Source organism: Mercenaria mercenaria, unplaced genomic scaffold (assembly GCF_021730395.1).
Source record: "Mercenaria mercenaria strain notata unplaced genomic scaffold, MADL_Memer_1 contig_1299, whole genome shotgun sequence".
In the NCBI taxonomy this organism is placed as follows: Eukaryota; Metazoa; Mollusca; class Bivalvia; order Venerida; family Veneridae; genus Mercenaria; species Mercenaria mercenaria.
In genome coordinates this window covers 1-61,178 of record NW_026459280.1, presented here as the reverse complement: position 1 = coordinate 61,178, position 61,178 = coordinate 1, and the positions used below count along the sequence as shown (strand labels likewise).

Below are 61,178 nucleotides of genomic sequence, written 5' to 3'. Positions count from 1 at the left end.
AAACCACTGGACAGAATTACATCAATCAAACTTCACTGGAATGATCCTTGGGTGGTCCCCTTTCAAAACTGTTCAAAGAATTGAATTCCATGCAGAACTCTGGTTGCCATGAAAACCGAAAGGAAAAACTTTAAAAATCTTCATGTCCAAAACCGCAAGGCGTAGAGCCTTGATATTTGGCATGTGACATCATCTAATAGTTCTCTATGAAGATTGTTCAAATTATGCCCCTGGGGTGAAAAGAGGCCCCGCCCCGGGGGTCTATGAAGATTGTTCAAATTATGGCCCTGGGGTGAAAAGAGGCCCCGCCCCGCCCGGGGTCTCAATGAAGATTGTTCAAATTATGCCCCTGGGGTGAAAAAAGGCCCCGCCCCGGGGGTCCCAAGTTTTACATAGACTTATACAGAAAAAGCTTTAAAAATCTTCCTGTCTAAAACCACAAGACCTAGGCCTTTGATATTTGGTATGTAGCATTACTTTGAGGTCCTCGACCAAATTTTTTCAAATTATAGCCCTTGGGTGAAAAGAGGCCCTGCCCTGAGGGCGGGGGTGTCTCAAGTTTTACATAGACTTATATAGGAAAAAACTTTAAAAATCTTCTTGCCTGAAACTGTAAGGCCTATGCTTTTGATATTTGCTATGTTGCTTTGCCTTGTGATCCTCTACCAAATTGTTCAAATTATGCCCCTGGGGTGAAAAGAGGTCCTGCCCTGGGGTCCCAAATTTAATATAGACTTATATAGGGAAAAAAACCTTCTTTTCTGAAAGTTCAAGGTCTAGACCTTTGATATTTGGTTTGTAGTGTTGCCTAATGAATGTCTAACAAGATTATTCCCCCGGGGTGAAAAGAGACCCGGCCCTGGGGGTCACTTGTTATATGAGTTATATAGAAATAAATACCTCAAAAATTATCAGATCATATTTCCTAGACTGTTTAATTATAATTACCTGATGACCTCAAGTGATCAGGGGTCACTTGACTGTGACCTTGACCTACTGACCTACTTTCTTGTTTTTTAAGATACAGTCTTGAAATTTGGATGACATGTAGAGTTTTGCACACCGATCGTAAAACTGACTTTCATTGACCATGAATCATATCAGATAATGATGTCAGATAATGAACGACTAACAAGGTACTACATGTTGTTATTTATACAAAAAAGTCATTTTTCCTAAAGCGAGTTTTTGGTAGTGTCAGTATGAGTCAAATGACTCAACAGCCCTAAACTGAGTTCATGAAGTGCAGAACAAAAATTAAATGAGAAAACAATTGGTTAAGAAGAACGTATCCATTAATCAACTTAATCAACTCTTACATCACGGCAAAACATTAAAGGATAAAGTGATTGCTGAGTAGTATAGTCAATGAAAACAAAGCTGTGATGTGTCTTTGTAAAATAAACGATCAAACACAATTACTTGTAAGATGGATATGTATTCCTTTTGTTATTTTTTAACTTAATTTCAATTTACTTGTATTTTATGTGTTTTGAAAATTTTGTATAAAAATGGAATGACAAATTATGTTATTAGTGTATATAACATTTTTTAATATTTCAAAACAATAGGCATTTGTCATTCTGACTAAACAAAGTACAATTATATAGTTGTTAAAAATATTCTCCTGGTCTAAAAAAATGTGAGAATGAACTATATAAATAACATAGTAAACAACGGTAATACATGTGTGTGTGTGTGTGTGTGTGTGTGTGTGTGTGTGTGTGTGTGTGCGTGTGCGTGTGCGTTTGTATAGCAGACGTTGCGAGGCGTGATTATTGTATACACACCAACGGTGCGAGAACCCTCCTCTGATTCGAGGACTTGCACACGGGTCCTCTAGTTGTTTTTCAAGATATGGAGTCTCCTTGAGGACCACTTCTTGATTATGCAAAAAACTTTTAGTCCTCATAAAGAGGCAATATCAAGTCTGTTAACACACAAATGTTACACATTTTTATTATCGGTCATTATCTGCCCCTTAAATCTTGTGTGTGCATAAGCTAATGAATATGCAAATTCTAGCCAGTCGGAATTCTCGGAATTTTTCGTCGCAAGACAGATACAAGTGTATATGCCCGGAGTAATCCGAATGGTAAGGTGTAAACATGGACTACAGTTTCGCCGGTCAGTCTGTCAGTTGTGGACGCACTGGATCTATGCAAATAAATAGTTTCAAAATTAGAGGTAGGTACTACTTTATTGGCCAATTATATCATTTTACCTCAAGTTAGTCCATAACCAAACATAGAGACACTGTTTAAGGATGTACGAGCGTTTTTTTTTTTCAGGATATCCGCCATTTTGAAAAATGTTTCTTCGAATATTGCTTTCTAACAAAAGTTTTGCCAAAAATTAATGCTAAATAATTAAAATATGGCTAAAAATGTACCATTTAACCAAATATATTATGCTTTTAGCGAAAAAAAATTTTCATCCTTATTTTTGGCTGGCATTTGCCTAAAATTAACGTAAGATTTACAATGGGGTAGGGGTAGGTAATTTCAAATATCTATTAAAGTAGATCAGGTTTGGTATTGATATTTTTCTGACTGATACATATAATGTTAAGCTATAAATAAAATAAAAGTTTTCAAGATAGCACTTTATATTATCTAGAAATTATCGCATAGTGCGGCAATTTTCCTTTGATCTTTGCAGCATGTTATACATAGTAACACACATTATTACTACAAAACTGTGCTGATATCTTACAAAACTGTTGCGATATATATCAACACGGAAATCTCTATGGAGTTTCATAAGAAAAAAAGTGTTCCGATATATATCAGCACAGTAAAACTGTTCCGATATATATCGGAACACTTTTTCTCTATTGAGGTCCTATCAAGGGAGTATAATTTTTTCCTTTCAAAGAAAAGATGATTTTAGCTCCAATTTACAGTTCACAGAGAAAGAATTGTCACAAACACCTACATTTATAAAGTAAAAGAATAAATAAACTAGAATATTTCAAAAACTTGATAGTTATTGCCAAATTCAAAAATACATGAAATATATGAAATTCTGAGATTTCTCAAATGTTTCTTTTTCTTTGATTTTTTTTTACAAACAAAACAACAAGTTTTACAATATGTCTGGCCAAGATGCAAAGATTTAAAACCAATGCAGAAATTTGTTGGGTACTTTTATCTGGGGAACACATTTTCTAAAACAGAAGTTTTAGTGTTTCAGTCAGCGAGGCGCAGAAAGGGAATCAAAATAGTAAAAATAATAATAAACAAATTTAAATGAAAATAATATATAAATTTTAATGATAAACTATGCGATAAAACAGTTATAATATGTAGTGCTCGTGTGTTACCAGGATATATCAGAGCTAGGGGTACATCTCGTTATTTTTCTCTTCACATATCTGTCTCGGCCTACCGGCCTCGACGATATGTGCAGAGAAAAATACCCTCGATGTACCCCTAGCTCTGATATATCCTGGTAACACACTCTCACACATACTATAACTATTACATATAGATTAAAACAAAAAGAACAAAAAATATCAAAATTCACCACTTTTTAGCAGTTTTTTCTTAATTAATCCCTTAGATGCACGGTGACTCCAACTTTTTTTCTTTCCATTTTGAAGCATTTTTGTGTGTCTTTAATGCTGCAAAATATTTTGAAAATCTTAACCTCAGAATTTTTTTGTCTATCTAAATACGTTAATATTAACCTATAAGATTAAGTAGGATATTATATGTTTAATATAGTACCACCATTTTTCTAATTTTACAAAATTTCAGAAATGCTTAAGCAGTGGGTGAAGAAAATGCCCTATAAAATTAAAACGAGTTCGGTGACCTATGTTTTTTCTGCTCTTGTTTGTCTTAGAAACTAATGTTCTTCAAGCTCACAGAGTATAAAAAAATTCTTAACGTTAGAAAAAATTCGCTCATACATCCTTAACACAATTCCGGTATTAGACCGGATACCGTAATTTAGTTACTAGAGTCTAAATTTAGAACCAAAATGGCGGTAGATGTCCTCTATTGGGTCAGAGACCACCAATTCCAAAAAGTACAGGGAACTTACTGGGAATGAGGTAAGTGTATACCTGGGAATAAGGTAACGTCTGTGCGTTCTGATTGGTCAGTCATGTAAACAAACCCAGGAAGTGATTATTTTTTCAAAATTGATATTTTTTCACTGCATTTACAGTATTTTATTATACATTTTGACAAAATTTGCTACATTTTATGTGTACTGAAAAAAAGTTTATCAAACGAATTTCTCCCGCCATGCCAACGATGTAAACAGGGGGTCATCTCATTCACACGAAAATTACTTAAATAAAGTATCACTATTCATACGTTTTTCGTCCGATATTTTAGTAGAACTAAGATAGTTCTTGAAAAATATGTAGTAAGATATACATGTTTCGATGTTTGGAAGGCCGTACACGCCATAATGTTATAATGTAAGTCTATGGGAAAACAATTGGTGGTCTCTACCCTATATTAGAGCGAAAACATGACTTTCGTCGGAAGACATCACAGGTAATGTTAATGGCCACAAATCTGTTGTAAATGATGTAGAAAGACGTTTTCGTGCTAAAATAAGCGTGAAATTTGAATATTTTTTCAATTTTGGCCTCTTTTTTGGACAAATGTGCCCATTTTTATCTGACCTTTAGGGCCAAAAAGGATCATTTTTATCTCTGTAATGTCAGAGAATGATCAAAATTAATAGACTTTATTTCTATTTTTTACGGAATGAATCATATTTCATCTTCCAAGTCAAATCCAGTGCAGATAACTTAAATCTTCACGAAAAATTGCAATCAGACGACGACAGGGACTGAATCTGGGCATATAAATCGACAGGGGGTGACCTCAGTAAACTGTCCATATCTTTCTTAAAACTGAACATTTCTTGATGAAACTTTGTAAAACATTTGGTATCGGATCATGTTTGACAATATCACTGTAAAATTGGAAAATGTGATACAGAACATTCATCTATAGGTCAGAGACCACCAATTCCAAAAAGTACAGGGAACTTACTGGGAATGAGGTAAGTGTATACCTGGGAATAAGGTAACGTCTGTGCGTTCTGATTGGTCAGTCATGTAAACAAACCCAGGAAGTGATTATTTTTTCAAAATTGATATTTTTTCACTGCATTTACAGTATTTTATTATACATTTTGACAAAATTTGCTACATTTTATGTGTATTGAAAAAAAGTTTTATCAAACGAATTTCTCCCGCCATGCCAACGATGTAAACAGGGGGTCATCTCATTCACACGAAAATTACTTAAATAAAGTATCACTATTCATACGTTTTTCGTCCGATATTTTAGTAGAACTAAGATAGTTCTTGAAAAATATGTAGTTAGATATACATGTTTCGATGTATGGAAGGCCGTACACGCCATAATGTTATAATGTAAGTCTATGGGAAAACAATTGGTGGTCTCTACCCTATTGGTAAGATAAGCTTGTGTTTCTGAAGTTCTCGAATGTTTGCACAGTTACATATTTTTCATGACTACTAATCTTAGAACTAAACGCATTTTTTCCGACCGGTACAAACTTGACCCTCAGATACTGTACACAGACTGGGTTATTCAGTTATTCACAAATTTCAGCAGACACGTGATCAAGAACTGTAAGTCATAATTATTTTTGAATAATGGCATGCGTAATTTACTTAAAATCTCGTTAGAAAATGGCGTCCAGTGAGTGTTATTCGAAAGGTCCGTCAATATTTGTGTTTCTCAACAACTTTAACAAGATTTAAAAATTTTATGTGGACAGAAGAAAAAAAGAACACCTGTATTCATAAATATGACAATGGCAGTGAATGGGTATCTTGTATCATTCAAAAGGGTGGAGTCGTCGATCCTTTGTGTTGTAATGTTACAAGATAAACAAGTTTTTCATCAAAAATATTTCTAGAAAACTGTAACTTTTGTAAGTGGCTGTTGGCAGTGTCACTTTGTGTATGGACCCCACTCTAGATGCCTGGCCCAGCTTTTCTAACTTTCTGTGTCGAATGACAAAAACGTATGAGATTTATGCTGAACATTCAAACTACCAGGGCTCGACACTAACTTTTTTTCCATGGTCATGATGGTGGCCCGAAAGACCAGCAGCTTTGCAACCTGCTGGTCCGACAGAATTTCAGGTGGTCCTGCCTATTACATTTGTGTAAGTAAACATAAACTTCACCATATATGATATCGTTGTTCGTCCCGAATTCGTCACCGTCCTGTTTTCGTCAGTGTTTGTTTCTTACCCACTGCGCGTGCTATGACGTCATCTCAGATGTGTTTCCTGCAGGCCTTTTCAACATGGCGCAGCGCCATGCCCCATCTGAAGTGCCGCCAAGCTGCCCTTCAAACTGCCCGTTTGCCCCACGTGCCCTTTTATTCTATGAGGCTTGTGTATTTATCTTGACAAGAGCCCTTTAAAAACCATCTTATACCAATGTCGGGGGACATGCTGTGTATTGTCCCCTCAATTGCGTTTTTGATCAACGGGTCACCGTGGGGGTATCAACCCGGAAACCCCTATTAAAATGACACATTATGCAATAAAATTACTGTTTTTTGATATTTTTAATTGGGAACAGAATAAAAAATTTTGTCGTGTTTAGCACGTCGAGGGGTGAAGCTACATGTAGCCTTTATCGAAGGTAAAATTTGAAAACGGTAAATTAAAACGATAATTTTTTTTAAAAAAAGGAGAGTTTATAATGGGTAGCGAGCTCAATTTTGCCCCCCCTGACCCTTGACCCTATTCAAAAAAATCCAACCCGGGACAATTAAAAAACAAAAAAAAAAAGAGTTTATAGTAATATAAAAACCCAAAGTAAAAATGATTAAAATAATTTTTTAAACACTTCCACCAAAAATTTTTGCCAAATCCCCCAAGTGGCAGCAATTGGCAGCGCTCCCAACTTGCCCAAATTTTTTGGGCAAACGGGGAAAAACAAAAATTAAACCCCAATAAAAATCTCCATTTTCTGCCAAGGGGCGCAAGTGAAAAGTTCCCCAACTTGAAAAATTTTTGGCAAATTTTGGCAGTTTATTTTATTATAAAATGTAAAGGATTTGATTTTATTTTAAATTTTAAAACTACTTTATTATCTTTAAATAATTTTAAATACTTTTTGAATAGATGGTTTTTTACAAAATAAAAATATTGTTTGAAAGAAAAAAAAAATTTACTGATAATAAAATCCTAAAGTTACAACAAAAAACGGGAGAAAAATGATAAGGGCTATGTTCACTTGGGGAAAAATGAAATCAAAGTTTTTAAAAGTACGGGGGGTAATTTAGATATTCACAAAGAAATTTTTTTACCTTTTTACCTAAAAAGGTTAACATTCCAGGATATAATTATGTGGGCCAGAAACCCCCTAATAATGGCCCCCCCTGTAAATAACGGGATGCAGTAGTAGGGACCATGATTTTGCAACAGTGAGAAAAAAAGGGTACTGTGATAAACAAAGTTTTCCCAAATTAAAATAAAACAAATCAAAAAAATTTGAGAAAAGAGCAAAACATTTGTTAAAAAAAACCAAATTAAAACAAATACACATTGGGTTTTGGACAAAAACAAAAATCAAAAAAGGGGAAAAGGGGGTAGGTATACCCCAAAAAAATTTGGGAGCGATGAATTGCAAAAGAATGCACAAACCAATTAAAAAAAAATTTGGGAAACGAAGAGTGTATTTAAAATAAAATTTGATGATACTTGGTCACTATTGTTGAAAGAAAGCTTTTCAAAATATAAAAAAGGATAAAGATTGTAACTGTTATTGAAATTTTTATAAATATGTTGGTTTTTCCTTTTAAAAATAAAACGGGAGAATCTTTTACGAAGCTTTTGAAAAAAAAATTTTGAAGATAAATTTCAGGACGAAAGTCCCAAACGCAAGGATTCCCAAAATTTAGGGGTAGATGAAGGAAAAAAAAATTTTATAAAAAAAATTTTTGAATATTTTTGAATAAAAATAAAATTAAATATTACCATAAAATTAATGAAGGAAAGGCTGTAGAATAGAAAAAAATTTAAAAAGGGGAAAAAAAGAATAAGTGGAAATATTTTACAGAAAAATATATTATAATTTTTAAAAAATTTTGCAGGATAGGGTTGATAAAAAAAACAAACAAAACATTCTAGTATAAAAAAGACAAAAACCGAAGCATAAAAACTTAAAAAAAGGTACTGTTTATTTTAATTTTATGTGATTAAAGAAACAAAGAGCAAAGAAAAATTTTAAAATTGGTGATGGGTTTCGTTTAAGCAAACTTAAAAGACATTTTGAAAAAGGAATCACCAAAGGGACAGAGGAAATATTTAAAATTTAAAAAATTTAATAATAAAACCCAGAACAAAACCTTTAAAGATTTAAAAATGAATAATTCAAGGGTCATTTATGAAAAAAAATTTTTACCTACACCAAGAATTTTTTAGAATAGAAAAGTTATTAGACAACATAAAAAAAAAACACTTTATAAAATGAAAGGGTTAAATGAAAATTTTAAAGTTGGGTTCCGTTGCATCTTGAACAAATTTTTTTAAAAATAATTATATAAAAGAAAAAAAAATCAAATTTCTAATAATAAGGGGAAAGAAAAAAATAGATCAATTAATTTTTCCCTTACAAAAGCGCTGTTACAGAAAAAGTAAAATTTTGTGGGAGAGTAAGTACCGGATTAAAATTACAGCGGGTGTTTTTGGGTTCAGCGCATTAGCATTTGTTCCAACATTCCAAATTTTTGTGCGTTGTGCGCTGTTCCATCAGTAATTACCAATTTACAACAGACAAAATAACGCCCAAAAATTTTTTTTAAAATCACACACCACAAAAAAAAAAAATTAAACAAAAGCACGGTTTTGGAAAAAGTAAATAAAGAAGAAAAAAAAATTTTCGGGAAATTTTTTACAAACATTAGAAATGCAGAAAAAAAAAAAATTATTAAAACCCCCCTTGAAATGCTTAAGGGAATTTAAATTTAACGGATAAAAAAGCAAAAAAGAAAAAGTGTATTAAAATTTTACGTGTGTTTTTTAAAGTTTTTTTTCTATAAGTATATTATATATAGAGGGTTAATAAAAAGGGTAGATAGAATTTATGCCAAAATTATCTACACTTAGGAGAAAAATAAATCCAGATGAAAATTCTTTAAAAGAAAGTTCAAAAGAAGAAATTTTATTAAACAAAACTTAATCAATAGTTAGCGAGAATATAAAAACATTTATGATAAATTACAAAATGTTTAGACCCTTATCTTCGTAAAAAAATTTTTATTTGAATGGACGGGGGTTGTCTTTTAACTGAAAAGAAAATGCAAAAAGATTATGTGTTTTTCCCCAGACCAAATATTTTCGAAACAACCAAAAAAGTTTTTCCCCGATTTGACACTAAGAGGAAAAACAAAAAAGATTATGCAGCATCCAAAGACCTTAATATAATTCGGGGAAAATAAACAAGTGCTGAAAAGGGAAAAAACCAATTAAAAGTGGAATATCAAAAACCAGGGAAAAAAGTATAAATTTAAAAATTTAATTCATCTAAAATAATTAAAAACTTTTTTATTTTATTTTTTTTTTAACCCTTTTTTTCCCTTTTAGTGATTTTTTTTCTAAAAAATAAATATAAGGAAATCGAAAAAACTACAAAAAAATATTTAAAAATTTAAAAATTTAAAATTACATTAAAAACAAATCCAAAAAATCAATTATATTAACTATAAACACCTTATGAAATACTTAAATCTGAACTTAAAATTTTAAAAAGGTTTAAAAAATAAATTTTTTTTAAAAAAATAATTTTTGCAAAAATGGTAAAACTGATACAATATATAAATCAGCTTTTTTTCATCAAAGGTTTGAAATTATTAACAAAACAAAATAAAAAAAATTTTTAATCAAGTTTTTGAGAAAAATAAAATAGAATTGGTAATTTGGGATTTCTAAAGGGAAGCGGGGAATAGAGCATTGATATCTTTATATAAATAGATAAAGTAAATCCTTGGGCTCTTAAAGTTATTTAAAATTTCCCAAAACCTTTACAAATTCAATAAAAGGTTAATAAATAAAAAATGAGAAAGAATGTTTTAGAGGGTTTAATTAGCTTAAAATTCCTGTAACAAAAAATTGAAAGAAAGTTTAAAATAAAAAAAACATATAAACGACTTGTTTATACTGGAATTAAATTTCCTTTTACATTAAAAAAAAATACCAAAAATTTGAAGTTTAAAGAAAAAAATTTTTAATATATTGGTTAAAAGAACCAAGGGGAATTTATCCATTACATACAAAATATCAACGAAGAAACTTGACATGTTGCAAATTACTAAGATAAAATAAATGATAAAATAAATGGTAAAATAATGATGAGACTGAAACCCCTCAAGAAGTAGTCCCAAATTATTTTTGGAAAAAAGACTTAATGATTAATGTTTAAAAAAACCAAACAAAAGAAAAAAATTTTTTTGAAATCATGTCTACAAATTTTCACAAGAAAAAAATATTAAATAAACAAAACCCCAAACTTTTTAGCTATTAAGGGTATTCAAGGGTAAAATCCCAAAAAGAGGGAAAAAGACAATTTAAAAATTATCAAAAAGGTTAGCAGTCCTTTTTAATTTATGCTGATTTGAATAATAACAAAAAAAAGTTTTAACTGCTTTACCATCAACTGAATTTTCATTTATGAACCATATCAAAACAAATAGTTTTGGGGTAGCAATAAATTTTTTTTTGTATGACGTAAATATACAAACCCAACCCCAGTTTATGGGGGGGCCTAATACAGTTATAAGTTTATTAAAAAAAAGCTGGGGAAGGGGAATATTAAAAGAAATATTAAAGAACTTTTAAAAAAGAACTAAAAATGTCTAAAAAAAATGAAAGTAATTAAAAAACAAAAGTTTTGTCATATCTGTGAAAAAAAATATATAGAAGGTAAAGTCCATACGTGACCATTGTTTAAAAAAAAATTAGGGGAAAGTGCTCACCAGAAGAAAATTTTAAATTTTTAAACTAAAAATAAAATTCCTTTTTATTTTTCAAAATTTTAAGGGGGTTATGACGGTCATTTTATTATGCAACAAATGGGGAAAATTTTAAAAAAAAAAATTTAATTTTTTCCCTAACAATAGGGAAAGATAATGGCTTTGATTTCGATTTGGTCTTTATTATCTTCCAATTTATGTCTCAATAAATTGGATAATTAGTAAAAAATTTCCAAATTTAAATATTTATCTCAAAATTTAAAAAAATATAGAATTTTTAAAGAAAAAAGGGTGTTACCATAGATTACATGGATTCTTTTAAAAAATTCAAAAACAAAATTACCTCCAAAGAAAATTTTATCAATTTAAAGAAAACACATATCTGAAAAAAATACGAACATGCAAAAATATTGGAAAAATTTAAAAATTAAAACAAGGGAGAATATCATGATCTATATTAAAAACTGCGTTTTATTTTTAGCTGATTATTCAAAAATTTTTAAAAAACTATTTGGAGTACTACAAATTAGATCCTTGTCATTATTTTATTTCCCTTGGGTTAGTTGGGGATAATTAAAAAGACGGGAATTAAGTTAGTTTAAAATAACAAATTTTGTAGTATTTTTTATAAAAAGGGGACAAAGGGGGAGGAAAAATTTATTTTTCAAACAGATACGTAAAGCAAACAATAAATATATAAAAGATTATAATTCAAAAGAAAAAAGCAAATACTTATGTACCTTGACCCCAATAACCTTTACGGTTTGGGCTATGGTAAAACCTTTACCCCTGGAAACTTTAAATTTATACCAAAAAAACAATTTAAAAAATTAAAAAAAAAGGAAAAACAATTTTAAAGGAATGTTTTTGAAACCCAAAAAGAATACAAAAAACCCCACAACGTTACCCTTTAGCCCTGAAAAAAAAAAAAATACCAATCAAGGCTTTTATTATAGAAAAATTTTTAAAACAAAATTTTAAATAGGAAAAGAATGTAAAGAAGTTGGGTTCCAATTTTAAGAAAAAAAAAAAAAAATTAGTTCATTAAAAAAAATCTGAACTAATACACAATTAGGTTAAAATAACAAAAAAAAAAAAATTTTAACTTTGACGAAAGTCCGGGTTAAAAAGTATTTTGTTTTTTTAATCCCCAAAAAAAGATCTAAAGAAAAAAATTTTTTGAAAAGGACTTTTTTAAGTTAATAAACAACTCTTATTGGGAAAACGATGGAAAATTTTTCGCAAAAGGGTTAATATAAAAATTAACTCTATGAAAATTTTTTTATTAAAATACTACCCAAACCTTCTTTTGTTAGTTCAACATGTTTAATCAAACCTTTTTGGAATTCATAAAATAAAAGAAAGTTTGTTATAAACAGACCTTGTTATTTTGGAATTGCATTCTAGATTTATAAAAAATTTTTTAAATGTATATTTTCATTATAATTACTTTAAAGGGAAATACGAAAAATTTTAAATATTGTTTACTGACACGTTTCATTGTATGAATTAAAATAAAAAAATCGTAAAAAAGACTTTTATAAGGAAAAAATTTTATTTGTAATGTGATTACGATAGTAATTAAAATTTTTTTTTTATTACAACAAAAAAGAAATTTGGAAAAATTTTAAAAATGAAGTGCCGTGAGAAATTGGAATTTGCCGGAATTAAGAAGAAAAGTATTCATATTTATTAGAAAATAAGTTAACTTTAAAAAATGAAAAGGGAATTAAAAAACTTTTTGTAAGAAAACAATAGTTCAAAAAATTAAAAGTACTTTGTTTAATTCAACCCAAAGTAATCAACCTTAAAGTTTTTCGTTCGATAACACAATTTTTCCCAGTTTGTATAAATAAAACACTTATCATTTTATGACAAAAAAAATATTCTGAAAATGGTTTTGATACATAGCTTATTCTTAAATTTTAATTTAAAAGTTTTAAAAAGTTTTTTTTAAAAGTTTTTATAAATTTATAAACCAAAAAATTGTTAATGAATATTTTAACGTTTAAAAAAATTAATATAAAAACATCATTTTTTTTAAATTTTTTAGCATAATTAAAAAAAATAGATCTTTTTTCGTTATTTTTTACATCGAACTTTAAGAATTAATTTTCTTTTTTTTTTTAAAAGTTGAAATTTTAGTTTCTCCTTTATCTAATTTAATTTGCATCAAAAGAATAATTAAAATGAAATTTAAAAAAATTCTTACATTATTACCTTTTGAACTAAACCAACTGGGATTTACATTTTTTCCATTGAAATAATCCACCATCTTCGGGGTATAACATGTTAAAAACAAGGGAGGTTTTTTATTAATTGTTTTTCTATTTGTTTTTCTATTTTTTTACTTTTTCATTTATATTTTTGAAATTCCCATTAATAATTATTCTTTTAAATTCCATTTTAAATAAATTCCTTTTTTTAAAAATTTATAATAGTTTGTTCATTTACCTTTGATTATTAATTTTTAGATTTTTATACAATAAATCAACTGGTTTTTATTTTGTAAAATTTTAATAAAAATAAACAATAATACCCACAAAGCAACTGTTTGTCGAAATTGAACTTTGTTGTATTTTACATTTGGTAATCCTTAATTACTTTTTTTGGGGGGGCGCCAAAGGGATCAAAAAAAGTATATTTTACCAAAAACAAACCCAATGTGTTCCAGGACCAAAAAGGTCGCCAAAATTTATAATTCCACATTCAACCTTTTTTTTTAATTTTAGTAAATTATTTCTACAAAATACCCCCCTAAATTTTTTAATTTTAATTGTTTACCCTTTTGTTCAATTTAAATTAATTTGGTTTTTTTTATAAATTTTATTTTTTTTACTATGGGAATTCGTCGAAGGTTTTCGTTGTGAATCAATCTGAACCCTTCCCACTTAAAAAAGATGAAATCAAAGTTTTCCTGACTAGCACCCGACATACCTAAAAAACCCCCATTTGTTTTTTTTTTTTGTGAAATTTTAATCCTCCAGACCCTACTATTGTTTTCTTTGATTAGGGTAAGTATGGGAATCAATTCTTACATTAGCTACTGAAATTTTCCCCCTGGGAAAAGAAAAGGGGGCCCCTTGGGTCCCACATACCATCCAAATAACTTACAAACCCAGTACTGGCCCCCCAAGAGGCTTCGATGCCTAGAGGGCTAAAAATTTTTGGGCATTTTTTTCTCCAGGGGAAAAATTTTTTTTCCTAACAAACCACCAAACCCTAAAAATCCCCCCTTTTGACCTTGACTGACATTGTTTTTTGAAATTGTAATTTCAATCCCTTTATTTAAAAAGCTTTTTTTAAATTTTATTTAATTTTTGTTTTGTTAAAATAAAGGGAATTCCCGTAATTGTTTAAAAGTTTTAATCAAAAGTGTGGAATTTTGTTTTTTAGGCTCGGGCTAAATTTTTCTTTTTCCATTTTAAGGTTAATTTTTAATCAAAAAAATTTTTTGACAATATAAATTTTTATTTTTTTAATTTATTTTTTTTATTTTAAAAAATAACTTCATTTTCCCAAAATATTTATTTCAACTGTTTCCTCAAATAAACAATTGCTAAATACAATTTTGCAGCGGGAAGTTTAGTTTAATTAATTTTTAAGTAAGCTTAGGATTCGTAGTTACTTCCCTTTTTTTATTCCAAATTTAAAATGAACAAAACCTAAAACATTAAGTTGATCTATTTAGCAGACTTTATAGTTTATTATTTTTTTATAAAAAAAATTAAATTTCATCATCATATATTCTTGATATACTTTAATTCGTTTTTGGTAAAAAAAAAACCATTACCCAAATTTGAGCACAGAACTCAAAATAATTAAATCCTCAAACTGCGCTTAAGTTTAAATTATCTAATAAATGGGATTTATTTCTTTTATTATTACTTTTTCAGGTCGGTAAAAAACAAATACATGTTTGGTTTGTTACACCAGCCGTTTTTTTAAAGTTTATATCTGTTTTGGAAACAGTGATTGCGTCATCATTTCCCAAGGTATGACCATCTTTTTTTAAAAATTTCAGAATTGAAAGTCCAAATCATTAAAAACCAAAAGTGGAAACCCTAAATTAAAAATTTTTACAAAAACTTACCGGACGCACATTTGCTCTAAAAAAATTTAATTTATCAATTGTGCTGCATGTTTTTTGAATTTGACTTTGAGAAAAATATTTCTAAAACCCAAAAAATGAATAAATTTTTTAATGGATTTTTTGCAAAATTTCCTCATTATTTTTCTTTATTAAATCCTTTTTAATAGAAAACCCCCAATTATCATCAGCAGCAGCATTTGCATATATCAAAAAAAAAAAAATTCATTTTTTCCAGTTTATTTTGCAAACCAGAAGTTAACCAAAACCTTTTCATTTATTTCTTTTTTAAAAATTTTAAATCATAAACAATTTTTTCCCTTTTTTAACCCAAAATGCAATAATGAAGCATTATTTAAATTTGACAATTTGAGCTCCATCAACTCACACATTGCAATTTATTTTCTTAAAACTTTACTTTAAAAAACCATTAAACCAAACAAAATATGAACCAAACATAATTGTAAAGGATACCGTTTTTTTGTTGTTTTAAATTATTCCAAGGACAGTATTAATGCGTATCTAATTGAAAAAGGAGAATTCATATCTTTCACAATATTCTTTTGTTCTAAACATGTATATATTATAATTTTTTATTTTTTATTCTAGTTTTTATTTTAGTTTTTTTAAATTAATCTTTACGTTTTTGTTGAGCTAAAGTTTCCCGATCCAGACAAATTTTATTTATTTTATAGAAAATCCTCCTCTTATCATTTTTTTACTTTTATTCTTTTTTTTAAATTTCCTTTGCAATTTAAAATTACCAACTCCCGGAGCAGGTTTCTTTTTAAGTTTTTTAAAATTTTTGGCAGCTAAATTTCCAACTTTGTGCCCAACTTTTTTGTTCCCCTTTCAATGCGCTTTTTTCCCGCTGTTTCCAAAACTTTTTTTCCAGCTGGCTAATTGAAGATCGGGGAACTTTAACAATTTCGTTTAAATGTCAAAAATACCTGTTCCGTTAAGATTTCTTTTCCTGTGGACAAAACATAAAAAAATTTTCCCTTTTTTTTGTCATAAACTTTTTTTTACATTAATAAAACAAAATTTTAATTTTAAAAATTTTTTTTAAAATTTTGTAAAAATTTTTTTCAACCTCATTAAAATTAATTATTCTACCAAATACATCTTAATATATTTCTAATTGAATTTTAATATATTTTAAAAATTTTAGAATATCCAACTCTTGTGGTTTTTTTGTAAATGGATAAGCCCCTTTTAATCTGCAGACTTAAAAACAAGAAAAAATCCGAAATTTCCCTCAAAAATGAATTATCAATAAGACACAATGAAATAAATTGTATCCCAAGTTAGTTAATTTGGTGTTTTGTTCCCCCTTCAGTTTTGTCAATTTTTTTTTTTCAAAACCAAGCAATGTATGAAAATTGAAATTTCCAAAATCCAACTTAAATTATCTGAATTGAAATCAAAATCTTAAAATATTAAATCAAATTCCAAAAATTATTGGGGTACCTTGGTCCCCGTCGCTGCGGCAGCAAAGTTATTTTTCAAATTTAAATCACCATTATTTATTAATGTTTTTCCCCAATAAAAATTTTAAAACTGTGTAACGTAAGAACCATTTGAAAATGTACTTTTCCCTTCTTTACCAATCCACTAAATTATGCCAAGAAAAGTCTAGTGTTAATAATCCAAACCAACAACAAAGTTTTTTTTTTTCTAAAATTAAAGAACGACTAAATCTGATGTAAAACCTGGAGATTTTTATTTTCTTTAACGTTTTAGAATTTAAACTATTTTTTTTTCCATTTATATATAATTTAAAAAAATTTTAAATTTAAAAAATAAATTTTAAAAAAATAATTTTTTTATAACTTTCATGTTGTTTGGAAAAAGAATTCAATTTTTTAAAAGTTCATCAATTTTTCTAAAACCTTCATTTTTTATTCTTCCTTTTATTTTATCCCCATCAAAAGAAACAAAATTAATAACCCCTTTAACCCCAAATTTTTTTGGGTTAAGGGCAACTCATAACCTTTCCCCTAATTTCTTTTTTTTAAAAACTAATCTTTTTTGATAGGAATCCACTTTTTTTGTTAAATTTTTTTTAAATACTTTTCTTGAAAAAAAAATTTAAAAGTTTTTTATTATTGTTATATCTTTTTATAATTAACAATTTAAATCATCATCTACTTTAGTTTAAACTTTTTTTCCCGTTATTTTTATCCTTAGCAATTAACTTATTTGGGATAAAATTTATTTAAGTTTAAAAATTAAATTACCGTATTTTCCATTTTTGGTAAAATTTTTGGGGTTTTGATATCTTATTCCCTTTTCCCGTATATTTTTTTTTTTTCTAGAAATATTTGATTACGTTTCGTATTTGTTTAATTATCCGACAATATAATGCCTTTTTCCCCAGATTAAAATTGTTTTTTTTTTCTTCTAGTTATTTCACCAGATTTAAACCCCAATTTTTTTAACCCCTGAACATTTTTTTTATATATCCCTACTTCTTTTTATCATTTTTTCATCAGGGTTTCAATTTTCTGTAAAATATTTTAAAAATTTTTTGCTGGGATAATGTTTTTTATCTAAAAGACTAAATCAAAATTTTTTAAAAAAAGTAAAATTTTTTTGGCTTTCTCCCCAATTTTTTGTTCTTCAATGATCTTTAGTTGTATCATCAGTTGTTTCGTTTTCCCTCTTTTTTCTTCCTAAATTTCTAACTTTTAAATTCATCTTGGAAACCCCTCCAAACAATTCATCTCCCCAATTAGGGAAGCCGATTTAAAGCTTTTTCTCTTTTATATCTTCCAGACTTTTTAATTTTTTTTTTTCGTAGGTTCTTTGTTTTTTCCCATTTTTATATTCCCCCGCCAATCTTCAGGAGACCATGTAATTTACGGTTCTTGGAATAGTTGTGGGACACCCCCGGATGTTTGATTTTTCATTTTATCACCTAGTAACGCTAAAAGTTGTTTATTCCAGGGAATGTTTTTTTTTAAATGACTTATAATTGTTCTTTTTTATTTCTATTTTTTTTAGTAATTGGGTTTTTTTAATTTCAGTAACATTTCCCCATTTTTAGCTTTTTATTTTTTTTTCTCATTAAATTTTCTCTAAGATTTCTCTCTTTTGTCCGACTATTTTTTTTCTTATTAATTTCATTAAATTTGATTGCATTTTTATAATAATGAAAAATAATGTAAAATAATGTAAAATAAGTAAAAAAAGAAGATATTTAAAATAAGTAATTTTAAAAAAAAGGAAATTCCAAAAATGATACAAAAAATGAAAATTCAATAACTTTAAACAATTTTCTTTTTTGCAGATTCATTTTTTTGAATGTTAAAATGTGGATCTTTGGATCTGGAAAAACAAATACACTAATGCAAAATTCGAAAAACCCTTATATTTTGATAAATTATACTTTTAGCTAAAAAAACCTAGAACAACTAAATTCAAATTTAATAAATCTTTAAAAGAAATTGCAAAAAAAAAAAAGAGACCAAATAAATACTGAAAATTTAACTGATCCCGACAATTTAAACCTTGTGAGAAACTGAACAAAAAAACAAAAAAATAGTAAAAATTTGATGATTTTGTATGTGAAGAAAAAGGTTCAAAAGAAATAACAAAATATTTATTCAAGGGCGCCACAAAAAAAGTTTTTGTATTTTTAAGTCAGTCTTAAAAAAACCCAAAGGATATTCGGATTAAATGTTACATTATAATTTATTAAAGTCCCGGGAAAATGGAAAATAAAGGGTTTGTGAGACAAAAAATTTGATCGTATATTTTGCTAATGGAACAAACAAAAAAAATATTTTTATATATTGACAAACCAAGGAAGTTTTTTTTTAAAAAAAAACTTTACTGGGAATATAATAATTAAATAAAGGGATTTTTAATGATTAAAAAAAATTTAAACAACCTGACAGTATAAGAAAGTTAAAAAATTTTAATTTATTTTTAATGATATTACAAAAAGCAAATTTAAAAGCTTAAAAAGGAAAGGAATCGATCCACAGAAAAAAAATTTAAAACCAAGAACGGCAAGATATAAAATGAAAAATCAACCTAGGAAATCCCGATAAAAACCAAAGAGCATTCCAAGACGGTTTTTTTTTATAAAAAAAATTCAAAGGAAAAAATACTATAAAATTGAAGACACAAAAGTATAAAAAAACACAAAATAGGAAAATAAAAGAATATTGAAAATTACCAAAAATTTTAAAAAGAATTTATTATTAATTAATCAATCAAGGGAAAATTTTAAGAAGAAATGAAAGCTTTAAATGATTCTATTTAAAAAACGAAAAGGAATCATTTTAAGAAACAACATAAAGAAGAAATTTTGAGTTAAATTTTTAAAAATTTTTTTTCCCCCAAGTTTAAGAATAAAAGATAATGATTTAAACAGAAGAACAAAAAAACAAGATAAATAAGCAGAAAAAAATTACAAAATATGTATCAGTTAGAAATCAGAACGAAAAAAAATAAAAAAATACTGAAATGGCAAAAGGAACAAAATTTACTCGATACATTTTCAAAAAAAATTTGAGAATAAAAAGCGAAATTGGGAAAAAACAGCTTCACAAAGAGTATGATCATGAACGCATTAATAACCTTTAAAAAAAAAAATTAAATTTTAAAATAGATACTTTAAAAAACAAAATTTGAAATTTGGGAAATATGTTGACAACCGCCCAATTTAAAATTGCAGAATTAATAAAATTACAAAAAAATTTCAAAAAGAAAATTTAAAGAATTTTTTAAAAAATTTAAAAAAAAAACAAAAGATTTGGACTTGTATTGAAATATCAGCTAAACAAAAGAAACAAAAAAGAAATTTTAAAATAAAAAAATGATAAAATTTAAAAAAAATAACAAAGTTTGGACTCTGTGTTGAAATACACTAAACAAGGAGAAACAAACACGCTAATACCCAAGTAATTTCTGCAAAACAAAAACAATAACCCTAAAGTCGAAGAAATTACCATAATACCCAAAAAATTACAAAAAATAAAAAATGTTTTTTTTAAAACAAGAAACACAAACTAGAACAAAAGGCGTTGTTGACAATTTATTCTCGAGTTGCTACAACAAAACGATTGAGATTTAAACGAAAAATTCTTTAAAATTAAAAAAAAAAGACGGAAAAAAGAAGAAAACTAAAAAAAAGTAAAAAATGAAGTTTCTCTTTGAATACTAAATAAAAGTTTTATGTTTCTAAAAATGAAAAAATTTTAACCGTCAGGTGCTTGGAATATTCAACATTGAAGCGGGGGGGCTGGGCTATTTAAAATATTTCAATTAAGACCTGGAAAATCGTAGATTATAAAGATTTTAAAAAACACAAACCAAGAAAAATAAAATAGATGTACAGATGTGACTTTGAAGGGGTTTTTTAAGCCAGAAAAAACCCGGAATTATTAAAAATATTAAGATTTTTTTTTAAAGGGGGCCCGGGCCCCTAGGTGGACCAAATAAACCGATTAAAAGCCCCAATCAAATTTATATTTAGGGGGAAATAGGTTTTGGGTGGTATAATGATCTATTTTTGGGGAAAAAACAGAAATAATAAAAATAGCGGGGGACTTTGACCGATCAGTTTTAAAATCTATTATAAAAAAAAAATTAAAAATTTATTAACACAAAGGGGGCAAAGTTTTACTTTATCCTTATGACATTCAAAACTACAAAAAAACATTTCACTTTTTGAAGGAAGTTTCATTAGATTTTACAATCGGTGAATCTATCCGGGTGACTGCCAAAAAAGCAAACTTTGAATTAAAAGCTTTAAAAAAGTTTAATTAAGTGTACTCGATAATATACTTACTAATTTAAAATAAGATCAAAAAAGTTACATTTACAATAAAAATAATCGCCCAAAAATTTGTCAAATTGGGGAAAATTTTCACATTGCTGCCATTGGGAAAAAAAATGGCAGGCTTTTTATTTGGGTTTAATTTTGTTTGCCCAAAGTTCGAAAAGTTTTTCAAGTTTGGGAGCGCGCCACATTGCTGCCACTTGGCAGGATTTTGGCAAATATTTGGTGGAAGTGTTTAAAATTATCTTTAATCATATTTTACTATAGGTTTTCATATAGTACTATGAAAACTCGTTTATTTTTTGTTTTTTAATTGTCCGGCATTGGATTTTTTAGAATAGGGTCAAGGGGTCAGGGGGGTCAAAATTGAGCTCGCTACCCCATATATATAACTACTAAAAGGTTGTAATCATTTAAAATGTAGATTGATTGTCGCAGTCATTTTCAATGCGCTCATTAGGCCTTTAAAAATAAGATTCATTAAAATCGACTGATGTCTTGATTTATAATTACGAAGTCGTACTTTCCAAAGCACATTCATGACACGTCGATGCAGAAGTCGCCGCCATCTTGAAAATTAGAAAACGTACATCGGTTTGAAAATTGATATAAGCTCACATAAGAGCGAAATGTTTTTGGCAAGCTATTGTGACCACCCCATGTCCGTCATCAAACTTTCATTCTAATTAAAGCTTGTCGTATTTAGAAATGAAAATTCTCTTAATTTTCCGCAGCTTCTTCAGATTCTGATTAATTGCTGCAGATTTCCTCGGCTCAATACTCAGCATTCCGCATTGATTGCAGAACTTTTCTGATAACTGATTTTCTCCCAATTTCCGCATGTTTTTCGGCATTCGGTGGCTCAATACTCTGCATTAATTGCGTAACTTTTCCGATTCTGATCTTCACTTAAACCAAGGAATATATTGCATCTGGAATGGAGTGTTATTGAATAATTTGAATCACGCCTCATAAGAGTTGTAATTCATATTATAGTGATCACCCAATCTGCCCGTTATTATACCTTTTGTTCATTTCTGCTTTCTTCCCTGGAAAATCGAGGCAAAGAAACTGGGAAATTTACACATAAAATGCGGATAATACTCCGCAATCGCATTCCACAGATTCTCCGCATTCTGGTTAGTTGCTGCGGATTTCCTCGGCTCAATACTCCGCACTGATCGCGGAACTTTTTCCGATACCTGATCATCTCTCCCAATTTCCGCATTTTTTCCGCATTCTAGTTTTGTTGCGGATCTCCGCGGCTCAATACTCCGCTTTTTTTACGCATGACTTGCGGAAATAGTCCTGCAGAGGAATTGCGGAATTCCGCATTATTTGCGGAGATCTGAGCTAAGGGTTAAACCTGAATAACATAGCGATTAAGTTATAAAAACTGATCGAGATTTAAATGAATAACTAAAAATACAAGGCCCTAGTTTTGTTTTCGTAAATAATTTGTCAAAATGATTTTATAAGGCCGAAATTTAAGATGAACATGATGAAAGTGCACGGCCGCATGCGTCAAGCAAGCCAAAATTTTGAGTTATTACTCACTATGAACTATAGGTATTCACATTCAAAAAAAATAAATATGTTTATATTACTGAATACTGTATGATTAGATGGAAAAACAGATTCATAGTCAGTCATTGTATGTATCGCAGAAACTTCCGAGCAACGTGGGAGTGATAAAAATAGTGGCAGATCTAATCTAGCAAATTTCACAGCATGTACTTTTTACGTCGCTGTCTACTTTTGTTTTCCCATGCCCAAAACACTAGCAAAATATAACTTTCCGTGTCGATTTGTCGTCTAAATCTTACTGGCAATGAAGAATGATGGGTTTAATCAGCTATAGGTACAAAGTCATTGATTACAATCATGTAGATTTGACGAACTGCCTCTTAACGTAAATCAGTGGTGAAATGATATGTGATTTACAAAATAAAGCTGCCTTTGATAGTTGTTCAATAAAACTTGTTGCTTATTAATTATCACCTGATATCTGTCTCTGAAAATGCAAGCCGACACTTCATGAGGGTAACAGAATTAAGAATGTTTGAAAGTATGAATCATCAGTGTCATCTTTAAACAAAAGAAAGGAATTTCAAAGCTGACTTTCACAACATGGTAGGCATTACCTAAAGAATAATACAAAATATCTATCCCATATCTGAGATATGAAAAATTCTCAAATTCAATGAGGAAATAGTATGTAAAATGATAGATATGCATATATGAAAATTGACGCCAGCAAGCGTTCTTGGGCAAATGCCCTTTCAATGCCAAACCACGTGTTCAAAGTGCCCTTTTTCAAGGGAAGCACCATGCCCCTTAAAGAGTCTGCAGGAAACACTAAATTCTGTTATTTTTACGGCATATATATGTATATTAGAGCGGATGTGGGTAATCCCGAACAGGGGGGTAATTCTGAACACATTTTTCCAATGACATTTTTATATTCTTGAAAGGCACCAATTTTTATTCTAATCCACGGCGTCACATAAAGGATAACAACACATTCCATATCATATTGCAATGAATGCAAAGTTGTCGCGCTTTAAGACTTTTCAAAATAACAAGACTAGAATTTATACGACAGCTTGCATGCAAGTCGTTCTTACCTGTTTTTGTATTTCCATGTTAGTAATACGTAAGGATCTAAAAGTATTGGTTTTTACCGCTGACAATGTTTTGATGGAATTCATGCATCACAAGTGTTCCGTGGGAAGGGAGTTAACTGCATTTCTCATTATGCAAAACATTGAAAGATCAAATAAGCCGTTCGGAATTAGACACACTTATTAATGTTAATTAATGTGTGGCTTAAGGGATTCCAAACAATCTATATATGAGGAACAGTTTATCCAGAATAAGTATATGTAAAGACTTATACTATATTTGAAGCAAATAACTAGAGCTAGATTAAAAATAAATAATAGATAAATAAATAAAAATAGATACAGTAACAAATAAATAAATCTACTACTTTGTAAAATGAGTTCAACTTGCTTTCATTCATATTGGCTCGTTTTAAACATGTGTAATTTGATCCGACTCTGTTAGAGGAGGCGACGACTCATGTAGCAATAGCATGAGCTTGTCAAGAGTTGCTAGGGAATTTTGGGTGCCAAAGACAACCCTGCACGGTCCACGTTACTGCTATGCATGTGAATAATAATACAGGCACCAATTGTGGATGCAGATTTCACCCTTAATGTTTGGCAGATGAGTTATTGGGCAATACAGACAAACTTCCGTTTGAATGCAAATACTGTTAATTTAAACACAGATTCTAAGACATTTTAACACTGCACACTGCATCATGCATAAAGGTGTTAATACCATATTCAGTGTTTCGGACATTAATCATGTAGAAAGTTGTCAAGATGTTGTGCTGTGCTTCTGCAAATTTAGGTTTAGATACAGATGCTCTGTAAATTCCAGTTATATATAGATCCAGGATGAACTCAGGTGAACTATATAGGGCCATCATGGCCCTCTTGTTGGATAATTGGTCTTCAAAAATTGACTACAATTATAGTACATGACCACTATTGTTTTTGAAGCAATGTTTCTGGTCAAGGTCAATATTACTAAAACTAGAACTTTAAAAAGAGGTACAGATCTGAAATTTAGGCTGATGACTATAAAGTTAGTAAGTTTCTGGTCAAGGTCACTGTCACTGAAAAAAGCACTTTAAAATGGTAAGAGATACAGATGGGCTGACTATGTAAAAGCCTAAGTGCAATGAGTCGATGTTTCTGGTCAAGGTCATTTCAAAGCCACTATCTCTAAGAATACAAATTTAAAACAGAGATGCAGATATGAAATTTGGACTGATGACCAAATGCTAGGCATTGCAGAGTTTTATGGCCTTAAGTTACACTTGAAAGCATCTTGTCTGTGTAGTGTGTGTTTCACAGATGCATCTACTTGATTTATATCACTGATTGGTGTTTGCATGTAAACATGATTTTATTTTTACAGTATTTTAAACGTGAAGATGAGACCAAGAAAAGGGAAGGAGAACGCTGACTGTGTGTCGGCAGAAGAAAAAGGAATTCTAGAAGTGAAGTTTATTGACAGTTACATAGGTGAGTGATTCGGAAATACTAATTTAAATCTTACTGTAGTTATTTAGTATCAGTATTCACATCAGATAAAAATAATCCCCGTAACTTGTGATTTGAATTTTGACGGTTCTAATTATGCAATATTTTTTACTTAAATATTTTTGTGAAGGGTTAGAACTGTGCTGGTCCACATGTCTTTTAGTCAATCCAAAGTAAGTTCCAGTTAATTTTTTTGTACCAGTCTACACTTTAGTTTAATTCAATTATAATTATTACTTAGAGACATTCACTTAAAACTTAAAATAAATTTCTTACTATCTATGTCTACATTGTTTTTGATTTGCACTCAATGACAAGCATATTTTTTGACACATTTGGCATTCAAAATGATATTGGAGTTTAGATGTTGACTTATATTTAATCCTGCAAATTGTAGATGATCTGTATAGAAAAATGAATGTGAAAAAAGCTGCCCGACTAGCTCAATTGGTAGAGCCATGGACCCACGTTTTGAGGGTCGCGGGGTTGACCAAGGGTGGCGACAACTCCCTTTGGCGTTTTTCACCACCCACCACTGTTTCAAGTGGGGTAGTTGACTGTGTAATTACTAGCATGCAAGGAATTGGCGTGTACTGGTAAAAAGACCCAGGAGACGCAATAGATATCAGGCTGCCGTTAAATGACTCTGACTGTTAATACGGGGTTAAACCCCAAACAACCTGAGCGGAAAAAAACTGTGCTACAGCTGATTATTGTATGACCTTTATAACGGCCTGCTTTGAAGGTTGCTTTCAGCCTGTTGATTATTTGCCTGGAAAATGAGCCACGCTATGGCTATGCAAAAACCATCTATGTTACAGCAGATTAAGCTTGATAACACAAGACACTACAGGGATTTTTTAACAGGAAAACTGACAAAAAGGTTGCAATACATATGTGAGATGTTCAGAAATTGCAAAAACAAATCGTACTACTACAGATTATTGTCAATGACAAAAACTGATTCAGTAGTTTGCTTCATACTGTAAATGACCTGTATTAGAAATAGAGTTATGCTGTGGTAAAGCTAACTTTGGCTATGGCATCAGTTAGGGCTCTAAATTGGCAGGGGGCTTATATGTGGTTTGCAGTACTCATTCACTTATATTCAGCGAAATTCTTCCAGTATGTCCTTCACATGTCAGATACGACACCTTTAAATTTATATAATTCAGTTCTATCATCTATGCCCTTACAGAAGAAAAAGGCCTGCTGCGTACTCTTGCTGTGTACATACAGCGTATATGATGCGTACATGATGTGTACTGAAATCAATAGTACGCAGGATATACACCGCACATACATTGATAGTACGTTTGTAGTACACTTTTGACATGCAAATGAGCTCTGCCGCGTACTACTTGCTGCGTACATGCTGTGGACTACATAGTACACAGGATGTACGCTGGAGGAATTTAGTATGCGAGAAATAGTACGCAGCATGTACGCGGCACATACACTTTTCACATGCAAATGAGCCTGCGGTGTACTACCCCTGCGGCGTACATGCTGTGTACTCATGCGGTGTACATGCTGTGTACTCCTGCGGCGTACATGCTGTGTACTCCTGACCCGAGTCCTGCGGCGTACATGCTGTGTACTTCTGCTGCATACATGCTGTGTACTCTTGTGGCGAAACTGCTGTGATAATGTAAATTCCTTACCCCACCAACTTTCGTACACAAATGCTGATCATTTAGACAGAAAAAAACAGAAAAAAGATAAGTGACATGCATCAATAATTATTTACCCTTACCAAAATAATGTAGATTGATGTTATCAAATAAATTAGTATGCTTTTCTCCATCCACTTTTCAATGAAATAAATCAATTTTTGTAGCATGTAATTTGGTAAACATTTGAAGAAAATGGCGTAACTGCATCAAGGGGAAACAACTTTAATGCAACTTAATATAAGTGTTATGATTTATTATAGACGATGTGTGCGTAGTATGTATTTATTTTGATTAAAATCCATCTGAGAACAATCTAGGACTGGAATTATATAAGCATTTATACACATTTACGTCCGTAAAAAGTAGCGCACCAAAAAATTTTGGATTGATTTTTTCCAATGGGGCAAGCGCAATTAGCCAAAAACGTTCTGAAAATATACGAGCGGCAAATCCGATGAACAACTTTTTAATTTGGTGAGGCCTTAATGAGTTAACATAGTGAGCATTAAAGCCTTTATAAAACATGATAGAGTGGTGTTTTGCTTAAGAGTATTCAAATAAAAGTGAGAGCTATTAATTCTTCTCATTCGGGCGCTGTTGCGGCATTATCTTGGTAATTAGTTCATGTATTACAAAATGTAATGCAACGAAGTTCAAATAAGGCTTTTCAATTATCCAAGTTAGAAAGCTCCAGAATTAATTCAAAATGAAAAAGAATATATTTTTACACTGCATGCAAGGTGCAGCTCAGAAATCACTAAGATGTAAGCTTCACAAATGAACATTGCAAATAGTTTGGCAAATTTTTATTGTTCAGAATACCGGTAATCTGAACTATTCTATGCTATTAAGATAAAAGTTACTCGGAAATAAAGTTCTTGCTTCCAAAAAAAAAAAAAATGTACAAATCCTTTCTGCATGAAGTCCCTCCCGCGTATATGAAGTTTACTTCAGACTTTAACTTATAAAAAAAAAAAAGTATAAATGCCAAAAGAAACTGTACAAGTCTTTCCCGCGTATATTAAGTGTACTGCACAAATTTCAAAGTATCTGCGGTGTATATGCAGTGTACTATTTTCTTGTACAAGTCCCTCCTGCGTACATGCAGTGTACTCCTTAAATTTTCAGAGTCTGTGCTGCGTACTTGAAGTGTACTAGTGACCTCCTGCGTACATGCTGTGTACTAGTCGAAATAGTACACGGCATGTACGCGGCATGCGGTGTATGTAAAATGTACTCCTCTGGCGTACTACTGTGTTCGCGGCATATACACAGCAAATACGCGGCATGTACGCCACAGAGGCTTGCTTCTGTAAGGGCGTAGGTTCAGGTGTGTTTGCCTCGGACACTATTGAAAAGGGACAGCTGGTTTGTTACTATGAAGGAGAGCTGATCTCGGGGAAAGATGGTATACAGAGGTTTAATACTCCACATGATAAAGGAAGCTTCCTTTTTTTCTTCCATCATGAAGGAAAACTGTTCTGGTAAGTAAATTAACATTAACCTAATCTGTTTCAAAGGTATCATTTGTATATTGAGAGATATACGTTCATACTCACACAGAACAGTCCTTACTGTGGCAAGACTTCACACTCACTACTAGTAGGTTACCTTGGCCCTTCCATGACTTGACTTTACACTTAAAAACTTTGCAAACAATTTTCATATTTCTCAACAATCCTTTAATTTGAGAATGTTTTTCAATGCTGCTTGGATTTGCTTCATATAGCCTACAGCAAGTAAATGTGATCGGCCTTCACAGCTGGGCATTTGCACCCTTGGAGTGCTTTTGCTTTTAAGTAAGAAATAAACATATATAATCAGGTCCTCACAAAGACTTAGTGTGTGTAGATATTTTGAATCCCCAGAAATATACTTTCTTAATACAGGACCTTCCAGTAGGCCCGAGCAAACTTCGTCTTTGTTACATGATTTAAGCTCGTTCGAACTTCGAAGCTTCCTTGGTGGTCGAAACAAAAATAAATTTGTAACTAAATACAGTTAGACACTTTTCTTAAGACAAGATGAGAAAACAATCAGGTCCTCCAAAGACTAGGGTTTTGTCTCGATACCTATGTTCTTTGTGTCACCAGGTATGGAGGGACCCACAGTGCCCCCCAGTATCCGAATATGCGAAGCGCCGAAGGTAAACAGGCAGTAAGGGGTGCCTAGAGTAAAAGTCGGGCCGTACAAGCAAGAAGTCAGCAATCCGGAACAACCTTGGTCAGGTGCAGAGAAAGACGCTGACCGGCGCCCCATGGCCAAATATTTCGCTTTCAGCTTAAGCTCCTGGCAAGCATGATTCAAAGGAAACTGCATACGGACAACGAGCCAGTTCTGTGTAACAGACCAAGGGACACATTAAATACTTCATAACGAACCCAAAAAATTTCGTTGAGTAGGAACGCCATTAAAAACCTAATTAAGCACTTGAATTTCAGGTGGCATCTTTAAAGAGACATTTTGCTAATTATATGGCGCACATACTGTATTTTGTGTTGGACCCATGCCCCAATTGTGAATTTGTCAGGATTTTGCTATTGTAAGGATAAAAAGTGCAGTATTTGAGTTACCTAATGTCCAACTTTAGTTAATTATATGCATGTTACTATTTTATTTTGTATGCTGATTTTAATAACCACTATACATTTCCTGGTAGGAAGAACATACACATGACTGTCTATTTATCAACTAGAATGCCTGTCATCCTTAGTACCACAGAATGTTTGGTGATTTAGAGGCGGATTTTGAATTGTTTCAAGTGTGGGATGTTTTCAAAACACTGTTTAACACTGGACCAGACCCAACTGGAACCAGTCAGGAGTTCGATTATCAGGTCTTTTTAGAGACCAAAAAATATGCAATTCGTTCATTACAAAAAATATTACTTACTTTCACAGCTGTGGGGAGACACAGTCTCGTAATATATCTGTGTATAATGTTGTGACAATATTTTTGCTTTTTTTTTTCTCTAGATAAATTGATGTTCTTGGAAACTGTTTGAACATTATTAAATTGATAAAAAGGTTGAATTACTACTAACACTATTACTACTGGTTAACAGTCAAATTTATAATGGTGTGTGAATGCACTGATGTATCAGTTCACAGATAAACATATCCCTAGTTGTTTTAAGCTGAATCAGCCTGTCATCAGGTGGGTCTGTTAGTTATTCCATATATCAGATATGTCTCTGAACCACTTGTCAAAGATTTCTAAGAACTGTTGAGGAATTAATCCATATGAAGCTAAGATGTGCATATAGTTGACAAATTCAGTTTTATTAAACAGTTTACGAGCTTAGGCCCTAATCGTTCATACAATGTTGCTACCATTTTCCGGACTTTACTAGATTTCAACCACACTTACAGGAATGCAGCCATGACAGTAGGCTTCTATCCTAACCAAATGTGACAGGGGACACCTAATGTTTGTCTGTGTGCATGTCGACCCAAAAACTGACAGCTGAAGCTTTACAGTAGTGATTAAGTGATAGATGAACAAATTGGGTGATGTTGTTTGAGAACATAGGGCATTGGAGCATTTCAGGACAGGGCCCCCTTACACCGAATATTTGGTTAGCCGACTACAGCACTTTCTGACAACAAGCATCACTGTTCCTGATATCCTGCATGACTTAGTATTCACAAATCAGGTCACACTATGGCCTTTTCATTTTTTAGCTCACAGAGCACAAACGTGAGCTCCTGGTGCGTATTTGATCGGTCAATAGTCCGTCGGTCCCTTTGTGCGTCCGTCAGTCAGTACACAATTTAATGCACGATATCTCTCCTAAACCATGCTAGGGATTTTGACCAAATTCACAGAAATGATCCTTGGGTGGTTCTTCTTTCAGTTTGTTCAAATGGATCGGTCCATTGCCCAACTCGGTCACCGGAGTAAAAATAGATTTTTTAACAGAACTTTTAAAACATCTAGTTGAAACCACAAGGCCTAGGCCATGATATTTTTCGTCTGTAGCATTGCCTAGTGGTCTCTACCAAGATTGTTCAAATTATGTCCCTGGGGTGAAAAGTGGCCCCGCCCGGGTGGTACCAAGTTTTAAATAGACTTCTATAGGAAAAAACTTTAAAAATCTTCTGGTCTGAAATCACAAGGCCTAGGCCATTGATATTTGGTATGTAGCATTGCTAAGTGGTCCTCTACCAAGATTTTTCAAATTCTGCCCTGCGGAGAACAGCGGCTCGCCATGAGGTCACCAGTTTACATCGACTTATATAGGAATAAAACTTAAAAATCTTCTTGTCCGAAACCACAATACCTAGGCTTTTGATATTTGGTAATGAAGCATTGCCTAGTGGTCCTCTACCAAGATTGTTCAAATTATGCCCCTGGGGTGGAAAAGTGGCCCACCGGGGGGTGGGGGTGGTCCCAAGACTTTTACATAGATTTGTATAGGAAAAACTTTCAAAAATTCTTTTGTCTGAAACACAATGGATAGGCCTTTGATATTTGTGTCTGTAGCATTGCCTTATGTCCCTTCTACCAAGATTGTTCACTTAAGCCTGGGTGGAAAGAGGCCCCGCCCGTGGGTCACAAGTTTAAATAGACTTGTATAGGAAAAGAAAACTTAAAAATTTCTTGTCTGACACCGCAAGGCCTAGGCATTGGTATTTGGTTTTTTTATGTAGCATGCTATGGGCTCAATAGTCTTCACATTATGACAAACGTGGCTGAAATTAAAAGACTAGACAGATGCCAAATCCACAGCATGATAATGGTTAAAGAATGTCTATGACAGCTTGTTTGAATGTTCTGTGTACATTTTTTATTGCTGGCATTTTTTTCTTCTGACACCAATTTCTGTGTCCTATCTAGGCGGAGCTTAAATACTTCAGTGATGTTTTAGTTTTACATTTTATGCTGCCCTTATTTGTTTATATCTTTTAGTCCTAAACAGTTAGAACCCTCTAAATGGACGGCTCTGACAGTCTTAGTCCGGTTTAGAGGGTTACGATTAGTTTGCGGACAATTGTAAGGTCTTATGGGATGTTTAATATACAGTTATATTTTTCTATATTATATTAAATATCTGTCTTTTTGTACAAACACTATTGCTGTGTCGTTTCAATATACATGTGTAATTAAGAAAATCAAACTTAAAAAATTTGGTCGGACAGTTTGTGTAGTACTAAATTTAGAAAAATGACTATTTCCATTCTGATTGGTTATTCCCAACTATTACTACCAATTTTAATAATACAGTGAAAAATTATAGATGTATTTTCAGTATCAAAAAGTAGAAGAAATTAAACAGTTTCTAACAAATAAATTCTTTTTTATGTCATTTCAGTTCTATGGTAAAGTATTAGAAATTTGCAGTACATATAAGGGGAACTTTATATGGTATTGCTAACATTTTTCACCAGAAGTCTTCGTATCCAGAATGAAGGGTTTCTGACAACAGGGATAAAATATAGACAGACGGTGGGACCGGACAATTTGTCATTTTAGAGGGGTTTCTGTTTACGGGGGTTCTGTTTAGGGGTTCTACTGTACAGAATAGAATTTTGAGGATAACAAGCCATGTAGTTCTGCAAGATTTTAACCATGTCAGATTGTTATCGATGTTTTAGCATAGCTTTAGTGACTAAACGTTTTAAGGTCCTCCAGCTCGTACATTTTTATGAGGTATTAGTACAGTGGTTGTCCGGAGGAGTGCCTGGAAATCATCAATGAGGCCGCCCCACGAGAAGAGTACATAGTGCGTTTTTGCGACCAGCTGGATCCAGGCTGAACCTGCGCCAAACTGCGCAGTCACTCATGATTCCGTACGTTCGCTTACAGTCTGCAAAATATTCATAGTGTCTGACAGAACAGTAATGCTTGATGCGACTGTCTGGATCCAGCTGGTTGCAAATGCACTTGCTCGTTTTTCGTGGCACGCGCTTTCTTTTTAAGTATATTCTTCTTCAATATCCCCCCTATCATGGGAATACTCCACACTTGTCTGAGGACCTTGCACTGACAGTCAATAAGTAGAACTGTCTTCAAGGCCATGATCTACCCTACAAAGTCTTAAAAACAGCTTTTTTTTATGCTTTTCAAAGGACAGGGCAGGGCATATTGTGTGAACAACTGTGGGGCGGCGTTGGTTATAGTTTTGTTCCCACCCTATATCTATTGAAAACTACCACGGATTACGACTGGAAACTTAAATAGGTACTTAGTATCAACATCTACATTGGTTGACACAATCCCCCATAACTTGAATTTGAATTTTAAGTTCACCTGGGCATGACGTGCACAAGGTACAGCTGTTGTGATGTCCTTTGTTGTGGTTTGTCGTCAGTTCCCCTGGCTGTAAACAATCAGAGGTCAATTTTTGATTCAGTCTATTATGGAACTTGGTCAGAATGTTAGCCTTTGCTACCTCTAGGTCCAGATCGATAATTAGTCATGTGGGAGTCAAAACTAAGTCACCAGGGCAATCCTCGAAAAAACCTTGTTAACCGACAGAGGTCACATTTTGTACTTAATCTTTATGAACCTTGGTCAGAATAATTTGCAATGATAAATCTCAGTAAGTTTGAGAATAGTCTCAGGGCAAATCATAGAAAACCCTTGTTCCACTCTAGAGGTCCCATTTTTGAATCAATCTTTATGAAACTTAGAAGGTTTTTTCTTTATGAAATCTCGGTCAAGTTTGAAATGGGTACTGTTGGGTCACGAACTAGGTCCCCGGGTATATCAGAGGAAAACCATGTTTACACTCTGGTGGCCATTCTTCGACTTGCTCTTTATGAAAATGTTTGTCATGATTAATTCTAGGTTGCTCAAAATGGTATGTGCCTTTGTGGCCATATGTGGTCACAGGCTGGAGAATCAAGGGCTATCCTGGCCCTTTTGTTCCTAGCACAAGCCGGAGCAATATATTTTATATGATTTATTTGAGCGCAGGAATAGGGAGCTATTCATATGTACGATTTATTTCTGTAATTCTGCAAGTTTGGACGAGAGCTCCTTCGGTAAGTGAGTCGATATAGGGCATCATGGCCCTATGTCACAGAATTATGCTCAATTAGCTGCTTTTTAACTTCGACTTTTGGTTAACCATAATTTTGAAAACTATCAAGGTATTCATGTGAAACTTCAGACAGATCCAATGTACCTTATTATCACCATCTGTGCTTGGCTCATAAAACCAAATACCCATAACTTGATTTAAATTTTGACAGATTTTGCATTTTTTAACAATCGCACATTTGCTTAAGGTTTTTCATATTTATGTTCCTCATTTTGATCTAAATTATTAAATTTCATTTGAACTTATAACTATGATCTTACAGTCAATGTCTACAATATCTTTGATTGGCCTCTCTGGCGTATTTTGTGACATCTTGTTTTATATGGTTAATCCAGTACATAACTATTTTTAGTACTAGGGCAGCGGACACTCTGTCCCCAGCCATCCATTACAGCACAGTACCACTGCTGCACTAACAATGGACCAAGGTGGCCCGCCGCCAAACCAGCGCCGCGCACGAGAAAATGTAATTGTGGCGTTTGCAACCCGCATGAATCAGATTCGCCTGCGCTAAACACGCGGTCTCGTCAGGATCAATATGTTCGCTTCAGCTTCTGGTTTGACAGCGACAGTTGGATCCTGATGAGAGTAAGATGAGCCGGCTCCTCTGACTCCCTGCAGGACGCACACAGCCCCAGTCCGTTTTATAGTGTCATAGCTACTACTCCCCCCAAGAGCGCGGCTTGCCCGAAATTATTACAGAAGACGACCGCGCCAACCCAAAAATGATTTAGATTTTGCTGTTACATCTTGCTTGTAATTAAAACATGACCCCAGTCACCAAAGTTGATGACAAAAACCCCCACAGCTGGTTTGGGGGAGTTTATACACATAACATGAAACTACTTTATCATGTAGAAGGCATGAACTAACAACCCCCCTTACATTTAAATTACATACCAGATCGATAGTAGTTGGATCTTTGCTTGTTGGGAGAGAAACCTGTTGATGTAGCACTCACTTTCCTTTCAATTGTACTTTATTAATTGAGTCACAGGCATTACTCTTCTGGACAATGTTCTTTTCATTAATTTTATTTCATTCATTGAGAAGGTGCATTTGCAGGGTCTGAATTCCTTGCAGTGATTGAGCAAGAATATAATCACCATTTTTTTTAGTCGCCTTTTCGAGCAAAAAATTAGAGTATAGTACTCGCCCGGCGCGGTCGTGTCGGCGGTCACCGTTGGTTTAAAGATTTTGATACGTCAAAATATTGAACACAGCCCTCATGCTTGGAAATTAAACTATTTATTTACTATCCAAAGTTCTTACACCCGGAAGAACAATCCCCATAACTCTGTTTGAATTTTAGACAGAGTTATGCCTTTTAACCATTGTATTTTTGTAAAAGTTTTTGATAAGTCACATATCTCTGTATACTCTATACAGCTATTGCATTTGAAACACAAAAATCGTTATTTACCAACCATCAACACCAGGAGAACATTCCCCATAACTCTGTTTTTTGATAATTGACAGACATTATGCCTCTTCTAACTTAGATGTTTTGTTTCATATTTTTTGATTACGCAATATTTCTGTTACTATTAAAGCTTTTGAGTTGATACTGAAATAGTTATTTACTATCCAAGTCTCACCAGGAGACCAATACCATAACTCTGGTTTGCCTTTTGACCGAGTTCTGCTTTAAATTAGAATTTATGGTTAAAGTTTTTGATAAAGTTCAAATATCTCTGATACTATTCAAAGCTTTTTCTTTGAAACTTAAAATACTTATTTACATCAAAGTCTACACTCAGAGGAACCACCCCATACCTCTTGCTATGACTTTTGACAGAATTTATGCCTTTTTAACTTAGAATTTTTTGTTTAAATTTTAGCTAAGTCAAATTATCTCTGTTACTTTTTACCGCATTTGACTTGAACCTCAAAATAGTTATTTACTATCAAAGTCTAGACCAGAAGACACAAATTCCATCACTTTGGTTTGAATTTTGACAGAGTCATTCCTTTTACACTTGGTTCTTTTTTTTACTGGACAAAAGCTCTAATTCAAGCACTGCGAAAACCGTCGGAGCGCGCGTTTATACGGAATCTCTTGTTTACACCAAGCCCTTCAACACCACCTTAGCCAGTTGTTATAAAACACTTGGCAGGGATCTTCTTGATGGAACTTACAGATTGTTTCACCCTGGGCCAACGACCTGCCGCAGGACTTACTTGGCATTTACATAGGTTCCCATAGGACAAGCTTTCTTATAAAAAAAATCTTAGGAAATCATTCGGCCTGTTGTTAAGTGTTGGCGCATGTAACATTGTCTAATTAGAGAGTTACAAGATTATTGAAATTATGGCTCGCTGTGAAAATTGACCGAACCCCAGGGTTTACTGACTCAATAGGCATATATAGGACGGAAAACAGAAAAGGGCAGGTTTTCTGTTCACCTGAGCCAAAGGCTGAAGCTTGTGATTGGGTCAGTGTTCGTGTACTTTAAACGACATCTCCTCCTAAACCATGGGCCAATTTAAAGAAAATCACAGAAAAGCTCCTAAGGTGGACTCTACCAGTGAGTTGTTCAAATAAAGGAATTCCATGTGGAACTCTGGTTGCCTGGCACCAAGAGGAAAAACTTTAAAAAACTCTTCTGCAGCCTCACGGCTTGGCCTTTGATATTTGGTTATAAAGTATTGCCTAGTGGTCCTCTACCAGATTATTCCAACTTATGTCCCTGGTGAAAAAATGCCCCGCCGGGAGGTTTCCAGGTTTACATCGACTCTATAGGATCCATTTCCCAATCCTCCTCTGAAAACCACAAGGCCTAGGCCTTTGATATGGTAAGTAGCATTGTCTAGTGGTCCTCTACCAAGATTGTTCAATAATGTCCTTGGGTCAAAAAATGGCCCGCCTGGGTACAAGATTTACATAGCCTAATATAGAAGAAAAACTTTCCCAATCCTTCTTCTACTGGAAAACCCAGGTAGGCCTTTTGCCATTTGATTCGCAGCATAGCCTGTGGTTCTCAACCCAGCTTGTTCAATAATATGCTTGGGGTCAAAATGCCCGCCTGGGGGTCAATGATCTACAAAGACTTATATAGAAAAAAACACTTTATAAATTTCTTTACAACCACACGGCCTCGGCGTTGATATTTGGTATGCAGCATAGCCTAGATGTCTCTACAGATGTTCAAATTATGCCCATGGGGGTCCGTGAGTTCACAGTTTTCATAGACTTACTAGGAACAAAACTTTAAAAATTTTCCTATGAACCACAAGGCTCGGACTTTGATATTTAGTCTTACAGCATTGCTCCTTGTCCTCTACCAAGATTGTTCAAATTATGTCCCTGGGGCTCCAAAACTGGCACACCCAGGGGAACAAGCTTTACATAGCCTTATATAAAGACCAAGAACTGTCACACACTCTTCTTCTCCGAAAACCCTATGCCAAGGCTTTTATAATTGTTATTGTAGATTGCCTAGTCGTCTTCTATCCGAGTGTTCAAATTATGCCCTTGGGTTTGAAATGAGCCCCACGTGGGGTCCAAGTTTAACCTGAACTTATTAGGAAAAAAAAACTTTCTACACACTTTTCTCTGACCATCCAGCCTGGGCCTTTGCTATGTGGTATGCAGATCACTGCCCTGGTCACTACCAGATTGTTCAAAGTTATGCCTGGGATGAAAGGAGGCCCACCAGAGGGGGGGTGGGGGAGTCACAAGTTTCAGATAGACTTGTATATGATTTTTTTGCCATATAGATCCATGGATGATTTGGGTTGAACGCTATAGGCCATCATGGCCTCTCGTCATAAATTACAATAATCTTAAGCCTGACTTGCTTTAGAACTTTTGGCCATTTTTCCTTTCAGTGCAATAGATATCACGTGAGAGATAGGGGCCACCTGACTTCTAGTACATTGTGTGTCTTGGTGTTTAATGTTAATATTACTTCCGTATTATGAGTTCCTATGAACTTGGGAATTATCTCGACCATCCACATGGATACGAGGAAGTGGACCTCCAGCAGAGACTGCATCAAAATGATAATGCAAGTCGAAAGCATGTGCTAGCATTTTACATGTAGTCAGTAGCAAATTAATTGCAGTCCCTGCCAAATCAATTGGGTTTGTTCTTACTGTTGTCTTTGAAACCCCATTAAACCTTTGCTGCAAATAAGATGATTACCTAGGTCACGGCCGAACGCTAGTGATTGCCCAGAAAAAATCTGGGCCCCATATGTAAATGCTCGCTGGGAGGTATAGCCACCATTTTGACCCCGCGTCGTTTACTAACGGCACTGGTTGCACGTAATCCGAACTTCTTATCTTGAATTCTGACTTACATGAACTTTTCAGACGGGACCTACAATCCATCCGGCCACACGAACCAATCTCTATCGGAAATATTCTCCAGTATACGCTGTTTGAATTAGACAGATTCCACTTAGTTTGACCCAGGTAGATTGCTACTGAACACCATCCATATCCAGACTTTTGGACTGTGTAACACATAATCAGGGCTATCGGTTCACGCGTTTTCCAATTCTTTCTCTTCCAAATGCAATCGAGGACTAGTCGGTTTATTGGCGACCGGCTCCAAAAAGACGCGCTCTCACGAATATTCGCATAAAGCTGTTGCATTGAGTTTGTATTGTCAAACGTTGTGAGGCCTAAATTTTCTTAACAAGTGGGGTTGTGCGGGCCCGCTGTTTTTTTTCGAGTCCTCGTTTTAAAACGTTGCCCGTCAATAACTGTGTAGGACTTGGAGCGGCTTTTTAAGCCGCTTAATTTGCAAAGACTCGCCTCGTGGTCTCGAGTGGTTAATGTCGCAAGCTCACCAACTGTAACTTCACTGTGATCGCGGGGACGCGGGTTCGCTCCCGCTCCAAAACCATTGTCTCTTTATCTGAGCAGTTGTAGTTTCATACGGCGATGGGAGTCAAGTACTGAGACCTTCCCTGGATACGCAAGGTTAGGTTAAACTGCGCCTCTTATTGACTTTGACTGATTAAAGAGTTGCGTTAAATCCAGCTAAACCAACCAAAATAAATTTGCAATATTTGTAAAAGGATGTTGTTAAGGTACATCAGGATATATAACCGGTGAAAACTGGTAAACTTCAGGTGCAACTGGCAACAATGTTACAGACTCTTTTCACGAATTTGACAAAATGTCCACCATGTGATTTTCAGCACTTTGACTTTTTTTATCTTTCTTTATTCATATATGAGGCAACACTACAATAGCATAGAAAAATTCTTTACTCTTCTTTTGAAAAAAAATGTAAAATTCATCAGAAATTTTTGTCGCATACAGTTTAATATCGTTAAAATTACAATGAAACTTACACATCATGCTTATTTAAGGGTATACAAGAAGGTGTCTGCTTCAATTTAGATAATTGATCGCTGAAAAAACCGGTTTACGGATGTGGGATTGGCGATATAAAACAATTCCTTATATTCTACAGGTTAACTGCTTTGGTTACCGGACGAGTTGTATGATTATAGGACGGTTGAGATTTTTTATATTACATAAATTTCGTCTTTAAACAGCGGCGCTCGATCTCGTGAATTTCTATTCTGATAACTTGAAAGCAGACGACATCGGGCTTAGGACACATCTTTCCAATCGCCTTTACGAGAAGGGAAACTGCGCAGAGGTAGACAGTCATGTCGCTTTATTTTGAAGAACAGTTCGTATATTACTTGGCGAAGTCTGTAGAGAAAAACAGAACATACCACTTGAACGCAGTCACTAGTGACATTAAAGATGGAGCATGTTATCTTATTAAGGGCTTCAGATAATTTAAGTATTAATATAACAAGCCTTGCGACCGAAATTCATGAGTGCCAAAACCTATCCATTTATACTTAATGGAACTGTTAACTGTTGTTGGACGCATAATATAAATCTAATCGAACATTTTACACCTGTTACAAATATCAATTTATGTAGAGATATGTGATAATATTGAATTTAGTTAAGAAATTGAGGTTCAAAATCGACAAATAAAATATTTATGCGCTTTGTGCTTAAATTTTGATAGCATGGGACTCTACCGTTCTCGGGTTGGAAGTGTGTATGGCAAATTACGTCCTCGTCTATATATTTGGTGTTGATTTTTGTGTACTTTACTGCAAAATTCAGGTCCTCATGACTCCGTTTCCGAATGGTGCACTACATGCAATGTCTCGAAGCGTTTCACGGTGCCTTACGGAGCGTGTAAAGAAAAACAAGTAGCCCTTGGTTCCTTTACAAGGTCCGTGTTTCTGCTCCCACAGGAGGATGTATACCTTTTATATTCTTATGTCTAAGACAGGAACCAAACTGTCAACGACCAAACTGTTGCTAAAAATGCGCAGAGGTAGACAGTCATGACGATTTTGAAGAACAGTTCGTTTTTACTTGGCGAAGTGTGGGGGAGGAAAAAGAATACATTGTACGCAGTCACTAGGAAATAAAGATGCTGCGCATGTGTTTTTCTTATTAACGGGTTTAAAATAATTTCTGTTAAAATATAATAGAAATGGCGAAATTCACTGATAGTCTCAAACCATTTATCCATTTATACATATATATATATATAATATATTCTAAATCGACACATATGCCCCAGTTACACAATACCACTTTATGGTGCGAATGAGACTACGAGCCCATTTGATTGCAATGAAGTCAAATACTAACATCTGTAAGCGAAGTGCATTAACTTATGTTACGCTGGTCCTATACCGTTTCGGGTTGGAAGTGTGTATGCAACGTTAGTCCTGTCTATATATTTGGTGTTGATTTGTGTATTTACTGCCAAATTCGGTCTCATGACTACGTTCTCAGAATGATGCAAAAACATGCAAATTTTCTCGAGCGTTTTTACGGTGAATTAAGAGAGTGTACAGAAACACAGTAATCCTTGGTTCCTTTTACAAGGTCCGTGTTTCTGCTAAAAAAGGTGGGACCTCGTCTACCTTTATTTCTTAAGAACCTAAGACAGGTACCACTGTCAAAAGACCCCACCAACGTGCTGATACACACTTGGAGAGGAGGACCCCCAGTTTTTTTTTTTCCAATGTCGAATTTGCGAACATTCGTATCTTACATGGCGACGTCTAAGGGACAAACAGACTACACTTGTAAGCGTCACTAGGAATTAAAGCAAGAGCGCATGTTGATATGTTTCACGTGTTTCACCTATTCTGATTAAATATCTAAGAAATGGCGAAATTCACTGAGTCTCCAAACATTTATCATTTGACCAATTATCTATGTAAACGACACATTGACACCAGTTACACCTACACATTTAAGGTAGCGCTAGTTATATCGTGGCCCTTATTTTACGAAAAATGAAGTCAAATACTCCTAAATAAATATGTCTGCGTTAGACCGTGCTTAAATTTTGATAGCATGCGGTCCTCATTACAGTTCTCGGGTTTGGAAGTGTGTATGCAAGTTAGTCTCGTCTTATATTTTGGTGTTGATTTTGTGTAATTTACTGCAAATTCAGGTCCTCATGATTTGACGTTCTCAGAAGGATGCAAATACATTGACCTTTCTCGAAGGGAATCCCTGAGAATTAAGGAGAGTGTAAAGTCAAAGCCAAGTATCCTTGGTTCTTTACACGGTCCGTAGTTTCTGCTAAAAAAGGAAAAATGTGGCCCTGTATACCTTCTTTATTTCTTATAGTCTAGCAAGGTACCAACTGTCAAAGTCCCACCATGTTGCTATACCAACTGCGCAGAGGTAGACAGTCATGTCGAATTTGAAGAAAGGTCGTATCTTACTTGGCGAAAGTCGTGGGAAAAACAGGACATACACTTGTACGCAGTTCATAGGAATTAAAGATGTGCAGCATGTTGTTAGTCTTATTAAGGGTTAACACTACTTTCTGTTTAAACTAATAAAATGGCGTAATTCACTGAGTCTCCAAACCATTTATCCATTTGTACACATATTATATCTGATCGGGATATTTGACAACCTGTTCAAATACAAATTTATGGTTAGAGATATTGAGATATAGTACCTTTTTTTTAGGACATTGAAGTTCAAAATCCTATAAAATATGATTGCGTTGTGCTTAAAATTTTGATACGCATGCGTCTCATACCGTTCTCGGGTTGGAATTGTGTATGCAAGTTACGTCCTCGTTATATATTTTGTGTTGATTTTGTGTAATTACTGCCAAATTCAGGTCCTCGTGACTACGGTTCTCAGAATGATGCAAAACCTGAACTGTCTCGAAGCGTTTTTCCGGTGAATTAAGGGAGAGTGTAAAGAAAAAAAAACAAGTATCTTGTGTTCATTTTACAAAGGGTCCGTGTTTCTGCTTTAAAAGGTGGACCCTGTATCCCGTTTATTTCTTATAGAACTAATTATTAAGTCCTACGAAAAATGGTACAACTGTCAAAGTCCTCACAACCGTAGGTATACAAACGTGCGCAGAGGTAGACAGTCTGTCGTTTGACGAACAGTTGTATTATACTTGGCGAAGTCGTGGGGGAAACCGACATACACTTGTACGCAGTCATAGGCATTAAAATGTGCGCTTGTTGTTATTATTAAACGGGGTTTCAAATAATTTCTGTTTTAAATATAACAAGAAATGGCGAAACTTCCCTGCGTGCCCCCCAACCATTTATCCATTTCTACTTACTGGAACTGTGAATGTGCTGGACGCTTGTATCTATATAAAAAAATATATAAAAAACTATCTTATATCGACCATTTGACCCTGTTATAACCCAATTTATGGTAGAGATTGTGATATATTGAAATTTTTTTTTAGAATGAAATCAAATCTAAACAAATCTTTTTTCGTTGTTTGTGCTTAATTTTGATACGCAAGCGTCCTCATACCGTTCTCGGTTGGAAGTGTGTTGCAAAATTAGTCCTCGTCTTATATTTGGTGTTGATTTAGTGTAATTTACTGCAAGTCAGGTCCTCATGGACTTACGTTCTCTGAAATATGCAATACTGCAATGTCTCGACGCGTTTTACGGTAAATTAAGGCAGCGTGTGAACGAAAAACATGTATCCCATGGTTCCTTTTACAAGGTCCGTGTTTCTGCTAACCAGCTGGACCCGTATACCTTTATTTTTTATAGTCCTCAGAAAGGGGCAAACTGTCAAAGTCCCCACAAACGTTGCTATACAAAGGGTGTATGTGTGTGTGTGTGTGTGTGTGTGTGTGTGTGTGTGTGTGTGTGTGTGTGTGTGTGTGTGTGTGTGTGTGTGTGTGTGTGTGTGTGTGTGTGTGTGTGTGTTTGTGTGTGTGTTGTTGGTGTGCGTATGTATAGCAGGGACGTTGCGAGGCGTGATTTATTGTATACACCCAACCGTGCGAGAACCATCTCTGCTTTGAGGACTTCTTACCACACGGGTCCTCTTAGTTGTTTTTTAAGATATGCGACTTCTTGAGGAAACTCTTCTGATCATGCACAAAAACTTTTAGTCCCCGAAAGAGGCAATATCAAGTCTGTTAACACACAAATGTATACATTTTTATTATCGGTTATTATCAGCCCTTAAATCTTGGTGTGCATAAGCTAATGAATATGCAAATTCTAGCCAGTCGGAATTCTCGGAATTTTTCGTTGCAAGACAGCTACAAGTGTATATGCCCGGAGTAATCCGAATGGTAAGGTGCAAACATGGACTACAGTTTCGCCGGTCAGTCTGTCAGTCGTGGACGCACTGGATCTATGCAAATAAATAGTTTCAAAATTAGAGGTAGGTACTAATTTATTGGCCAATTATATCATTTTACCTCAAGTTAGTCCATAACCAAACATAGAGACACTGTTTAACACAATTCCGGTATTAGACCGGATACCGTAATTTAGTTACTAGAGTCTAAATTTAGAACCAAAATGGCGGTAGATGTCCTCTGAAAATTGTTAAGATAAGCTTGTGTTTCTGAAGTTCTCGAATGTTTGCACATTTACATGTTTTTATGACTCCTAATCTTAGAACTAAACGCATTTTTTCCGACCGGTAGGAACTTGACCCTCAGATACTGTACACAAACTGGGTTAATCAGTTATTCACAAATTTCAGCAGACACGTGCTGTGTAACTGTAAGTCTAAATTATTTTTGAATAATGGCATGCGTAATGTACTTAAAATCTCGTTAGAAAATGGCGTCCAGTGAGTGTTATTCGAAAGGTCCGTCAATATTTGTGTTATCTCAACAACTTGAACAAGATTTAAAAATTTCATGTGGACAGAAGAAAAAAAGAACACCTGTATTCATAAATATGACAATGGCAGTGAATGGGTATCTTGTATCATTCAAAAGATGGAGTCGTCGATCCTTTGTGTTGTAATGTTACAAGATAAACAAGTTTTTCATCAAAAATACTTCTAGAAAACTGTAACTTTTGTAAGTGGCTGTTGGCTGCCTTGGCAGTGTCACTTTGTGTATGGACACCACTCTAGACGCCTCGCCCAGCTTTTTTAACTTTCTGTGTCGAATGTCGAAAACGTATGAGATTTATGCTGAACATTCAAACTACCAGGGCTCGACACTAATTTTTTTCCATGGTGACCCGAAAGACCAGCAGCTTTGCAACCTGCTGGTCCGACAGAATTTCAGGTGGTCCTTCCTATTACATTTGTGTAAGTAAACATAAACTTCACCATATATGATATCGTTGTTCGTCCCGAATTCGTCACCGTCCTGTTTTCGTCACTGTTTGTTTCTTACCCACTGCATGTGCTATGACGTCATCTCAGATGTGTTTCCTGCAGGCCTTTTCAACATGGCGCAGCGCCATGCCCCATCTGAAGTGCAGCCAGGCTGCCCTTCAAACTGCCCGTTTGCCTCACGTGCCCTTTTATTCTATGAGGCTTGTGTATTTATCTTGACAAGAGCCCTTTCAAAACCAGTCTGTATAGCCAATGTCCGCGGGACATGTTCTGTGTATCATACCGTCAATTAGCGGCTTTGATCAACAGGTCGACACATGGGTGCATCAACCGTGATTGACCCTGTGATTAAGAACTGACAGGATTATGCAATAAATTTCTGTTTTATGATACTTTAATTGGGAACAGTAAATGAAAATTTGTCGTGTTTAGCACTTCGACGGTGAAGCTACATGTAGCCTTTTTATCGAAGGTATGATTTAAAACGGTCAATTAAACGATAATTATTTTAAAAGGTTGTAATCATTTAAAATGTAGATTGATTGTCGCAGTAATTTTCAATGCGCTCATTAGGACTTTAAAAATAAGATTCATTAAAATCGACTGATGTCTTGATTTATAATTACGAAATCGTACTTTCAAAAGCACATTCATGAAACGTCGATGCAGAAGTCGCTGCCATCTTGAAAATTTGAAAACGTACATCGGTTTGAAAATAACCAATAACATAGCGATTATGTTATAAAAACTGATAGAGATTTAAATGAATAACTAAAATGCAAGGCCCTAGTTTTGTTTTCGTAAATAATTTGTCAAAATGATTTTATATTATTATAAGGCCGAAATTTAAGATGAACATGATGAAAGTGCACGGCCGCATGCGTCAAGCAAGCCGAAATTTTGAGTTATTACTCACTATGAACTATAGGTATTCACATTTATGTTTATATTACGGTATACTGTATGATTAGATGGAAAAACAGATTCATAGTCAGTCATTGTATGTATCGTAGAAACTTCCGAGCAACGGGTGAGTGATAAAAATAGTGGCAGATCTAATCTAGCAAATTTCACAGCATGTACTTTTTACGTCGCTGTCTACTTTTGTTTTCGCATGCCCAAAACACTAGCAACATATAAATTTCCGAGTCGATTTGTCGTCTAAATCTTACTGGCAACGAAGAACGATGGGTTTAATCAGCTATAGGTACAAAGTCATTGATTACAATCACGTAGATTTGACAAACTGCCTCTTACCGTAAATCAGTGGTGAAATGATATGTGATTGACAAAATAAAGCTGCGCATTGTTAGTTGTTCAATAAAACTTGTTGCTTATTAATTATCACCTGATATCTGTCTCTGAAAATGCAAGCCGACACTTCATGAGGGTAACAGAATACGAATGTCTGAAAGTATGAATCATCAGTGTCATCTTTAAACAAAAGAAAGGAATTTCAAAGTTTACTTTCACAACATGGTAGGCATTACCTAAAGAATAATACAAAATATCTATCCCATATCTGAGATATGAAAAATTCTCAAATTAAATGAGGAAATAGTATGTAAAATGATAGATATGCATATATGTAAATCGACGCCGGCAAGCGTTCTTGGGCAAATGGCCTTTCAATGCCAAACCGCGTGTTAAAAGTGCCCTTTTTCAAGGGAAGCACCATGTCCCTTAAAGAGTCTGCAGGAAACACTAAATTCTGTTATTTTTACGGCATATAAATATATATATATATAACAAATAAAAAAGGACCCGGAACGGGAACAAAATATCGTAAAATTATAAAATGACTTTACACGCACTTTACATGCTTAGTTTTTCTAGTTTGTGAAACTAGTTTGTGACTTTTATATAAAAATTTAAGAAAAACTAAGCGAGCGTGTGAAGTCATTTTATAATTTTACGATATATATATATATATATATATATATATATATATATATATATATATATATATATATATATATATATATATATATATATTAGAGCGGATGTGGGTAATCCCGAACAGGGGGGTAATTCTGAACACATTTTTCCAATGACATTTTTATATTCTTGAAATGCACCAATTTTTATTCTAATCCAAGGCGTCACATAAAGGATAACAACACATTCCATATCATATTGCAATGAATGCAAAGTTGTCGCGCTTCTTTTCAAAATAACAAGACTAGAATTTATACGACAGCTTGTTTGCAAGTCGTTCTTACCTGTTTTTGTATTTCCATGTTAGTAATACGTAAGGATCTAAAAGTATTGGTTTTTACGCTGACAATGTTTTGATGGAATTCTTACATCACAAGTGTTCCGTGGGAAGGGAGTTAACTGCATTTCTCATTATGCAAAACATTGAAAGATCAAATAAGCCGTTCGGAATTAGACACACTTATTAATGTTAATTAATGTGTGGCTTGAGGGAATCCAAACAATCTATATATGAGGAACAGTTTATCCAAAATAAGTATATGTAAAGACTTATACTATATTTGAAGCAAATAACTAGAGCTAGATTATGAATAAATAATAGATAAATAAATAAATGAATAAATAAAAATAGATACAGTAACAAATAAATAAATCTACTACTTTGTAAAATGAGTTCAACTTGCTTTCATTCATATTGGCTCGTTTTAAACATGTGTAATTTGATCCGACTCTGTTAGAGGAGGCGACGACTCATGTAGCAATAGCATGAGCTTGTCAAGAGTTGCAGCGCATTTTGGGTGCCAAAGACAACCCTGCACGGTCCACGGAGTTATTGGGCAATACAGACAAACTTCCGTTTTAATGCAAATACTGTTAATTTAAACACAGATTCTAAGACATTTTAACACTGCACACTGCATCATGCATAAGGGTGTTAATACCATATTCAGTGTTTCGGACATTAATCATGTAGAAAGTTGTCAAGATGTTGTGCTGTGCTTCTGCAAATTTAGGTTTAGATACAGATGCTCTGTAAATTCCAGTTATATATAGATTCAGGATGAACTCAGGTGAACTATATGGGGCCATCATGGCCCACTTGTTGGGTAACTGGTCTTCAAACATTGACTACAATTATAGTACATGACCACTATTGTTTTTGAAGCAATGTTTCTTGTCAAGGTCAATATTACTAAAACTAGAACTTTAAAAAGAGGTACAGATCTGAAATTTAGGCTGATGACTATAAAGTTAGTAAGTTTCTGGTCAAGGTCACTGTCACTGAAAAAAACTCTTTAAAATGGTAAGAGATACAGATGGGCTGACTATGTAAAAGCCTAAGTGCAATGAGTGGATGTTTCTGGTCGAGGTCATTTCAAAGCCACTGTCTCTAAAAATACAAATTTAAAACAGAGATGCAGATATGAAATTTGGACTGATGACCAAATGCTAGGCATTGCAGAGTTTTATGGCCTTAGACTTGAAAAAGCATCTTGTCTGTGTAGTGTGTGTGTTTCACAGATGCATCTACTTGATTTATATCACTGATTGGTGTTTGCATGTAAACATGATTTTATTTTTACAGTATTTTGGACGTGAAGATGAGACCAAGAAAAGGGAATGAGAACGCTGACTGTGTGTCGGCAGAAGAAAAAGGAATTCTAGAAGTGAAGATTATTGACAGTTACATAGGTGAGTGATTCGGAAAATTACTAATGTAAATCTTACTGTAGTTATTTAGTATCAGTATTCACATCAGATAAAAATGATCCCCGTAACTTGCGATTTGAATTTTGACGGTTCTAATTAGGCAATATTTTTTACTTACCTAAATATTTTTGTGAAGGGTTAGAACTGTGCTGGTCCACATGTCTTTTAGTCTATCCTAAGTAAGTTCCAGTTAATTTTTTTGTACCAGTCTACACTTGAGTTTAATTCAGTTATAATTATTACTTAGAGATATTCACTTAAACCATAAAATAAATTTCTTACTATCAATGTCTACATTGTTTTTGATTTGCACTCAATGACAAGCATATTTTTGACACATTTGGCATTCAAAATGATATTGGAGTTTAGATGTTGACTTATATTTAATCCTGCAAATTGTAGATGATCTGTATAGAAAAATGAATGTGAAAAAAGCTGCCCGATTAGCTCAATTGGTAGAGCCACGGACCCACGTTTTGAGGGTCGCGAGGTTGAGCACGGGTGGCGACAACTACCTGTGGCGTTTTTCACCACCCACCACTGTTTCAAGTGGGGTAGTTGACTGTGTAATTACTAGCATGCAAGAAGTTGGCGTGTACTGGTAAAAAGACCCAGGAGACGCGATAGATATCAGGCTGCCGTTAACTGACTCTGACTGTTAGTACGGGGTTAAACCCCAAACAACCTGAGCGGAAAAAAACTGTGCTACAGCTGATTATTGTATGACCTTTATAACGGCCTGCTCAGAAGGTTGCTTTCAGTCTGTTGATTATTTGCCTGGAAAATTGCCTGGAAAATGAGCCATGCTATGGCTATGCAAAAACCATCTATGTTACAGCAGATTAAGCTTGATAACACAGTCGCAGTACAGGGATTTTTTAACAGGAAAACTGACAAAAAGGTTGCAATACATAAGTGATATGTTCAGAAAGTGCAAAACAAGTCGTACTACTACAGATTATTGTCAGTGACAAAAACAGATTCAGTAGTTTGCTTCATACTGTAAATGACCTGTATTAGAAATAGAGTTATGCTGTGGTAAAGCTAACTTTGGCTATGACATCAGTTAGGGCTCTGAATTGGCAGGGGGCTTATATGTGGTTTGCAGTACTCATTAACTTATATTCAGCGAAATTCTTCCGGTATGTCCTTCACATGTCAGATAGGACACCTTTAAATTTATATAATTCAGTTCTATCATCTGTGTAGGTTCAGATGTGTTAGCCTTGGATACTATGGAAAAGGGACAGCTGGTTTGTTACTATGAAGGAGAACTGATCTCGGGAAAAGATGGTATACAGAGGTTTGATACTCCACATGATAAAGGAAGCTTCCTTTTTTTCTTCCATCATGAAGGAAAACAGTTCTGGTAAGTAAATTGACATTATTCTATTCTGTTTCAAAGGTATCATTTGTATATTGTACTATTCAGCATTACTGATGAACTAAAACCTCAGTGGCAAAATGTAATAACTGTTTATAGTTTATATAGGCAGTTACTACGTTTTTTCACTAAGATGATGTGTTGTGATTGCCCGCTGGCTGTTTGGCCATCAACGCAAGTGGTTAAACAACTTCTGAAGAACAGCTAGCATCCTAGCATTGTTTACAAACATGAAAATGATTGTTACAGAATTTTCTTTTATTTTAGGTTTTGTTAATATTAACAAAGAGTGACTCTTTTAACTTAAAATCCAGTATATCAATCACTATTGAAGGCAGTGACAATGAAATTTTTTCTTCATCTACATAAGGAAAATCAGCTTCTGCAACTCCATTTGGAACCTCGGCAGATTGATGCCCCATTTAGTATTTCTTGTGTTTATTTCGTTCCCTTTACAGTGTATTGTGTAGACTGTGTACAGTTCTCCATTTTTACTGCACATGATTTCATGTCGTAATCGATGTACACACATTGTAATTTTAGAGTGCAGGTGTCACAAGACTAGATAAATTTACCAACACTTTACTTGTTTGATGTTTCTTGCAGTTGAGGCTGCCATCCAAACAATTTAAAAAATAAGGGTTACTAAGGTCAGAGGTTTAAATTTGGCTTGTTATTTTGTGTTTATTCAGTGTCTCTACAGTCACACACTAAGATTTCACAGAAAAATTCTGGGATAAATCCCAGATAATGTCATGCAATTTTCTTTGTTGCTAAATATGAAGCCTGTGTTTTCAGCATTGATGCAACACACTCATCTGGTTGTGGCCGGATGATAAATGACGATCATCGAAGGCCTAACTGCAAAGTCAGACTCAGTCTTACAGGACCAAAATTAGCAATTTATGCACTAAAAGATGTGTACAAGGGTGATGAACTTCGGTATGACTATAAAGACACAACAGCCTTCTGGCAAAGGGTATGTAACAGTTCATTTTTAAACAGAATGAACTACTTTTGAACATACTATTAACCAGTTGCTAACTTGGTGCTAGAAAACATGAGTTGAATGTCTGTGATTTTAGCACGTAGATTTTATGCATCCCCTCTGTTTGTCTGTCTGTGTAGGTATCTTGGGTCAAGCCCTTTCAGACGAGGTCAAGGTCGGACACATCATTCAGAGTTTGTGGGTTCGAATCAGCGGAATTTGACTGTGACCTCCACAAGCCCATCTTTTGGTGCAAGTACTGGTCAGAACTCCAGGAAGCGGTCATCAAGAGTAGTTAATATAAGTTACAAGAACTTGGTTCTACAAGAGATGTTAAATAAATAAGTTTAATCTAATTAAACTAATTCAAAGTTATCTAAATATTACGTTACTGAAAAAGACAGGAAAAGCCAAGCAGTGAACAATACTTTAGGTATGCATGCACAAAATGAAAGCATGCCTGCTAAGGAGAAGTTAAAAATAATGGTAATTGTTAACATGCTAAGTGCCAGATACACAGGCCTTGGCTGAAATGGGAGAGTTGTGACATTGCAGTTTGCAGATATTTTCCTCAACAATAAATTGTCAGTTGGTCTGTGGCTAGTAACTGTGGAGCAAATTACTGGTATAGTTTGCTGAATGTTCGTGGTAATAGAACTTATAGGGTGTCGATAACTGGACTGTGGTCCTTCCTTAATGAAAATCACATTAGTTGTTACAACGTAGTTCATTGGACAAACTTTATACATGGGCACCTGTGCATATACTGAGGCAACCAGTGAAATGTTGTGTTATTTGTTGTAATAGTAGACAACATCTGAACGCGAATGATCGCTTAAGATGTCGATGTTTGCTCTATACCTGGTGTCTTAATTCAGACGATAATAAAAACCTGTTTGAAAAATATTCTCAATGTCGTCATTCTGAACAAACTATAATAAACTGTGAGAATACTGTATGCAAACATTTACAGAATATTTTGGCGGTATTTTAAAATGCATTAAGATTATGAAAGAATTTGTTGTATGGTTGAGACCTGTGTACCTGAAACACTTAAAAAGAGAAGGGTTGACAAGTGATTTGCTATGCCAGAGCACTAATACTGACCTTCCTGCAAGTAGCTATACTCTGCTGTATACATTTGTGTTTAGCTTACACAACAAAAGAAGGACAACAGTTACTGCTTGAAACCCTATCTCACAAGTTTGTATAGTATATACTATGCTTTATTGTAGAGAAATCCTCCTAGAAAAAATATTTATACATGTGCAGGTATGTTGTTGAAGTTCTGTTTGTTAGCTCACTTGAGCATTAGACAAATCATCGTGGAACCTCCTTTGCAGCACTTGGCAACAGAAATAGTAAACTTATTTGCATCTGGTGATAACACAATATATTTCCAAATTTCTGGGAGTACATTCAAGAAATTTTCAACTTGGCTTGTGAATGGAGGAAAATAAGGACCTTTTACATCATGGAATAAGTCTTTTTCAAATGGACAAATATTTTGAGTGCTATTGCAACAAAAATAGTAAAATTATATGTGTTAAAACACTCCTGTCCCTAAATCAGTAAATCAGGTACTTCTGTAATACTTGCAATACTTCAGTGACTTGTTCTAATACTAGTCTGGAGCTCTGACTTTGAAATGTCAGAAATTGCAAAGTAGATTGTTCACTTGTTACAGTTCAAAAGCTGTTTCTGTTTTGTTTGAACTTTTCCAAAGTAGTTCAGACATCACCTTGTTTTAGCTATATATAAGAGGGACCGGAAAAGTAGATGACATGACCTCTTACTGCACCTATATGATAGGGGGACAGTTACTTTTCAATCAGTTTAATTATCATTTTTCAATATATATTTGTTACCTTTTTTAAAGTAAATATAATATAAAAATGACAAAGTTATTTTAGTTTGCTAGAAAATATTACTTCTATAGCTATTTTAATCACTAAATTACCTCCCTTTTTAAGTTGATCACTAATAAAGGGAGGTATTTTATATTTTAAAAAATAAAATGTAAGTGAATACATTTGTTAATATACATAATATGTTGAATATAATTCAATAGTTTACATTTATATATTGCAATTACATTATATCTGATATATAAATAATTTCTTCATTGAATAGTAAACCATAAATATGTTCACTTGTTACAGTTCAAATCATGATAAATGAATTTGGATCTTGGGTGCACAGATTCTTTCACAATGTAGATTTTTACTAGCATTGAACAGTTAAGTAAAGGAACTTAATGGAGGGAATGAAATTGACTCACGGGTATATTTAACCAGACATACTTGGAAGAAAAAAGAATTTCAGTTTACCAGAATAAAGTAACTAAGGATTTGAATTATATGAAATAAAGAACATCAAAATATGCGAGTGTGATAGTTGTATTGGAAGGTTGACTCTTAGTCTATTGTGAACTTATTTTTGGCTGAAATTATGAGAGTGCAGAGGGATGAATCACTTTTGGTCATATGTAGCATATCTGAATCTTCAATCAAACATATCTTTAAGGTGCAAAACATATTGATGACCTGGTAACAACTTGAGGACTTGTACTATGATGAAGTCATGGTAATATCCCTTGTGTATTTCATGGCTAATGGGGATGGCATCTCTCCTTCCATCCGTAATCTGTAACAGATGTTTAGATGGCATGTGTACAACATGTTAAGTAGATTTGTTACAAGTGTCACATTTAAGCAAAAAAATAATGAAAGATGGGTGTTATACATGTAGGATGTTACATAGTGAAGAACTAAGTTAATACTGCACTATAGTCTCTCTCATCTAAGAGGTTTACATCAACATTTAACTGAACTGATGAAATGATTGGCTTTATTGGTAAAATAAATGTGGTTTGATAATCTATAAAAAAAGTGACCCTCGGGAATTTTAAGCTTTTTTCAACATTTTGCTAGTTTTCTTATACAGGTACAATTTTATTTCTCCATGGAAATATCGCTTTCGTTTACAGTAATGCCATTGATGTCCGTCCCCCATGAACGTCATTGTGGGCACTGCAGTTTGGAAAAGCGACGTAATGTCTTTTGCATAAAGATCCATGGGGAAAATTACAAATTTGCCATTTTTGACTCGAAAACTCACTATATCGAAAAATTGAAAAAAACTGTCTGGAGATATTAATGTTCCAGTTGTGTTAGTATATTTTTAACATGTTTGGCTAAACATTCTCTTAACCAGCCGCTGAAACTGGTTGAGTGAGACAGACTTTAATAAATAAAACTCTGAAAGAAGCAGGAGATGTCACAGAAACATTTTACATTCTACATTGGAGACTATTGTCAGCCACAGAAAATATATTTTGGTTGTAACTAAAAGATTAATGCAAGTGGCTACAATGATTGTTTCTTGCAGTCAAGAGTGTTATTACCGTATGCGTAATTAAACCACCTTCTTAAGGATTTGCCACATAGCTGAAATTTCATGAGCACTGATGAACAATACCGTCAATGGACATGTCTGAGGATTTTCCATATATTATCATGAGTAATACCTTTGTATCACTACTGAATGAAATATTTTTTTTTTTTTTTTGAAGAAACAAGGACTTTCTTATTGTGTCTGTTGTTCATTGTCCATATAATTACAGCTCTGTGACGGCACCTTAAATGAGACATAGTTACACTAAAATTATTTGCATTTCTTTACAAGACCCTGTGGAGAAGAATGAAAAAACAACAGAAATGGATGCCGGTGGTGAAAGCAGTGTCAACAAGTTGAGGACACTATTCAAGAAACAGAACAAAGTAAACAAAACAGTAAGAAGATACATACAATTTAATACATGTATTTATATTAGATTTTTTGTGCTTAAGTAACCAGGTCCTCACAAAAACTTGGTGTGTGTAGATATTTTGTATCACCAGAAACTATGCTTTCATTATTCAGAACCTTCCTGTAAGACAGAGGAATCTACTGATTTGTCTTTGTTATATGTTAGACCACCAGAAAATGTACTTTTTTATTCCGAACCTTCTTGTAGGTCAGGAAAAACTTACAGGACCCATAGAGGACGATAAGATAGAAGAAACTGAAGTAATGGATGCCGATGGTGAAAACAGTGTCAACAACAGAGCTGAGGACACTATTCAAGAAACAGAACAAAGTAAACAAAGCAGTAAGAAAATACATACAATTTAATACATGTATTTATATTTTTTGTATTTAAGTAACCAGGTCCTCACAAACAGCAATTCCGAAAAAAATGTCCCATTTCAGAATTGAAAAAATAAAAAAATTATGGTTTGCGGTTTCGTAGAATACCAACAATTTCATAATGTACAAGGTGTCAAGTTTAAAATCTGAAAATTCCACCCACCAACTAATTTGCGTTTCAAAGATATGAATATTTATTTATAAGGACCTAAATTTACGAGTAACGGAGGTTAATTTCTGGTTCATAAGATTTCTTGGGCAATGTATATGTCATTTGATACAACTAATGCACATTTTCAACACATCTGTACTCTACAAACCCTGAAGATAATAAATGTGCTATCAATCCAACTTAGACAAAAAGTTGCTCTAGATGTGCCTACTTTAATATTGCATTGTTTCCCAACAAACGATTTTTATTTTCTTCTGTTAATATTTTTGTTAGCTAGATGAAATTATTTCAAATAAGGTATCTTTAGTTATGCAAAAATAAAATGTCAGAATGTGGTCAAAAAGAAGGTGTCATTTTTTTCTGACAATTCATTCAATTATAATGTAACCGTTTGTGATTTTCAAACCAGGTGATAAGTAACGGATGTTAAACTTTTGAATCAAGTAGTTTTATTTTGTAATATTTATATATTATAGATTGCACAATCTTTTTGTTATCATAATGCAACAGTTAAATGATACTCCCGAATCTGTAACGGAACAGCTGCGGCATTTTAGAAGAGAAATTTGATACATGTACTATGTTTACTATTTCTTGAAGAAATATAGAACATTGGGAATAAAACCGATACGAACTGGTGTGATCGTACAGACCACTACTTTATGGTATTATCTATTTAATATGGTTTATGTTGTATTGACAAGTATCATGCCTGACAGATATCTTGCTATTTTTGTGGTTGTGTTTTCACATCGCGTTTTAGTACAAAGACAGTGTTGTACATATAATGTAAGATAATTGACTTAGTACTGATAAGACAATATCACCTTTCAGATTATTTAGTATTCAATTATAGAAAGAATTAAGAATTTTTAAAACTTTTTTTTTAACTTCTAGCACACATACATATAATCAATTTGGCCAGGTTCGCGCCACTTTCCGTCCGAACAGGTGTAGTATTCTGGCGGTCTTAACATAAAAATTAGCCTGGTGACCCATAAATTTTTAGCAATTTTTATGCTCACAATACAATTATCTATACACAAGAAAAACAGGAAAAATTTCTATGAAAGATTTTTTTTCAAAATTTAAAAAATATTCTTCACTATGGGTATTTTTCATTGAAAAAAGTTCACAAAAGTAAATATGAAACAATATTTTTTTTTTCATTTATACCCATTATTGTAAGGATAAAATATTACAAATATGACTAGAATATTAAATAAGTATATAATAAATTCTGTAAAAAGAAAAAAAACCTTATTGTGCTGTCTTGATGAATATTTTGGTTGGTATTTATAAAAAAGCAGAAAATTATGAAAATGTTGAAAAATCGCTGGCAGTTTCAGCAACAGTGGGTGTATTCAAAACAATTTTTCACAAAAACAAGCCTGGTGACCTATTTTTTTTATTTGTTCATTGATTTCAGCACAAAATTTCCTATCATATATGTGAATTTAAAAATATTCTATGAAAGGAAAAAAACTATAGGAATTCTCTTTAAATGAATTAATAGAGATTGTAACGGATGTTAAACAGAGGACAGTGCTTTATGTCGATGGCAGTATAGATATAATTTTAAAGTCGGGAACTAATATTTTAGTTCAACGAAAAAAATATTCATTCTTAACCAGGTATAATGACGCATTTATATATCTAAAGAAAGTTTTATATATCCTGTTTAAGGCAGTGATCTCAGTGTTTCGATAAATTCTTTTTCAGGAACTGATATCAATGTTTCTACATATCCTGCTTCATTGGGTGATCTCAATGTTTAGGGCTTACATATATTCCGTTTCAGGGAATGTTCTTAATGTTTTGATACATCCTGTTTCAGAGAGAGGTCTCAACGTTTCAATATATCTTGCTTCAGAGAGTGGTCCCAGTGTTTCTATATATCTTGTTCCAGGGAGCGATTATAATGTTTCTATGAATCCTGTTTCAGGGAGTGCTCTCATGTTTCGATATATTCTGTTTAAGCAGGGTTTCAGAAATCCCATGTCCGAAGCCCGGGGGCTACCATAAAATTCTGTCGGGCTACTAATTATTTTCAGAGCGTTTCCGCCGGGCTACCTTGAAACTCCGTATCGCGTAGCCCGGAAATCAATAATTTACTCTTCAAACATTAAATTCAAATTGATAGTTGTCTTTAATCCCCTTGTTTATCGAGAGATACACGCTCGAGGCTTTATCTTACCACCTAGTGTCACACTCGGCAAACAATTAACCTTTTAATCATACCCGCAGGCAAATGTTTACAAAAACATGTGCTCGCGAGATTTTAGACTGATCCAATCACGTCAAAGTCGCTGATCGATAATGTTCACAACAATATGCAAACCAGTCTTAAAATTACGTCATTTTACCGCCACCTGCCAAAGTGTACTTTCGATTTCGCTGACCTCAATATTTATCGAGTGATCAGAAAGAGCAGACATTTGATTTTGAGGCAGTGTAGTGCTTACACCGAGTTTATGCTTTTCAGTTTAAATACTTGCCTAACATGCAAACAAATTACCCTTGATTTAGCAAAAATCGGCGAGTTTAGAGAATTTCGGAAAAACATAAATTCGGATAAGTGAGTACACAGTGCCAAGAAACTGAGAGACGTTATGTACGCAGTACTAGTCCTTTTATTAAAGTAGACATTATAAGATGTTTAGAATCAGACAGAATTATGTCAACTTTAAATAATTTTGAGATAAATTACAATTCATACTGCTCTAAGGAACTTGCAAGTTTATAAAAAAAAAAATTGGCGTTCCTTTTATACTGACATGTTGCAATAATTATCAGGAGAAGATTTCCCAGTTTAAATACATGTAGTTTTATCTTTAGAATCAAAAAGGAGAAAAATGAGTAATGATAATTGGTATTTAAGAGAACAAAATTTACAACAATGTTCGTATAGCTAAAATTATAAAACCCTATTAATGTAATCATTCCGTCCCACTGTAGTATAGAAGCACATTGTAAATAAACAGAAATGGTCTTTGCCAAATTAACTTAAATGTTCGGGCTACCAGACAAAAATATTGGTAGCCCAATGGGCTACCAATAAATTTGCAGATTTCTGAAACCCTGGTTTAAGGGATGGACCTCAATGTTTTATATATCCTGTTTCAGGGAGTGGTCTCATTGTTTCTACATATCCTGTTTCGACGGAGTATTCTCAATATTGTCAGTATTAGGAGCAAGTATTGCCACTGCACTGTGATGTTTAGAAACATGAATTCCACAGCTGGTTACCTCATACTGCCGGGTCTTGGTTTCGCGTACTATGTTACTTTTCTCAGCTTCAGCAGGTAAAAGAAACAACAGAACTACAAGAAATTAGTTTAATCATATTTTATTGCATATTTTCATTATATACATAATATACACATATCTAATACTGAAGTATGAAAATAGCAAATGGGTTGGACTTTAAGTTATACCAACATTATAAGCAGCCCTTCCCACTGCGTCAAATAATTGTAGATTAAACTAATGGCGGTTTTTATAATTTGAAGAAATAAAGAAAAACACATTGAAAAATGTTTCAATTACACAAACAAAAAAGAAAAGAAAAGTGGAAACAAAGAAGGGAAAAAATGATTATACAAAAACTATGGTTGTACTTCTGTTACAATGCCACCAACGCGACCGACCGCACCCCCCCCCCCCCCCCCCCCACGATGCTCGACCCCCTGTTGAATTAGGTACTACATGTAATCTGTGACCAGGAAGCGCTATTATTATACTTGTTGATGAAATCGTCCTGTATTTTTATGTATACCTGTACGTCATTAAAGATCTTTTCATTTTGTGAATCAGTCAAAGTATCCGCACCAAAAAGAAGTTTGCGTGGGCTTAATTGATGTAAAGAACGAGTACTTTGAAAGAGTTGTAGTCTTGCATTTCGAAACCGAGTACATTTGAAAAAGAAGTGTTCTGTATCTTCAATTCCATCTCAACATGCGCATATAGGATCATCTCTGAGATGGTTTGTAAAAAGGTCAAAATTTAAGTTGCTGCACCTATTTCTCATGCGTGCGTGATGAACTGAATGTAATCTTTTTCCGTATAAAAAGTATTTAGGTACGTTTGGTGGTTTGAACATATTTTTTAACTGGGATTTGAAAGAAGCAAGCGTCGGTGATTCACGGATGCTATTATCGAGTTCGTTCCATAGATTCAGTGATGACGGGACGACAGATTTAGAGTATATTTCAGTACGTCTTGATAGCTTGACGAAGTCAGAATTGTTTCTTAAGTTATATGGAGTCGAATCTTCATCAGAGTTGGGGAAAAGTTCCCTAAGGTATTCTGGCAATAGACCATTCTTATATTTGTAAATCAGATTCAGTTTTTGAATTTTTCTACGATCTGACAAGGAGACCCAACCTATTTCTTTTGTAAGACGTTCTATTGATACGGAACGCGTGAGACCTGTCACTATTCTGGCAGCTTCATATTGAATTTTGTCCAGAGAGTTCTTTTCATATTCCGTGCAACTGTCCCAAACAATTGATGCGTATTCAATAAGAGGTCTTAAGTAAGCTATATAAATTTGATTTAGTGTAACGCGTTTCAGTTTGTATTTTAATTGACGCATAGACCCGAGCACTTTCGATGCTGATGCCAAAATATTATTGATATGGTCATGCCATTTGCCATCTTGGCTGAAAGTAATTCCTAGATGTTTATGATGGGCGACAAAACTATTTGTTTAGACACGGCGTTAATTTCGCATTCAAAGAGAAGTTAGAATACAATCTTGGAGTAGAAAACATGTAACAAGAGCAAAGCGCACATTTAGAACACTTTCACACAGGTGAAAAATGAGTAAATGAATCACTGTCCGCAATTTAAATACATACTGCGCAAACACTAGAATATCAAAAAAATTTAGTCTGAACGAGCATAGTTTTGTGACACAGTGCCCCCTGTTATAATACAAACCGATTGACGCTCTCCATAAGTTTAAGTCGTTACCCATTTGGGTATAGCATCACATGAATACAGAATCGGAGCGAAAATCGGTTAATGAGAGCATTTGTATGTAGCAATTCGCAGGACAACAGTACGAGAATCGGGGTAAACGGGAGCGTAGGACGGCCGGGCAGCACTTCGGAACACCACAACAAGAAGCACAATATCAAAACACAGTTCATACTTCTAAATTTAACCAAATTGAAATTTAAAAGAATTTAAATTAAATAACCCAGAAATAACTCAAGGAACTCTTTTAAGGAATCTAGTAGATAGAAATTAGAAATTTGTTATATCTTTTTTTATACTGATATAATATGGAGTTCAATGAAAAGCGTAATTTACGAGAGTCAAAAATCTTTTTTGCATAATTGTAGCTTATATAAGAAAAAAGCAGAGATCAATTACAAAATCTTTAGAAGAAAGACAATTATTGTTAGATTTAATAAAAAAAAATGTTGACAAGTTTTGTCCCTTGTATGAGATAAACAGACATCGCGCGAATGCGAAAAGAAGTGTTATCCATTTCAATGTGGATAAATACAAATTACAAATCAAATTGATATAATACATATGAGCGTATACATTATTCAATCATCTATATACATTTATATACAGTAAACATGATAAACAAAATACTCCTATATAATGGCCGCCAATTTTAAATTGCCACGCCAATATGTGGCAAAAACAGCAAGTACTTCTGTACATGCTATCTTAAAAATTCTTTCGCAAAAGTAAAGTATTTCAAATTCTCTTGCACGCCATACTTTTTAATTTGATTTGATACCACCAACAAAGCAGCAGTCAACATTAAAATCTTAACTTTCCCATGGGAAGAACATATGATAATTTTCCCATGGGAAATCCACTTTCCCATGGGAAAATTATCATATGAATTTCACATGGGAAATATATTTGTTTCTTAAAATGATAAATCAGTATCTCTTAAACTTATTCTACACTAGGTACATCATAAAATGACTTTGGAAAAAGTTATTTGTCATTTTATCATTTTACAGATTTTCCCATGGGAAACCGTTCCCATATTTTGGCCATGGGAGGACATTCCTAGGGGAATCATTTCCTACGGGAAATATTTCCGATGGGAAGACTTTTAAAATATTCCCATGGGAAATATTTCCTACAGGATATATTTCCCATGGGAAATATTTCCGACAGGAATGAATTCCGGTGGAAATATTTGATATAAAATAAGTCATGTGTATAATTTTCCAAAATTCTAAACTGAATAATACCTTTACAGATATGGAAGTCATCGATACTATCGTTTAAATTGGCATCAAATTGGAATTCTAACACGATCCGATTTATTTTCCTATTAAACAAAGAAGGCAGAAAACAGTAAATTATTATACAACTGTTCTGACGTCACAATTATTACGTCATGGCGTCAAACGGCATAGCGGCGCGCTGGAAAAGAAACCGATTGACGTGCAAATATTTAATGAATGTCGTCAAGGATGTACTTA

The 61,178-nt window shown here is 33.5% G+C and overlaps 1 protein-coding gene across 3 annotated transcripts; it reads left to right on the top strand.

Annotated features, from left to right (window-relative positions):
* The first annotated feature begins 1,749 nt into the window (after window positions 1-1,749).
* On the top strand, window positions 1,750-54,110 carry LOC123557587 (N-lysine methyltransferase KMT5A-A-like). Of its 3 annotated transcripts, none has more exons than XM_053532502.1 (5): window positions 1,750-2,187; window positions 24,869-24,975; window positions 27,994-28,153; window positions 50,159-50,339; window positions 54,036-54,110. In XM_053532502.1, the coding sequence occupies exons 2-5, from the start codon at window positions 24,885-24,887 to the stop codon at window positions 54,102-54,104; spliced, it is 501 nt and encodes a 166-aa protein (XP_053388477.1). In that variant the 5' UTR covers window positions 1,750-2,187; window positions 24,869-24,884; the 3' UTR covers window positions 54,105-54,110. The 3 variants fall into 3 exon arrangements, with proteins under 3 accessions (XP_053388477.1, XP_053388479.1, XP_053388478.1); XM_053532504.1 differs by lacking the exon at window positions 1,750-2,187 and adding an exon at window positions 5,331-5,629; XM_053532503.1 differs by lacking the exon at window positions 1,750-2,187 and adding an exon at window positions 5,717-6,171.
* Window positions 54,111-61,178: the final 7,068 nt, after the last annotated feature.

Excerpts from the sequence above, each read along its gene's own strand:
- LOC123557587 (XM_053532502.1), top strand. The coding sequence starts at position 24,885 with ATGAGACCAAGAAAAGGGAAGGAGAACGCTGACTGTGTGTCGGCAGAA. Across the intron at positions 28,154-50,158 it reads CATGAAGGAAAACTGTTCTG|CATTGATGCAACACACTCAT; the intron begins GTAAGTAAATTA and ends CTGTGTTTTCAG. Across the intron at positions 50,340-54,035 it reads CAACAGCCTTCTGGCAAAGG|ACCCTGTGGAGAAGAATGAA; the intron begins GTATGTAACAGT and ends TTTCTTTACAAG.